This window comes from Camellia sinensis, chromosome 5 (genome assembly GCF_055761805.1).
Source record: "Camellia sinensis isolate YWXY chromosome 5, ASM5576180v1, whole genome shotgun sequence".
Classification (NCBI taxonomy): domain Eukaryota; kingdom Viridiplantae; phylum Streptophyta; class Magnoliopsida; order Ericales; family Theaceae; genus Camellia; species Camellia sinensis.
The window spans coordinates 183,092,288-183,164,376 of record NC_138965.1 but is presented as its reverse complement, the minus strand read 5'-3'; the positions used below and the strand labels follow the sequence as shown (position 1 = coordinate 183,164,376).

Below are 72,089 nucleotides of genomic sequence, written 5' to 3'. Positions count from 1 at the left end.
ATCGCTCCTGCGTCCAACAAATTTTTGACCTCCTCTGCCACTACCTCGGCATGGTGCAGAGCCGAGCGGCGAGTCCTCTGAATGACCGACTGCGCATTTGGAAAGACATTCAACTGGTGGCAAATAAAGCTGCGGTCGACGCCAGGCATGTCGTAAGGCGTCCACGCAAAAGCCTCTAATTAGAAACCAAGAAGTTGACATAATCTATCCGCTCAGCGCTAGATAAAGATGATCTCAAGAGGAAGAACTTAGTTGGGTCGTTCTCGTCGATGCGCACTTCCACCAAATCCTCAACCGATTTTTCCTCAGCCTTTCTTCCTACGTCTTCAAGGACCTCCTTTCCCTCGGGTCCCACGATCATTTGGACAAACCCTTTGGCTGCTCGGCTGCCATTTACCGCAACGAAGCATTGTTTTGCCATTACCTGGTCTCTCCAAACCTCTTCGATCTGCCCGGTGGGCGTCGAAAAGCGTATAACTTGATGGAAGGTTGACGCAATTGCTCGCATGGCGTGTAACCAGCCTCTGCCCAAAATTAAGTTGTAAGTGGATGGAACCTTGAGCACCCAGAATTCCATTTGCTTTACTACCGAACCCGCTTTGACCGGTAAAATGATCTTTCCGATCGGCCATTCTGGATGAGAGTTGAAGCTAACCAAAGGGGACGTCGCAGGGGCCAAGTCCTTGTCCTCCAACTTCATTTGTTTGAACGCATCATAATACATAATTTCAACCGAACTCCCTTGGTCGATCAAGATTCTCTTGATGTCAAAGTCTTTGACGCGAAGAGTTACTACTAGGGCATCATTGTGGGGCATCTGGATCCTTTCCAAATCTTTGCTCGAGAAGGTAAGGATGTCTTTCTCCTCGGTCTTTCCCTTTTTCACAGCGGGCTGGACAGAGAGCACTTCCCTCATGTGCTCGGCTTTCTTAATCATCCCTCTAAGCTCGCAGACCCTCGCTGGTTCAATGATGCCATGGATGACGTTGATTACACCTTGCGGTGCTGCATCCAGGGCGGCTAGGCTGTTTGGTTGGGTTTGTCCCTGCGGGGCGGCTTTCATACCCTCATCTATGAATTGGTCAAGATGCCCCACCGCCACCAGCTCCTTCAGATGTTGTTTGAGCGGCAAGCAGTCCTTTGTTCGGTGCCCCCGTTCTTCATGGAAGGTGCAGCGATATTTTGAATTGAAGCCTCTCTGTGCAATTCTCAACTTGGCCGGCCAGCGGACAAAAGGGTCACCTCGGATCTCGCTCAAAATGTGGTAGATAGGGATTTTAAAGACCGTGGTGATTCCAGTCCGCGCCTTCAATTTTCTCTTGGCATCCTCCTCTGCATCACGCTGAGCGTCAGTTCGGTCGTTTCTGCGACCTTTGTTTCTGTCATCGCGGTTGGGGCCACGACGTTGATCTTTTGACCGGTCGCTTGGGCGGTTATCCTCCTGCCCGATTGAGTGAACTTTCCCTACCACCCTTCTATCCGCTGCGACCGGATTAACCTTCTCGGTCGCGGAGGTGGCATCATCCTCCACATGAATGTGCTCATTGATCCGCTACATCAAGGACTCCATGGTTGTGGGTTGGTGCATTATGAGCGAATCTCGCAACCTATGTTCAATTGGGAGACCCCGCTTGTATTGAGTGATCGCCAGATTGGTAGGGCAGTCAAGGATTTCGTTGTAAGATTTCCAGTACTTCGCGTTGTATGCCTTCAATGATCCTCCTAACTCCATCTTGACGCCCAGAAGATGATCGACCTCCTTCGGCGTTTGAGTGTTGGTTTTGAATCTGGTAACGAAGGCCTCCGCTAGTTGCTGCCACCCCTCGATACTCCCCTCCAAGAGCCTTTCGAACCACTTCAAGCCCAGTTCTCCCAAGCTTGCCGGGAATATGAGGCACATCAAGGCGTCATTGCGCCGGTGGCCAGCCATTACTTGCCGGTAATGACTCACGTGCATGTACGGATCCGTCTTGCCGTCGTACAAGGTGAACTTAGGCTGTTGGAATCCGGTAGGGAGTGGTGTACTCTCGATTTCCGGCGACAACGGCGTGGCTGTAAGTCTCGCCAGCTCTTTGTCCACTGGCGCATGGGCCATCACTCTAGGCGCTGGCATCGCCACTTCTTCGCTACAATGAACTGAGGCGCTCAACCTCTGCAACGCCGGCACTCTCTGAGCCTCTCGACGGCGCACCCTCTCTTCCAATACATCCCTCAGGTCTCTGGAACGTGTGGAGAAAGAGTATCGCGACGTTGGCGACGAGCGTGAGGGGTGGTAGGTGCTGTCGTGAGTGAGGGACCTGCCCTCTCTTTGGTCGGAATCTCCAACCCCATAGTTCTTGGTGATGGAGAGAGAGTGAGTCCTCTCCTGGCGGTGACTGCTAGAACGAGGAGACGGGGTGCGCTCATTGAGGTTGCCCTCTCCAGCAACACCCTTTCTCTCAATCTGGCGCTTCAGCACCTCCATCTCCGCCGCCATCTTGCGAATGAGGGCGTCTTGGTCTTTGAGTTTGTGCTCTAGGCGCTGCGCACGGGACTCCCCCCGACGTCGGCGGCCCTCTGGACTCTTCGAGCGATCAGTACTTCTTCCGCGTTTGTCTCGCGCACCTCGCGAAGAAGTTTCTAGGCCCGCCATGGCTGGAACAGTCGGGGGGCCTTCTCTCCGTCGGACAGACTCTGGTGTGACGCCATCGACGACGGACAGTGGAGTTTCATCGTTGTTGGCCATGGAGATGATCGAAGAAGCTTGAAAAACATGGTTTGAGTATACAGACGGCGCCAATTGTACGGAGACGAAATATCCACCGCTTTCCGTACTCCTTGGACTCCAAGCTTCACGTGACGGCGTCTAACCTGGCAACACAGAGAACGGTGAGCTGCCCAGCGGTGGTGTGCCGGATAGACCCTCTGACGATCAAGTCAGATCACTTGAGGAAGAATAAGGCTGTTAGAGAGAGAGCGTGTTTCAGATGGCGCAAATTGCTTACCTCTAACGTTCATCTTCCACCTCTCTTTCTAGGCTGGCCATGCAGCCTCAAGATTGTGTGCGCACTACTTCTGTTGTCCTTCCCTGGATAGGTGGCAGTGCTCGCCTCTTACCACCTTACACGTGTAAAGACCTAGTCCTCCCACCAGTACACGCAGAACTGCCAAACGGTATTGACGCGTGCTTGGTGCAGATTTCCTCTCCCTCACGCCATTGGCCCAGGTGGCACACTCAACCGAAGTACCGCGATCGACCTATTCCTTGTGGAGAATTGCCACTACAGATAACAAAATCGAGCTATGTATCGCCGACCTGTCCCTTGACAAGGGGCAAGAGTGTGATGCTTATAGCCGAGCTGTGTAGGACCGGTTAGTCCTGGTTGACCGGCCGCGAGGCATGCCGACCTTTCCCCGTTCTACCTTCATTCTTGGTTATATGAAGCTGGGCCATCTCGGCTGACGGGTTGGTGGCATGCCGACCCTCGCCTCGCCCTGAGTCTATCCCGGGATGCCTTAGCTCGGTCACCTCAAATCATTGCGTGTCCAGCCGAATGCCTTCCCAGTCATAGCTCGGTCAGACCTCAATCCACGCCTGGTCGACCAATCCCTTCGGATGTACACGATAGGTCCGGGGCCGCGCCAACTGAGAACACAGCTCGGCACCATGAGATTTTGACCAACCTGAGTTACCGTAGCTCGGCCGTACAGTCCGGTCCAAATCTCCCCTCTCAATATATATATATATATATATATATTATACATTAACATTTACCTTCAAAACACACATTAACCAGACCCCACTTTAATTACTTAGGTGCCATTTTGTAATGTTTATAGAAAACATTAAATGTATTTAGTACAACTGTTTTAAAAACACGTGAAAGGGTAGTTGATAGTGGTTGCTGATGATCAGATATAGTGGAAGGAGGTGGTTATCAACTGCTAGAAGTGATTTCTAGTCACCGAAGGTGGCTATTGGTGGTGGGAGGTGGCTGCCTATAGTTGGAGGTGGTTGGCAATTATGTGAGGTGATGGCTAAAGGTTGTTTGTTTGTAACGGTTGGAAATGGTGACCAAAAATGGTAGCGGAAGGTGATTTTCTTCAAGAATTGATGGTCGAAGATAGTTATTGCAATGAAAGGTGGTTATAGGAGGTGGTTATCAGCTGCAATAGCTTGCGGTAAAAGGAAGTCAGTGGTGAAATGGTAGCTAGATGTGGTGGTTAATCATGGTAATGAGCAAGGGGTGGTGGTCGGAGAGAATGGGAGGAGAAAGGAAATTTTTTTGTATTTTTTTTTTTATTTTTAATCAGTGAAACTATTTTTTCTGTAGTTACAAAAATTAGTAAATTTTGTAAATTCTTTACAATTTTAAAAAAAAAATAGATACCATATGAGTTTTTATTTACAGTTTTTAATATTTTTATAAATATAATTAGAAGAGAATGGATTGTCTCTAGTTGGTTCTAGATTGGCCCACTACTGATTCATATTTTGGACCTATCTTGACTATTTGATTTATTCATTTTGCAGGGTTTATGAGAAGATCATCTAAACAAAAAATTAGTTTGATCATCAGTAAATACTTGATTGGATCATATTTGTCTAAAAAATAATTAACAGATAATATGATTTTAAAAGTTTTCGGTCTACTTTTTTCAGACAAATATGATATGATCAAATGATTAATGATATAAATGATTTACTCAACAAATCTTACAAAATAGACAATACAAATTATCGAAATAGACCCAAAATGAACTCGTTAAACAATCTAACAGAGACCATCAAGTCTATAAAAAAAAATTATAAATACAAACATTATCAAAACACAGTTTTTATTTATTTATTTTTATTTTTTAAGGAATAAAATAAAATAACGCATAACTTTTGGACTTTGTGTTTAGATAGGATTGGGTTGCCCGTATGGTACGAAATCACCCCTTGTCCCAACTTTTATTCTTTGTTTTTTTTTGTTTTTTGTTTTTTTGTTTTTGTGTTTTTTTTGGGGGGATTTTGTGTTTTTTTGATATATTGAAAGGGAAAGTACAAGGGTTAAGGTAAACTACTAATAAGTCTTAATAGTTAGATTTAATTTTTATCAAATTTTATTGAAAATAAGTTCTAGTAAAATTATAATTAAAAATAATTTTTTGTGACGATTTTTTTTGCATGTCACTAAAATAGTAACTTTTTTTTGTCATTATTTTTATAAATTATCTCTAAAACTTATAAATAGTGACATTTTCTGTGAAGAAATTTTCAAACTGTCATTGAAAGGTGAAAATTAGTGATATTTTTTTATAAAGATTTTTTTTAAACTGTTGTTAAAACTTATAATTAGTGACATTTTTGTGACAATATATGCAAACAGTCGCTGAAAATTAATAATTAGTTACTTTTTTAATAGTATTTGATGAAAAATATCCTTAATTATCATATAATCCGTTAAATAATAAATTCACCTATTAAGACCTACATGTGAGCCCCCAAAAGTTAAACACATGAAGGACACAAATTTTAATCATCGGCTAATCTCAAGGATTCGAACTTCATTCTTGTATTGTATTTGTAAAATAAAATATTCAGTCTTTTCTAAATGCATATTTATTAGGGTACATTACAAATATATCCCCTAAAGTTTAGTTAATATGTGAATTGCCCTATGTGATTCTGAAAATTACATACAATCCCTTGAAGTTGTTTAATTTCATAACAAATGACTCTTTTTATTAATAAATCAAGTCAATTAAGAGTTTTTAATGATATCAAAAATTTATTTTAGTTAATAATTTAAGTAATTTTATTATTCAATAGGAGAGCAGTTAGAATTCTTTTTTTTTCAAGTTAATTATGTTAAATAAAAAAATTCTGAAAATTAATATCAAAGAGTGTATTTGTAATCTATCCGATTCATTAAGTTATTTGGATTTTACATTTATATAAAGATTTGTAAATTAAAAACAAAAACAAAAAGAATAGGTAATAGAAAAGTTTTTTTAAAAAAAATAAACTTCTAATTCATTCATTTTTTTAATCCATAAATCACTTGACAAATTTAACATTTAAACACAATTTTAATGTTTCTTTCACCAGTAAAAGAAAAAAACTGAAAGCAGAAAATTTTACTTCTATAATCAGAAACTTGCCTTTGCTCTATATTGATGTATTTTATTATTTTATTCAATCCTAAACATCAATGGCTCTTTCGGCTAAACTTATACTGTGGAGACAAATTTTCTATTGTTATCTTTAGTTATTTTGCATTTCAAAAAGAGGAAAAAAAAAAATTTAATATTAGGGTTTTTTATGCAATTGCGAGCAACAAATTTTTTTTTTTTAAAAAAAAGAAAAAAAGAAGTTACAACAATATTAAAAATATAATAATTCATTTAAAATTATCATTTTAAGTCTCAAATTATCTCGAGTTAATGAAAATCCCTTAGTTTGGGCCCTCTCAAATCAAAATTCTGGTGCAGCCCTTGCTGATGAGTTATTCTTTTTCTCTCTCAATGGAAAATTATTTAACTTGCTTGGTTCTAGTTTTCAGAAAATAATTTTTAAAAAATTTTACTTTTTATTTTCCGTATTTTAATGGTTTCAATGAATTTTTCTAATATTTTAAGCAATTTTTTTTTAATGATTAGACACACCTAACATAAATACAGTTAAAAAGTATAATATTTGTGAAAAAAATTCTTTAAATAATACACTAAATACCAAAAAATACAAAAAAAAAAATAAAAATTCAGTATATTTTTCGTATTTTTGTGTATTTATTAATTTTTTAAATTATTTTTTTACAAATATTTTACTATTTAGATACATCTAAGTAATGTACATTTAAAAAAGTAAAAAAATTGCTTAAAATTTAAAAAATATTCACTAAAAACAAAAAATAAAAAACAAAAAACTCAATTTTTAAAAAACTAAATTCAGAAAACTGAAACCAAACACATTGGTTAGTCTTCTTAACATAAAACTTACAAATTTATAATTTTAAGCTTTTATATTAGATGAGTTTTCCAATTATAAGTTTATAATTTTAAGCTGTTATGAGTTTCTCAAACAAATGTATGTTTGGCTATGTTGTTGCACATGTTAATTTTGGAGTTTCTTCCCAACTATTAAACTGATATTACTTTATCAACAATGATTCATCCCTCCTTTTCCCCCACCCCCTTTGACCCCCTCTCTCTCTCATTGGTTACATTTTCTTTTTCTTTTTCTTTTTTTTCCTGCTCCTCCAATCACCACCCGCCACGTGGCAAGGGGGTGAGGGGGTGACCCCCAAAAGGATTACTTTATATTTTTTAGCTCACGTAAGTTTGGAGTGTCTTTTCAATGTATATATTTTCCTTGCTAGACAAGCATGACAATGTATTGCCTCCCATCAAAAAATAACAATAACGATAATTATTTTTTAAATTTTTTATTGGTGGATTAGCTTTCTCTCATTGAATGATTAGGTATGAAAATTAACATGCCTTCGGTTTTTGGGTCCCAAACGAGTTTCGGGACTTTGCTCTTGCCATATATACATCAGTCATAATCCGTTATTATACAAAACTTTAAGTTAAAAGGGCTTCTGGATTGATAATGCTCTTTTTCCATGTAGTAATATTAAGATAATCAAATCTTTTATTAAATTTCAAAAACAATAACAATCAATTTTAACAAAATTACATCGACATTTCTTTTATTAAGGATAAAAGAACCGAAATTAGTGCAGATAGTTTGACAATATAAGGATAAATAAGAAGAAAAAAAAATTATTTTGATGTAGAATAGGTAACAAATATATATTTTTTAATCTATATAACTATTAATGAATTATTAATAAAAAAGAAAATAAGTATTGTGTGTATTAAAATATTAAAGGAATCCAATACAATTATTTCAAATTTTTAATTTTTATTTTCTATTTTTTAAATACCAAAAGTCAGTGTAATTTATCTTTTATTTATCATTTTAATTAACAAATTACATAGTACAATAAGGGGTGGTTTGGGATGTTCTAAATAAATGCACTTTTTGACTTTTTATTAAATATGGATTGGGTATGGGTGGTGTTTGAAGTGATATTGTAGAGAGGTGATGTGACTTAAATAAGATGATGCGACTTAAATAGGATAATAACTTTTTGACTTTTTTAGTATATGTCAAACAAGACCTAAAAGAAAGTAAGATGACATATCATATAATAAACAAAATTAATATATAAATTTGATCTTATCGGCCATCAAATTTCAAATATATAGGTTGAGTCATAAGTTTAGTTATTAATAAGTTGTTGAAGTAGCATATGCATTATGATATATGGAAACAGAATAATAGCGGTTGGATTGTGGTATAGTGAAAGAAAGATAAGTGTTTAATTTTCTTTGTTTTTATATTATGGTCCCGTCGGTCGGTTGTAGAGTCAAAAGTCAATCAATATCACAAGTTCAATCCAATTTTCAAATATTTTAATTAATTAATTAATCCCAATCTGTTTCATTATCCGTTTGAATCAACACATCCATATCATCTTTTCTATAATAAGAGTTACTTGCCACCATCCAATTCCGTGATCCTTTTTCTCTCTCTTGAATCAAAAAAACAACAAAAAAATCCGTGATCCTTCATGTACTTTTTAACTAATTTTTCTCCAACAAAGTACATGTATTGTATTTTATGTATATTCATAAGATTTGATTTAGACCTACCCGGCTCAAACCGGATTAATCAGAGTCCTGAATGGACTTCCGGATACCGGTGATTTAGATAGATAAAAAATAAATAAATAAATAAATTTTGATTTTAATTAATTTTTAATATATAAATAAATTCAATTGTATATGGTTGTAACTAATTAGACTAAAGGACAAATATTGTTTTGAAAGAATAATGATCTGATTCAATGTGTACTTTTTACTTTAATAAAGATAAATTTATTTATAAAAATGATATTATCACGTTATTTTTATAAAATTTTTAATATAAATAAATAAATAAATTGAAAATAGGAGATTTGACCAATTCGAACAAAAAGATTGTCTTAAAGTCATGTCAAAAGCTGATGAACAAGCAAATGCCAGCTTCATTCATTTTATTGGACAAGCTTTTAGTTTTTATTTGTCTACGTAATTTGTTATTAGATCACAAGAAATACACTAAAGTAAATATTAATTTTTCTTTAATAGAAAAAATCCAACAATATATATACTAACAAACTCATCAAACTCAACAATCACAACTACTATAACAAAAGTCGAACTTAAATTCTCAGCAATGAAAATACTCATAATTTTAATCCAATAACACAAAATTACATGGGCATAATCATATAAATTAATAATAAAACCCACAAAAATTCAATGTAGTTTTGAAAAGACCAGTACACCCAACTGATGAAGACCTCCAAGACCTTAATTGGCATTTAAATCACTGATAATTATGATGTAGGCCTTTTGTTCCAACTTCTATCCACTTAAATAATAAGCTTGACATTCCTAATCAAAATCAGGACCCTAAGTTATTTATTTATTTTAATCGGTTGGAGATTTATTATAAATACGAGATTACATCAAATTTGATAATTAAATTTCAACGGCTACCATATGAAATATTCTAAACTTAAAAGAAGAAATAAATAACTACATATAATTCTGAATACAAGGAGATATAAAGATATTAAACTCTTTTTTATAAGAGTTGAACCCACAAACAGTGTTATCTATATCTATCTATATATTATATAAGAAAAAAAAAGGATTTTTAACCCACAAGTCTTGTGTGAGTTCCAATATTCCAATCTTAATTTTCTAAATTTTTGATTTAAAAAAAAAATCTTAGTATTTATTGACTTCTCCTAACCCACAAGCCTTTTTGACTTCTCCCATACCTACTCCTACACCCTTTTCAGCTTCTCCCATACACTATGTTTGTGATGGGATTGTTAAATTATTTTTATAAAAAAATATTTTAAAAAATAATTTGTGTATTAAAAAAATATCTAAAAAAATTTAAATTCTTATTAAATCTATCTATCTATCTATCTATCTATCTATCTATCTATACTATATATTAAGCAAAATGGGATTTTAATCCCAAACCTTGTGGGGGCTCCAATCTCTCAATCTAAATTTCATATTTTTTGATTTAAAAAAAAAAAAAATCTTAGCATTTATTAACTTCTCCCAACTCCCAAGTCTTATCCTCATAATAACACTTTAATGCATTAAGAACAAGCATAAAAAAAATCCTTTAAAATCCAACACATATAAATTCCTTAAAAAGTCCCAACACATATGATTATTATCTCTCATAATAACACTTTAATGTATTAAAAACAAGCATAAAAAAAATTTCTTGAAAAGTCCAACACATATGATTATTATCAAAATATTAAACTTTAATATAATATAATAAAAAAAGAAGACATTTAATTACTTGAAAAATCCAACACATATGATTATTATCAAAATATTAAACTTGGCTCCGTTTGGCAAGAGCTAAACGGGGCTTTTTTGGCTATTTTAGCCACAAAAAACAAAATATCACATCCAACCCATAATCATTACATTCTTCTCTCACAAAAAAAGCCAAAAAAGTCAAAAAGCCAAAAAGTCCTTCCCAAGCCAAACTTTTTAGCCCAGGCTAAAATAGCCAAAAAAGCCAAAAAGTCAAAAAGTCAACCCACTTCCCAAACATAAAAAAAGAAGACATTTAATTCCTTGAAAAATCCAACACATATGATTATTATCAAAATACTAAACTTTAATATAAAATAAAAAAGGAAAAAAAGAAGACATTTAAAAAAAAAAAAAAGACATTTAAAAATCGTAATTTACATATATAGATAATTGTAAATATATTAAGAAAAATGGGGTTTCTAAACCCCAAGCCTTGTGGGACCTCCAATCTCTCAATCTTAATTTTTAAAATTTTTTATTTAAAACAAAAAAAAAAACCTTAGCATTTATTGATTTGATCAAAATCTCCTGATCAGCATTTATTAACTTTTTCCAATCCACATGCTTGCATTTATTGATTTGGTCAAATTCCTAATTAGCATTTGAAATCCCCTCATACAAATAATTATACATACAGCCCGTGCATAAGCCTTGTGAGAACTTCAATATCTTAATCTTAATTTTCTAAATTTTTTGTTTAAAAAAAAATTTTCAGCATTTATTGATTTAGTCAAAATCTCCTGATCAACATTTATTAACTTTTTCTAATCCACGTGCCTGCATTTATTGATTTAGTCAAAATCTCTGATTAGCATTTAAAATCCTCTCATACAAATAATTATAGATGCGCATAGTTACTGCAGTAGCCTTTTTAATTTCTCCTGTACACTATGGTTAGTGATAAGATTGTTAAATTATTTTTATAAAAAATCTTAAAAAACATAATTTATATATTAAAAAAAATTAAAACAAATATAAATATCTATAATTATCCCGTGCATCGCACGGGTGATAGGCTAGTATTATATAAGTAAAAAGGGGTTTCTAACCACAAGTCTTGTGAGAGTTTCAATATCTTAAACTAAAATTTTTAATTTTTTGATTTTAAATAATTAAAAAAAATCCTCTATAGCTCTCATTCAAGCAAATAAATAAATAATAATAATTAATTAATTAATTAATTAATATCTCTTGATTTATGACTTTCAAATGGAAAGTATATCAAATATATAAAATAAAAAATAGAAAGTATACCAATCTATTTCAAAATTCAAATTTGAGGGGTACTAAATATGTAAAATATTTTATTAATTTAAATTTAAAATTATAATGATTTATGCCATAATATATAAGTTTTAAATAACGATATATTCCATGATTTATCTATATATCTATATACTATTATAGTTGCAAAATATTGTCATTTCGTTAAGGTTGAAAGTTGTAATTCTTTTTTCTCATTTTTTTAAATATTTTGTTTAATTTTTTGTTAATACGTGTTACAATATGATTAGTCTATAAATTAATTTTATATTTTTAAAAGAAAATTTCAAATTTGAATTCTTACTTAAATTATATTACTATAATTGGAATGAGATCAATATTCATTCCTTAAATTTTGCATCCTTTATTAAATTATAAAATAAAATTTCAAATTTAAATTCTTCTTCAAAATATATTACTACAATTAGAATGAGATCAATATTCACATGTGTCATAATAATGTGTCATAATATTATTGGTTTAAATATAATTTGTTTTAAATATATGTGTTCAAATTATTAATCGCTATTAATAGTTTTTTCTTTTTTTGTTTTAAATTTTATAAAAAAAATTATATCCTTCTAAACTATAAAGACTTGAATAATGAATATAATTTTTTTTTTTTTAACAAAAGAACAAAACATAACTTTTTTTTGCACTTACTAACATGGTGGATTTTGTTAGATTTTTTTTAAAAAAAAATTCAATTGTCAATTAAAGAAATTAAAATGAAGAATAAATATATCTTTGGTTCAAATTGTTAAAAAGTTAGTTTTGCTAAAATAAATTAGAAAAAAACGTTGATTTTTTTTTTATTATTAAAAGTGATAGTTCGTTAAATTTTTTTTATTTAAAAAAAGAAGAAGAAGGTTATAGGTGATAATTTATTATTCATCTAGAATTATTTTCAAATTAAATGAAAATACCATATTTAAATTTTAAATTTCTTACCTTTTTTTATTCGAATACTTTTATTTTGTAAGAAATTTGTTTTTATTCTATATAATATTTTATTATAATTTTTAAATTAAAAATAATTTCAAAAAAATCATATTTAAATTATTTATGCCATTATAAAAAGTAAATTTTTTTAATATCAACTTACTGGTAGTTTGGGAAGTGTTAAATAAGTATACTTTTTACTTTTTACAAAAATATGTATTGAAAAATAGAGATCTGACATGACCCAAAAAAGATAATTAAGCATTTTTTTTAGTTTTTACGAAAAAATGTGTAAAAAAGTAAAGATATGATTTGATCCAAAAAAGATAAAAAAAATAAAAAAAGTGAGCTAATATGGCACTGCCCAAGCAACCTTTTATTTGATGATCTCTTTCTAAAAGGTGTATTTTTAAAATATTTTCAAGAAAAATTCTATTGGAAATCTTAAGTATATTGCTTTTTCTTTTGTTTATTAATATTAAATTTTTAATTAATTTTATTTATTATTTTAAAATATCAATTAGCAAATAATTTATATATTTATATATATATATAATTTTTTTTTTGTTACTCAGGTTATTATTTTGTATTTCTGCCACATCCACTCAAATTTAATTTGAATTTTTGAATTTCTGCATAGGTTCTCACTTAATTAAAAACTATATAGTTCAATCTTTACAAAAATTTAAGCTCGACTCAAGTTGCTTGGGTTGAGTCCACCTAAGTTTGCAATTCTAGAAAGAGAGGTTGAAAGTTATATGATTAAATTTGTGACTAATTAAAAAATAATAAATAAATTGTGATAAAATTGTGAGACTTAAATTATAAATTTCAATCTTCTTTGTTTTCATAATTTGCATATAAAAAATTTAATTATTTATATTATTTTGTATAAAAATATACTATTAACTTTTTTACACGGGTTAGCATTAGTACAATTATTAAACTAAATACTTGAGTTCAAGAGGCTAGGTTCAAGTACGTATTTATTTATTAACAATCATTTGCTTGGACCGTCTAATACCTTACCTTGGATAATTTATTTTGTTCATTTTAAACAAACAAGTAAAAGAATAGTGTAAAAAGCATCAGTTAAACAAATTCATCCTAAGTTAGCACAAACAAAAACAAAAAAAAAAACCAATTATTTGCGAGCACAATCCAAAAGTAAAAATTGATTGGAGAGGGTACAACCAAAAATCACAAAAAACCAACCAAAAAAAAAAAAAAGGTGCTCAATAAAACCAGCTGTAGCACCACACCTATATACTCCAAATGCACCAACCCCAGCAAAACAATTCCTTCCCTAATCTGAGCATGCAAACAGAGACTTAAATGGAAGTCACCAATTCCATATCCTCAACCATTTTTTCAAAATCTAGAAGCCGAAAAGAAAAAAGATACCAGCAGCAGCAGTTGAATATCCCCAACAATTCCAAATCATCCCTTTAATCCCTTATGCCTTGTTTATGATTCATTATGGTGTTGGTCATGACTATTATTATTTTGATTATAATTGAAAAAGTCTTGGTTATATTTAAATAGTATTTGGTTATGGCTTATTTTTAGTTATGACCGAAGAAGTTTTTAATCTCTCAAATGGTATTTGGTTATGACCATTGAGTTTATTTTAATTTTGACTAAGGCCAAGTTTGGGATACTCAAAAAAAGTCAAAAAGTTACTTAAAAAGTTAAAAAATTAACACTATTCACCAAAAGTCAACAATTACGGCTGCACAACTTCCAATTCTAATTTTCCTCTACAAACTAATTTTTACAATTTTTTATTACACATTTTTTTCATAAAAAGTCAAAAAATTAATCCAAACATCCATATTTTTTCCCTCAACTTTTTAGTCTAAAAAGACAAAAAGTACACTTATTTAGGACACCCAAAACAACCCCTAAAAGTAAGTCAATAACATTTGTAATATTAACATCACAAATTGACATAACTTACATATAATATACTGTCTAAACAATTATATATATATATATATATATGTATTATTGAAGGACCATTTCAAAAATAGTAACTATACTACATGATTCCATGATATTTCTCTTTAAATCAATCAATTTTTTTTAATAAAAATCCATACCCACAGATGCCTTGCAACTCGAATTAGGGCCTTTGGTAGGCCATGAAAATGGACTGAAAGATTCAGTCCACACGAGGCAAGGAAGAAAAAAAGAATTGAAATTTGGGGAATATGACTTGAGCTAGATAATCAAGCAGTGGGGTCATCCAATGTTGGAGACAACCAGGACGGAAAAGTACTAATTCGGAAAAACACACAAAAAATAAAAAATAAAAAAAACTTTTTTTAAAGATTGCCAAGAAAAAAAAAGAAAAAAAAGAAAGTGTAACATTTCACCTCCGATGAATTATTGTTTTTATTGTTAGGACAAATTTTATCAATGATTCCCATAGTGTTACCTAATTTCAATTTGAAACTTGTCGTTTCAATCATAACAAATTTTCACTGCAATTGTGGAATTCAAGTGTGATGGCTCTTAATTTATAGAACATTGATACATATTCCTTATATATATATATATATATTAGTGGTAACCCGTGTTATATACAAGATTTTATAAAAAAAAATTTAAAAAATTATTATAATTATTTTGAAGTAATTTAATATTTTGTCTTGCGATATATATAAAATTTATAAGTTAACTTTTATGTTTATAACTTTTTAAATTATTAGTTTAAAAAAATTAATATATATATATATATATATAAATCTATTTAGTGTAATTTTGATAATTTGTATTAAAAAAAAGTTAAACCTGATTAAATGAGTTATGACATTCTTGTTCTTGTTATGAAAATATATAGATTTAAAAGTTATAATTAAGACAAATATACAATTTTATTATTAAATGTGAAGTGAAGTGATATTTAATAATAATTAATATGATGTTTTTATTATTAATCCAATAATTTAAGTTATATTTCTTTTGATTTCAATTTTATAATTAAAAATACAATATGTATATAATACACACGGATTTCTAATCTTTAAAAATAAGAAGGTTTCAAAATATTTTCAAACTTTCATCATTTTCTTCTAATTTTTTATTATCTAATTTGATTTAAATTTGAATAAAAAATTTGTTTTGATATGAATTATTTTAACTTTTTCATTAAATTTTTATCAATTTTTAAAAGAACTTTCATTCTAATCCCAATTTTTTTTCTTTTCACCAATTTTGATGAAAAAACAATATAACTTTTAACGTTTCATCTTTTTAAATTTTTGTCAAATTATAATTTGATAAAAAAAAATATTAAAGGTTGAAGATTCTTTTAATTGAAATTATAGTGAAATTACATCTTGAAATAGTTAAAGTTTGAGTATGTGGTTGATTGAAATATATAATTTAATTAATTCTCTTCTCATATTTGTATAAAAATTGACACTTATAACTATATCATTATAGGTCAGATTATGAAAAAAAATTTGAGGTGTCAAACATTTTCCATTTGTAAATATCCTACACATTAAAAAAATAAAAAGAAAAAAATATGTAGCTTTTGGATGTGTGTTTATCAGTTTTATTTTATAGACATAAACAATTGATGTTTCAATTTTAAAAATTAAAAATTTTAAAAAAAATAGTTTGGGGTTTTTTTTAGAGAAAAGAAGCCGTTTAACTTTTCTATATAATATTTAACATAGACTATTTAATCACATAAAAAAATAGAAATTATATTTAGATATTATCCCCATATATTATACTATTATATACAACTATAACTGTAATAAATTAACTATAATGCATATGAAAAGGTATATTAAAATTTCATTTTCAATTAATTAAATTATAATTAACAAACTAACAAATAGTAGTAATGGTATAATGGGATAGAAAGAGGATAAAAATAAAAAACACAATGATATTTAAAAGTTTTAAATTTACCTAATTATACAAAAATCTAATGCTATAGTAAAATCTTGAATTTTCAATAAATTTTCACATTTTCTATAAAATAAAATGACAATAAAAAATAAAAAATTTGATATCCATTTCTTTTACTTCAATTTTTATGGTATTCATTGAAGAAAATAAAATCCGATCAAAATTTTTGACACAAAACAGACATGGATACTTCGATTGCAACCATAATCACCAATAATTCTTATCTACCATACAAACCTGTAAACCAACACATAAACATTACTAAAACCAAAACCAACAGTAGAGAAGGAGAATCACACGGAAAAAACAAATAAATTTATGAAATTGTAAGATATTACCCCCAACAACTTAGACCTCGCCCCACCTAATCCGTCAGCTCCTCCACCAGTGTCCGCGAAGTCTAAGAGTTGGAATGACTAATCAAATTATTCTTTAAATAAGATTTGAAAATTAATTAATTTGTCCCATTAAAATTTTGATAGATATACATCAGAAAAATAGATAATTATATTACTAAATCATAATTCAAATTTAGATATTGTCATATTTTTTTGAGATCCATATCTAAATTCTTATCTTTTTTATTTTTGTGTGGTTTCTATTTTGTTTTTTTTTTCTTTTCAATTTATTTAAGATGGAGTTGTGAGTTTCTATTTTTTAAATTTTAATTTATTTGTGGTTTCTATTTGTTTTTAATTATTATTATTTAGGTAAGTTATGATGTGGGTTAGATATGTAATAGACATCTGAGTTTTATTGATTTAAAGTATGATGGTGAAAGATATTTTCAAATTAGATTTGTTTAGATAAACTTTAAAAAAATTTAAAATTTAAAATTGGATATTAAGATCCAAAAGAAAGATTTTAACTGAATAAATAAAAATCAAATTTATTAATTTTATCTGTTTGTATATTTGATTTTTAATTTTTTTATGTTATAATATAATATATAAGATATAGATAGATATATACCACTTTCATGAAAAATATTATCTGAGTTTTTGGAAAAGAGAGAAGGAATGCATGTTTTAATATTTTTTTTAGAAATCGGCGAGAGAAATTAAGATGAAGAGATTATGAAATATTTTTATTATCTTTCCATTTAAAATCCCTAAATTAAAGGATACTTATTATTTCTAAAATAGACAAATAAATAAATCAGTCAATAATTTTTTTTTAATCTATGATAAATGGAAAAAAAAAAAAAACTATTAAAGTCTCGTTTGGCAAGTGTCCCTTAGTATCTTGCTGTATTTCAACATTTCATAGTTTGTTGCTGTATTTCAACATTTCATAGTTTGTCCAGAGGATACAATAAGTTTTCTTAATTCTGATGGTGTGATAGAGAGAGGTGGTTTGAGATAAGAATAAAGCAAATTGAGCCAAAATGACCAAAAAAAATGACAAATTGAGGAAGGCCACAAGGAATTTTCTCTCAGCTAAACAGTCATCATTACAGAGAACAAAGGGAACTCTATAAGTAAGAGGGAACCCCTTATAGCCAAGGCATGCAATATCTTAACACTTGAGATATATCAACTATCAAGAACTCTCTAAGGAGTAGCTAATTTGATCATCCAAGTGCTTACTAGATGGCATCCCTGATCGGACTCTGGTTTTTTTTATATTGTGCAAGTTGAGTTGGTAAAAAACCTTTCATAAGCCTTCGTTAAAAATAAGGAACATATTTTCCATCGTACCATAATAACCATTGTTGAAAATCAAGCCCTTAACTCTGCAATGCAATTTTGGAAACATAGCAAAAAGTCACGTTTTTGGACAAAATATCCAAAAACGCAAATGCCAAAAATGCCAGAAAATTAGTTTGACAAGTGCTAAAAACGCAGGTGTAAAATTACAAATTAGGGCCTATGAAAAAAAATAAAAAAATAAATTTCTTATGTTGGGTAAGGATATTTTGGTCATTTTAATTTGATTTGACACCATAAATAAATATTAAACTAAAAAATAAAAAGTTAACTTTTTACCAACTTCTCATATTACTTTTCAAAAAGTTAAAAAACTTTGTAAAAAGTCAAAAACTAACTTTTTATTAATTTCCCAAAACACACACTAATAATAAAACACTTGGCTGCAATAATTTTTGCTAGAGTGCTTATTAATTAAGCTAAATAGTTATTGGTTCATAGCTAATACAACCGTTCATCGTCTTTCTCTCTTATAGGATGGACTAGGAAGGGAAATTGGGGTTTAAGATTGTCATGACACAGCAATAAGGTTACACCATAATCAATTAAGATTTTTAAAATAAAAATTTAGAGACAAAATTATTTTTTCATTTAAAATTATTTTTTAAAAATGAAATATATTAATTATTTAAAATATCATTATTATATTTTTAGCTATAAAATAAGACATTTAGTAATGAATTATTATCTTTTTGGATCTAAAATTTTTGTTTCAAAAAATAATCTCCTCCGCACAATTTTTTTTTGTCCCTAATAGTGCATTTAGATATTTTCAAATTTTATCATCAAAAGTCTATTTTTTGGACTTTTCAAAACAACATTTTGGTGATCATTCTCATGACAATAAGAATTAATTTTACTGTTTTTTGCACAAAAGTTTTACTTCTAGGAATACAAAAAGTTTAATTCTTAAATCATTTATATATATATATATATATGTGTGTGTGTGTGTTATAGTGTTAAATAATAAAAGGAAAATGAGTGAGAGTAATAATTAGTACCATATGGCAGTAGGTCCCACCCACTGTCACAGCATTGTTGTGTTTGTTTTTTTTTTTTTTAAAAATAAATGTCACACCATTAGTGGTTGCTTTAGAGCACCACTTTTAGTGATCTCTATCATTACTGATAATAAAATATAGTATAAAACAGAAAAGAATTCCAACAGTTTAGTTCGCAAGTCTACTAGCTAGCTGGCATGAAAATGTTTAAATTGGTATCATAATATTAGGAAAATTAGTGGGAGCTCTAATTAGAGCTACCACTAACCCAAAGAGTATGTGTTTTGTCTATATTTTTATTTATTTATTTTTTTTACTTTTTCACCTCATTAGTAATGGGTTTAGAGTCACCAAATTAGTAATTTAAGCATGGTTGATAATATTATTAGACCTATTCCCCTCCCCCCCACCAAAAAAAAAAAAAATGAGTACTTTTGATGAGTCTCAATTCCGATTTACTTATATATAAAGAACAATAAAAACAAAACAATAAAAGATCAATATTTCATTTCCTTTGATCTTAATACAAGTTTATGATAAAATCTACAAGCCAACACAAACTATATGACAATTACATTACGTACTGGAAATCACCATCTTTTTTTTTTATTTGGTACAACTGACAACATCCATGAGGCCATCCACCTGGATAATAATAATTAAACTAGTGTCACAGGCCAGCAGTGTAGGGTACTCCGGAGGCCGGAATCCAACCATCTCCGCCCAAGAAATTTCCAACTGTAAATTTTCCGGCTTCTGTGGGACTTGTTATAACGTGGTACCCCGGCCACTTGACCCTACCACCAGTACTTGCACCCGCACCCGTGTTCATGTACTCGCCATAATACAGTGTGCTCAAAAAACTTCCACTCCATGGAGCCCAACCGGCCGGGTTAATCAAACTGTCTAGAGTACACTTCATGAACACTGTCCTCGAGTACTTATGCCACGGTCGCCCCAGATATGTCTTAAATGAGCCCTGTACTGGTTTCATGTCTGAGGATGCGGTGACAATAGAGTTATGGATCACAATCCCCGTGTTTTGGTTAGGATCGGTTCTCCCCTGAGCGGTGACGGTGTTTTGTTGATTGCTCATGGGTTTTCTCACATATATGTTGCAGCTCTGAAAAACAACAACCGCATTACCGAATATGAAGTCAACGGTTCCATATACGTTGCAGTTACGAAAAAATTGTCTTAGGGCGTAGACGTATAAGGTGTCTTGGTAGCCTTTGAAGCTACAGCTATAGAAGACCGAGTGATCAGAGCTAGAGCGAAGTGCGACTGCTTGGTGTTTTTGAGGTCCGGCTGTGTTTTCAAATGTCATGTCACGAGCAATGAACCCATCACCGCTAACACCTAAGAGACAGTTAAATATCAAATGACTAATTTTTGTAATAAAATTGACTTATATTAATTACTTATCAATTAAAAGTAAATTTCTTTCTTTGTCATTGACACAATAATGTTGGTTTATGATATGATTAGACACATAGAATGGTTTAATTTTAGCTGCTTTGTGGCCTACCTCATTAATTGAGGCCAGGACAACAAGGGTGATGTTAAGGACTCCCAGTGACTGGGAACCCCCAGCACCCCAGTGTCACATGGCACACTGCCAGTGGTTGAAGTCCAAAAAAAAAAAAAACAACAAAAATTTCAGCCAATCAGCAAGGACCCCAGCACCCCCACTGGGGTCCAACGCATTTTCCGGATAACAAATATGAATATAAATACAAATTGTGTTTACTAATGGCACAAGCAATGGTTTCAGTCTTGTCTTAATCTCTCAACAGTTTAATGTCATACCAAGAGTTATAATGTCATCAAGGTTTTAAAGATTGGCCAATAGAGAGGTTTGGGCCTAAACCTGTTTGGATTTTTGGCCTTCCGATACCGATACCATCGCTACAAAAATAAAAATAAAATTTATTGCGTATCAATTTTTTTTCAATACAAACAATTGGATTGCTATGATTTTTAAAAATTAAACAATGGTGTCACTTGATTCCCAATCCTAGTCATTCAATATTTCTGATACTATTACATCACGAGTAATATTAATTTGTCTTCTAATATTGTTATTTAAAACGTTACAAGATTTTAAAAATCAACCGTTACATATTGTATTGGCTGGTATCGATATTTTGGGCTCTCAATATCTATATTATTTAATATATTGACGAAAATCTTTCAATATTGGCCAATATATGACCCTATCATTGATATCGATAGTTATGCCAATATCATTATTTAAAACCATAGTTGTGTGTGATGGAGAGGAAATAATATGGAAGAAGGGCATACCAACTTATCTAATTAAAGTTTGAGAATTAAATTAATAGCTTTTTCTACTTAACTTTATTTTATTTTTGTTATTGTGAAAAAAGGTTTTACAAAGCTTACCAACAGTTGCAGAGCGAAAAGTTGTGGAACCAGCTTGATTATTTTTATTTCCAGTAACAATGGTGGCATCAATTCCATCTCCAATAAACATCAAATTCTTCATGGATCTCTTAATCACAACATTCTCATTATAAACACCGGCTTTTATGTATATGACGAATCTGTTCGTCCCACCGTTTGAAGCCGCCACGGCCTCAGAGATGGTCTTGTAATTGCCAGAACCATCTTGAGCCACCACAATGTCGGCACTTGGCGATGATGACTGAAGCAGTTTCCTGTCAGCTGATGATACCCATTCTGGGAATCCGTCAGCCAACAGGCGTCTGTTTCGTGTCATCTTAGCAAAATTAGATGAAATTGATGATGTTGCCTTGTTTAGTGCTAGTGAATTGCCAAGCAACTTTGACAAGTCACTCAACATGTTAACAGGGAAGGACTCTAAATGAGAAGATAGGTTGAGATCAATGAAACCATTCTTGCATGTTTGTTGGTTGGTGATCGCAGCGCTCAACCATGTTTGAGCGCTGGTTTGGTCTTTGGAGTTGATGGAACGGTTAAGCTGGTAAACCGTGTCATCATAGAGCTCCAAACAATCAGCCCAAGCCAACTTCTCTCGCTTGTCAAATGAGCTCACGTCCATGGACGAGACGAGACTGTAGGCTTGTTGAGCTTGGTTTAGAGTGACTCTAATGGCAGATTTACGCAAATCAAACTGGGTTTCATCTGGGGTTCCTAGAGGTTTGGTGCCAATTAGAGAATTGCATAGTTCAGGGTAGGGGGCTTGGCTACATGGTGACATGGTTGTGGACCCATGTACTAACCCAAATGGCGATGAGACTACATGTACACTCAAAAAAGCTAACACAAGAACAAGTTTGGTATCCATGTATGACCCAAAACAAGTTTATAAACACTTCTTAGATCTCTTCTCTAAGATTTCTGTGATCCACTTATGAGAAAGCATGCTCCTTTTATAGGGAAAATTATTCATTGTTCCGGATCACCGCGTCTTTTTTTGTATCAGCAATATTAGATATGATATCTCACTCATTCGAGTTTACTTTTGAAAAAGTGAAAAAATATAATTTTGGACCCCACTCGTCAGAAATCGACAATTAAAAATAAGCAAAATAAAAAATAACGTGATCGTCCAGTTCAAATCCATGGAATAATTTCTCATTTTATATGCATAAATTGGCTATTATGTGTGCTTTCAACTGTAGCAGCGGTACTACTAGACATTTCAACGCATTTGAGAATGCCATGGGCCATGCAAATGACGCTTACGTTATAAAAGAATCTGACAGTACGAAATAATAGAAATATAAAACAGAAAATATATTTAAATATATATATATATATATAGACGGTATGATTGAAATTTCTCTTTTAAGTATGACTTACGCTAAACTTAGAATGAATTTCAATCACGATATATTTCTCTGTACTCTAATTCTATATATTTAACATTTGTGTAAAAATAAAAAATTTGGGAGTATAATAAGTGTAGTTTATGAATGACTATGTAGTTATTAGCAATGTTACAAACTTAGGAAGAAAAAAAAAAATCTTAGGAAATAATCAAAATTTCAAATCTATGGTCAAGATTCCCTCAAGAATTAATCTCACAATAACTACTTTAAATATAAAACACACAAGTCCTAATTTATGAACTTATACTCCATTAAGATCTCGTTTGGCAAGTGACTTTTTTAGCCAAAAAATAAAAAAGTTACTAAAAAATTAAAAAGCCAACAATCTATACCAAAAAGTCAAAAATTCTCTTTTCTCCTTACTTTTTGCACATCTTTTCGTAAAAAGTCAAAAAGTCATCCCAAACATATTAATTTTTTTACATCACATTTTAGCCAAAAAGTTTCTAAAAAAGTCTGTTCCCAAACGAGGTCTTAACTAAGATTTTTTGTACCTTCAAGTCCTATTAAATTTTTAATAGTCAAAATTACCCTTAAAATAATGATTGTTCATCATTTATGATTATCTATAAAAGAGCATGATAATTTGACATTTATTTTGATTTTCAAAACTTTAAAATATCAACTTTAAATTAAAAAAAAATTATGTGCAAAAAACAAAAAACTAAGTTTTTTTTTTTAAAAAAAAAATTGAAAAAATTGAATAAATTTTTTGTACAAAACTGAAAATTTTATGTTTATAAAGGATTATAACGAAGGAACACTGATGTGCAAAAAAAAAAAAAAAAAAAAACACTTCAAAAATGAAAAAACTAATAATGTTCTTAATTTTAAAACTGGAAAAAATTGACAATGTTTTCGATTTTATTAGATAGTTAAATCAAACTAATAAGTAGAAAAGCAAAAATATTTAATCTCATACTGCAATTTTTTTTCATCAGTTAGTGAAATAATTGTCTGGAACACTACTATGTAAAATTGATAATATTCTTAATTTTAAAAATTAAAAAAAATGATAATATTCTCAATTTTATTATAAGATTTATTAGTTCAAAAAATCTTAAATAAGATCTAAACTTCTATAACATTTGTAAATAAAATTTTTAAGTAATTAACTCAAATATAAATTATTGATTTGATCTATCATTCTAAATACCAAAGACTTGGTTGTTTGTTTGGATGAAGCGGCTAAAATACGCCAGTGGTTTTGGAAGTCAATGTCTGGGTTGTTTGTAACTTTTTTCCATTAGACGTTTACGTGTATGGCTACAATTTTAATTTAAGATAAACCAATAAATATATTGCATGATCGAAGACTGACAACCCATAAGTCTATGTGGCATATAATTAGACGTCCACAATTTGATAGAACAACGGAATAGACTCTGCTGGCCTATTTTGGAAAGTGGGTTATAATTTACTTCTCAGATTATAATTCACTTTCTCTCTTATAAAAAAATTATTTATAAATTGTTTATAAGTAATTTTTCATCAAAAAATTAATTATAACTATCTTTTCAGAATAGCCTTAAAGTCTTGAAAAAGTCTTTTTAACTCATTAGAAAATTATTAATTTATAGTAAATTTAGAGTTGCTATTGTGAGCTACTTCATCATAAATTTTGACGTTTGATTATTTATTACGGGTATATGTGTATTTCTAGGTTTCGTTTTTTTGGGTTCTTGGAATTGTTATTAAGGGATTTGGATCTTTTATATTATTTTTGAGTAATGTTCGGTATATTAAATTTTTTATTAAATAAATGATCAAATATCTCACATGGATGTAAGATTTATCTTTTTATGAATCTCATATCCATATAAAATATTTAATCATTCATTTAGTAAAAAATTTAAGACACATAACATTTTTTATTATTTTTTTCATCGAGTTAGTCATTATCAGTCAACAGATAATTAGCTTAATGAAAAAAGTGTTGAAGATGATCCCCTTTCGTTGACAATTATTATGGAATAAAAAGAAGCCACAGAACGTTGCCTATTATTTAATTTTAAATGTTTGTAAAGTTATGTTATTCAAATTTAATATTAGTGCAAAACTTTTATATAAAATGATGTAATTAATTTCGATCTAAAAATAATTATTGAAAAATCTAAAAATCGCCGAGTTATTGATTTGTGATTATATATCAATTTTAAATAGTAAATAAAAATCTCAATTAAACAATTAAAGACGAATCAACACAATGATTTAACGTGAAAAAAATCACAATTGGAAATAAAAAAATCATGGGCCAAAGTCACAAATCAATTTACTAAGAAGACAAAAAATGAATTATACAAGTATGTAAAACAAAGTATAACGCAGCGGAATAAAAATTATGGTCATACATTTAGAACAGAGTCTGAATTGAAGGATCTCGTGGGTAAATCACGTGCTTCCTGAATCTGATCAGTCAACCCAGCAATGGAGTGATATTACAATAGTGAATATCACCCACACAAATCACAGTGCAAATGGCTTTGATCGTTAGTTTTTGGGAGAGAGTCAGTATACGGGAAAAAACTCAAATATACGTTGTTTTTCTCTTAATCACCCATATCCCATATTATCATATATATAATATGTTTATCTCATTTTTCCATATCAGTTATATGAGATAATATAAGATATATCATCTATCCATATCAATTATATGATATATATATATATCTTGAGTGGTTATCCAAATAGGTTTGAATTTGAATTCAAAACCCATTTGGATAAGGTTCAAAAGATTCAAAGGGTCATGCCACATGGGCGCCCATTTCTAACATCTCCCACTCGCACATGAGTTGGTATGACACTGCCACATCTCTATCTCAATCTCTCCAAAAATGAACAATCTCATACTAGCCAATGCACCGTGCGACCGTTGAGAACACCTGCATGTGGGAGCTCTATACTAGAAACTCAAAATGAGCCAGCATAGAGACATCAACCCAAAAAGAACAGAAATAGTGTCTCATATACCCCAGACCCATCTAATTACATCGGTTCAAAAAACATCTTTAATCCCTCAAAAAGAGCATGTTTGACCCTCTCAATTCTTGCAATACATTCACACTCAATCCGCTTCTCATACAGAGCGATGTGAGTTGCCGGCAGTGAATATACAACAGTGGTGTAATACTAGATGATCTTCCATTTGCCCTCATGCCATTTAGTTTAGGATTGACCGCTTTCCCAGTGATGTCCCTTAAGGCCGAATCATACATGACCGCAGACAACATACCAAAGTAGCAGAACATCAACCTCTTACCTTATGACATAGTCAAAAGTCACAAAAGGGTACATAAATGAAAGTCATATCAATAATGACATGTAAAACTCACACGGTGAGGAAACAGGGATCCATTCTCTCACCTCATTACTCAGTCGCTAAGCACATATAGTATGAATACATGTTACGGTGGAGTAACTCTTCTAAAAGAGTGACGTCATCCTCGATACACCGTACAGATATTAGTTTAGTCGCTTTCTAGCGTCTAACCCAAATTCTCTATTTGCTCGCCTTCCAGGCGCCAAATGAGATCTCGCATCTGGCTAATTATAACAGGCACAACATGGAAAGTGGGTATTAACATCCATGTTTGATCCTTAACACAACCTCATCTTGGTTATAACCAAGGCGACATACATAGTGGATTATTTAAGCCTCTCTTAGCTCCAAATAAAAAATAAACCACTAGTCTCATCCTTGCTCGCTCCCAAGCGCCAAGGGCAATTGCTCGTGTGAGTGAGCTAATCTTGCCTGCTGACATCATCATCTGCTAATCATTATGACACAAACCATAATAGTGTCAACATCCCATCATCTCAAAATAAGTGATCGATTTTAAAAAAAATTGTCCACAGCTTGCGCAATTCTAGATTCTAAACATAAGCCTTATCAGCACCTCTTGCGATAAGTATATACAATGGAATCCACCATGTGCACCTCACATGAAGTGATTCAAGATCACAATTCTAGATTCCAAACATAAGCCTTATTAGCACCTCTTGCGATAAGTATATACAACGGAATCCACCATGTGCGCCTCACATAAAGTGATTTAAGATCACTACCTCTTGCGCAATAACCTCTCTAAAGATATTTTGGTGACCATTTTGCGTTCATTCTTGATGCGCCCAACTAGCGCATTGAATCTTACAATGAGTAAATTAATATACTACTAGTAAAGCATTCTATCCACAGTCTAATGAGTAAGGTCAATGTCTAAACAACTCAGTTGACCATTTACCAAAGATAACACTTATCATGCTGAATACGCCCACAAAGTGTACTTTAGGTCCCACAACAAAGAAAAAATCAAGGAATATAGGTCATCTGTTTCTCCCAAAGACAATACGAGGGTACACTCAATAGCTAAGGCTCTGGCTTTTACCGATAGGTAAGTCAATGGGTTTGTAATTTTGCATCTAGAATCATTCTAGGATATTCCTTATGTAAGTCATCGAAGACAAACCGAGAATTTTCCCAAAACAATCCTTAAGGATCGTGCATCCGAGCATATAAATTACATCAACCATGTCCATTATATCTAAAATAAAGGACTGCCCACCCTAGGTGGCGACAACCTTATAAATTCCTGGATCATAATGACTAAGTAAGGAAAAACTTCTTTTTGGACCATTGATCATGCCTCAGTGGTCTTCATCGATCATCATTGGCCTATCATGGCTTGACGAAATCTAAGAACCACTATTTGGATAACTGTTTTAGGCTGTAAAAGATTTATTAGAACTAGCAACATTTTTGCGCTCCTAACTTTTCACCATAAAAGCAGAAGGTAAATCCATACGGACCTACTTATCCAATTCCTTGACGAGAAAGCTGGGTCACAATGTCCACAAATCAATGTTCCGAACTTATGTCAATCATAGCCTAGGTCAAAATAACCTCACTCCCCAGGAGGAAGTCTTTTCATGGTCTACACTTTCCTCAATGGTGCGACTTTTCGGTATCTAGCGAGCCTTATGCCTCAACAATGACTATCCAAATTACGCATAACTTTAGAACAGTTTCGTGTCATAATGGAAAGTCAACCAAATTATAAAAATGGTTAATCTTCAAAAACTTTGTCTTAAACTGCGCAACATTAATCCACTTTCTAAAAACAGGGGACTAGAACCATTAGCATTATCCTAGGCTCTTTATCATCTTGCAGAGCAATCATGAATGTTTCCCTCTCAATCACCCAGTGATGACGTGAAAAATTTTCATATTCGCTACCACGCAACTAAGAATGTAGAGTATTCTTCTCTAATGGAGTAATCCATTAGTAGGCACATCGCTTCCACTGTCCCTAGGATATTGAAAATTTCTTTCCATTCTCAACTAGGCTACATAGAGCGCTATGATTAGAATTCTCTATCTTATAGAGTTCCAAAAACTCTATTCATGTCACCTTTACTAATAAAACTTTATGTGACTTAATTACACTACCACAAAACTGTTTACCTATATGCACATGACCCAGAGGGTTTACATGACCGCATACAATAATGCACCACACGACCCTTTGTGTTTACAAGACAACATACAATAATGCGTTATAGAACCCTAGGTCTTAACTTCGCAATCTTATGAGAAGTAAAATAAAGATAAGCTGCTTAACGGTTACAGATCGCCCATAGATGGCTCTCCACTAACCCATTACTCAAATGTAGTGTAAAATCTGATATGGAGGGCACTTAGTTAGGGATATAGGCAACAAACTAGTGCAATTCCCAATTGGAAAACATTTTGTGCCATTATCCACCTAACATTAACAATATTTAATTCCTTATCTCTACTACACCATTGTGTTGTTGAGTACTAGGAATAATCAATCTTCTAAGCATCCATCTCTCTTCACAGAGTTTTCTAAAATAACTCAAATAGATACTCGCCACCTTGGTCAAAACTAAAAACACGAAAGCTATTATCTAATTGATCTCAACCTCATATGTGCAATGTTAAAAATCATCTCAAAACTTTTGACTTATGGAAGATCAAATAGTCTTGACTCAGATGCGTATCGTAATCTATAAATGTATCGAGATTGAGGCTTAGCTATCATACCCTTACACATATCTAGTCACAAATATCATAGTAGACTAAATGCGCCAAAACAAATGACCTTCTACGGCTTTCCTACTTACTTGTGCGCACCCATTGCGTACAAAGTTACACATTCACATGAGAGCAGGATGTCATAAGCGAGTGGGCCCGAGAAGGCCTACTCAAACCATCGTGTCATCATCTCATTAATGTGATTAAGTATAATAAGCCACTGGTTCATGACCAATGTCATAAACTAATTCCAATCGTCTTAATGTGTGAGTTCTCGAAGACAAGTTTTAAAGGTTTAGGCCCAACTAGGTAATGACTCACGACTAATTCATATTCACTAGATCACAAAAGAATGTCATGGAGATATCAAGTACGCCTAAGTCGCAAATTTAACTAGTAGATGCTAATCCCCTGCACCTTCAAGTCAATTTTATTCTCCACACACTTTGCTGCATCTAGTTGAAAGATGACGATACTCCTCTTGCCATATCTATTTCTCGCTTCATAGTTACTTGCAATTAATTCTACTATCCACATGAATGAGAGAATAAGCTATCAACTATGACAGCTCTTGAAATAACTTAAGCGCGGATTAGGCTAAAGAGTCTAATTCAACACAATGCTCTCACAAGCCATGCGTCAAATTCTTATAGTTATAACAACGTTGTCGGCCTTTACCTTTTCATTACTATGTTGCAACGTTTACGCTTAGTGGTAAACGTTATTCAAAACGTTAGCCTAGCTAAGGAATTATACAAAGAAGCACCTCTTCATGTCTCATACTCAAGTGTGAAAACAGTAAGTGTCCAGACTAAGACAAGTTGGCAATGCTAATAGATTTTGCAGCCATTTAGCACTAATCTCTTCACTTAGTGTTAATAGATTTTTCTGCTTCTAAGCGCTAATCTTTTCACATAGTGTTAATAGATTTTACAGCTTCTAAGCGCTAATCTTTTAACTTCACGTGATATTTCAAAGCACACTATTATAGTGCGTGAAATTTTGCTCCATCCACTCCCAATAATTGGGTAGAGAGTAAAACACTGCTCATACTAGCTACTCGTCTTACACTTAATGACTAATTTATTAAAACTCGTATTTCTTGGATGACGTGACTCTTGAATGTTACTTTATCCAATGATGCAACATCATTACAAGTCAAATTACAAAGTCAATCAGCGCAGCTCAATAGTCAAGATCATATACAGATCTATTGAGGGCTTAATAATTTCATAACCCCAAAACTCGCCAACCAAAATTACGTAGCATGCTGCTAACCATAGCGCACGCATTAGTTTTTATTGTGCTAAACAAGGCAACAAAACCACAGTGACTTTGAGTCATGTTTCCTTACTTTGGCTCAATTAAGGTCTGACCTAAAGTCTCCAAGACTTTTGCTCATCTAAAGAATGGGATTGCATTGTTCACATTTGAATATCTTTACTAAGTCTAGGTCAACCAATTAACTTCCACAAGCTAAGTCAATTTAGAGACAAATTCGCATTGGGATTAATTTGATTAGCATAATATAATTTTGCCACAAAAATCTAAATTAAATAGTGACAATATTATACAAGTCGCAAGATCGAAAATCCGTTATGCTCGTAATCATCTCTTGCGCCACAGGTGACAATTATCCAAAATTTAATTTAATTTATGCGCAAAATATTAGTTTTCGGAAGTTAATCTACAAAGATTTCTCTCAACCGAATCACCTCCCACTGACTATGGCATGTCTAAAAGCATGATAAAAAATTCTAATTCCATACAATAGCATCATAATGTAGATTCATAACCAACTCATGCTATGTCACAATTAATAATGAAATTTAAACAAATAACAATTAATCATGCTATTCTAATTACAACATATTAGAAACTTTAGGCAAAAAAATAACAATATGCTGTATTTAATATTCAAATTATGCCATAACAGAAACTATATCACTTCTGAAATTTTCTGAAATTTTCTGGTATTTTCTGGAATTTTAAATAACTAATAAACACATATAAAATTGGAAATAAATATTCCAGAATCTGGTAAAATGCTATAACTATACCAGTAAATAGTAAACTACAACAGTAGTCTACAATAAAAAATTCAGCCCCAGAAACTTAATCATGCAACACCAGATACATTTTAAACCAGAAATAATGAATTATTATTTCAGGAAAAATATTTTTTATTTTCATAAAATTTTCAAAGTTTTACAGAAGATAAAAAATTTAATTCTGAGTCTAACGGTACCAATCACGCTTAAAACAAAGTTATGACGAATTAATTATGACCATTTAACGCGATTCAGAATTTAAAACAGAACAAACAGTGCCTTATGCATCAGCAGCCAAGTCGGCGGAGGAAAACGGTGCGGCTCAGGGTGCAGCTCAGCACGTGGCGCGCATGCGTGGCGCGGACGGTGCGCCCGTGAACAGCGCCGTTGACGCACGCGTGAGGCAGGGCGTCTGGCGCGTGGAAGCGACTCACGGCGTCAGGTGGTGCGTGAGGCCTACGCGCCGCCTTCCAAGGTGTTTTTTGGTCTAATTATTGTACTTCCAGACTCCATGTTTTAAAATAAAATCATTTATGGTATTAAAAAAGACATTAATGAACATAAAAATAGGTATTTATGCTCTTAATCTAATGAAAGTAGACATTTTTCCTCCTTTATAAACATTCATGTATATAATGTATACATATACATATAAAAAAATACACATGATTAAAGAAAAACACGAAAATACCTATTCATGCTCTGATACCAATGTAAAACAAAGTATAACGCAGCAGAATAAAAATTATGGTCATACCTTTAGAACAGAGTCTGCATTGAAGGATCTCGTGGGTAAATCACGTGCTTCCTGAATCTGATTAGTCAACCCAGCAATGGAGTGATATTACAATAGTGAATATCACCCGCACAAATCACAGTGAAAATGGCTTTGATCGTTAGTTTTTTGGGAGAGAGTCAGTATATGGGAAAAAACTCAAACATACGTTGTTTTTCTCTTAATCACTCATATCCCATATTATCAGATATATAATATGTTTATCTCATTTTTCCATATCAGTTATATGAGATAATATAAGATATATCATCTATCCATATCAATTATATGATAGATATATATATATATATATCCTGAGTGGTTATCCAAATAGGTTTGAATTTGAATTCAAAACCCATTTGGATAAGGTTCAAAAGATTCAAAGGGTTATGCCACATGAATCTCCAAATCGTAGGCTGAAATTGCCTCCTGGCAAATTTCGAGAAACAGCAGTTGTTGGCTGTTGAGGATGTACGTGCCGGTGACAGAATCGCTCAAATCATCTTCGAGAAAGTGTCTTTACCAAGAATGGTGGAGAAAGATGCTCGCAATCATTTGATGTAAAAGGACGCCCTCTTATTCGTTGAAGTGCATTTCTAGCTCTTCTCTGCAAAACATAATTTCGTCGCTGGTCCTGACGATATTCTCTGATCTGATCTTCGAACAGTGGTGCTCCAGGTGTTGCTGTTGTTGGCCGTGGTTGGTTGGTAACTCGTGGCAGGGTCACCGTCCTTGTCCTGGATGTTGAGGCCATCACGAATTTTTAAGCCTGAGTTTGTCAAGCTCCTCCTGTAGCAACTTGTTCGGATCCCGATGAACTCTGAGAAGTCCTTAAACATTAAATAAAGCAGAATAAATCATTCAATCAACAGAGGCCTTCACTACCCTGATAAGTGTTTAAGCTACAATAGCCATATTAAGTAGCTCTGATACCAATACACAGGATCTAGTAGTATTAAGCAAAGAACTAGATAGAAACTTACAGAAATTTATTACAGAGAGCGGAAGCTTCTTCAAACTTTGATTACAAGGATCAAGACAAGTTCCAAAAAGATTCAAAGGGTCATGCCACATGGGCGCCCATTTCTAGCAAAGTGTACTCTTAATTTCCCAGAGAATCTACGCCCAAATTAAACCGACCCCAATATGTCTTTTCCACCACCGTCTTCACTTCGGAATTGTCTTGCCCAACGTTGAATTCATAACGCTAATGTCGAATGCACGATGATAAGTCACTTCGGAATCCACCAAAGCTTTAAGTCCAAGTTTCCCGTAATCCACCGAAAAACAATTCTCTCTCTTGTGAATAAAAGAAAATAAACAAACCTCTTAATGATACTGATATAAAATTCATGAATCCATTGATCACTCTTAAATCATTAAGGAAACACTCATAAAGCATCCTTCAATATAAAATACTTTGTTTTTTCTTCCTCTTTGAAAAACTGGACTGCTCAAACTTTAAAACAAGCAAACAGTACACTTTATTGTAATCTGGATCGTGAAGATCGCTCGAGCGCATATTTCACCGCTCGAGCGGTGTGACTAAAGGCAGTGCAAAACATATAGACTGACTGCTTGAGCGCAACTTTTACTGCTTAACCGGTAAAACTTTCTTATTAGAAGTTCAGAAGATCTACAAAAATACTGAATAATCCTTTCATTGTTCGAGCACACAAATGACTGCTCAAGCGGTCAAACAATTTCGACTGTATTTTTTCTTTTTGCTTCATGAGTGCAGCCCCTCAACCCCGCCTAGGTACTGCCCCAGACACGCCATAGGGTGCTGCCCATTAGACCCCCACGAGCTGACCCTGTACAACAAAGTGGCAAACATGACAAGATTAAGATCACAAACTCCTCTGCACAGGTACAATTTGGGTTAGATTCACATCTAAACACTCACATCTTCACTGAAATATAAGAGCAACAAAATTACAACTGAACGGAGTTTTATCAAATGAGATTTTCAATTACCAAAACTTAAAAATTACTTTATATAATTTTTATTTATAAAAAATTTATATAGAATGAGATTAGAATTTTGTAATTATGATCTAAATTAATTATCTTCTTAATTTTCAATGACCAAAGATGAATAGACCACATCATTCTATGCAAAAATTATATGTATAAATTAAAATTTAAATGTTACCATTTTATCATTTAATTTACTATATTAAGTTCAAATTATGATGGAGTTTCATTATCTATTAAATATGATAAATTTTAAATATACATATGAGCCATGATAGAGACCCCCTCTATTCACCACCCCACAACCCCCACAGACACGTGGCAGGTGGTGATTGGACGAGAAGGAAAAAAAGAAAAAAGAAAAAGAAAATATAACCAATGAGAGAGAGAGGGGGTCAAAAGGGGTGGGAGAAAAGGGGGCATGAAATATTTTTGTATACATATAAATAAATATTTGTAAATATTTTTTTATAACAAATATCTTTTCAACATAAATATTAGGTTATTCAATCGCACGAACTTTTGTGACCTGACTGGCTGAAAAATAAAAAACGTGTACCAACAACGGATATAGATTTTTTTTTTTAGGACTTTTAGTGGTCTTTTGGCAATATATGTAAAAAGTTGCGCTTGCAGCTTGATTCTGAAAAAATTACATTAAGTGCGTTTAATTTGAGTTTTAATTTTTTTAAAATTGAGCTTTATATTTTTTGTATTTTTTTATTTTTAGTGAATATTTTTAAAATTTTAAGTATTTTTTTTTTATTTTTTTAGATGTACCTTATAGATGTATCTAAAAAATAAAAAATTTGTGAAAAAATATTTTAAAAAATTAACAAATACATAAAAATACGAAAAACATGCTAAATTTTCATATTTTTTATATTTTTGGTATTTATTGAATTTTTAAAAGATTTTTCACAAAAATTATACTTTTTATGTGTATTTATGTTAAGTGTGTCTAAGAATTAAAAAAAAATTCTTAAAATATTAAAAAAATTCAATAAAAACAAAAAAATACGAAAAATAAGAAAGTAAATTTTTCTGAAAACTGTTTTAAAAAAAAACGAAATCAAACAAGTTTATTAGCTTTTTTAGCAAAAAGTTATTTGACAAGGTAAAAAAATGCTACACATAAAATTACAATTATACTCTTTATATTATTTAGGATTATACATAAGTGAAAATGTAAATTTTCTAAATTAGGTGAGATAGTTTGGTCATTTTATTGCGATGTGACATCATAAATAAATATTAACCAAAAAATTCAAAATTAACTTTTTACCAACTTCTCAAATCACTTTCTAAAAAAATAAAAAAATTTAATAAAAGGTTAAAAGTAAACTTTTTACCATCTTTCCAAAACACCTCTTAACGGGTTGTTTAGGATGTCCTAAATAAGTGCACTTTTTGACTTTTTGGACTAACAAGTTGAGGAAAACAATATGGTTGTTTGGGTTAACTTTTTGACTTTTTATGGAAAAATATGTATTAAAAAATTGCATAAATTAGTGTGTAGGAAAAAAATAAGATTGAGAGTTGTGCAGCCATACTTTTTGACTTTTGGTGATTAGTGATAACTTTTTAACTTTTTGACTTTTTGAGCGCATGCCAAACTTGACCTAAATGTTGGACTTGAACTTTCCTTCTGTCCATTTCATAGATTGGAGGGTGTTGTTTTATAATTTAAATTGTTTATGTTATTAAATTTTTTATTTATAAGAAAAATGTATTAGTTAGATTTGATAATTTTAACTTATTTAATTTATAATTTAAAAAATGGCCAATAAGTGTGTTTTTTAAAATATATCATTTATTTTTTGTGACAAACGAGAACAATTAAGCCCCGGTTTGGTTTTCTTGTTGGGACTAAATAAACACATATAGACAAAAAAAAAAAAAGCTACAAAATCACAAAATGACAAAATATTCGACTTTTGATGCAAAATTACCAAATTGACCCATATACAAACAAAAAGTTAAAAAAAAATCATTTTTTAGTGGAGGGTAATTTTGTCATTCAAATGCAAAAAATTCAAAAAAGCCAAACAAGAAAACCAAATAAACAAAAAAATGACCCCTAAATCAGTTTCAATTATTGAATTTATCTAATTTTTTATATGGATAATATAGACCGAGAATATTACAAAAATGAATTACTCAAATCATCGAAACGAAACTCATGATCCATTTCATGAGTTTAAACAATGCCCTTCAAAGTTTTAAGGGATTTAATTTAGTAGGAGAAGAGGCAATTGAAAGACTTATTAATTTACTATTTAAGAGATTGCATAGTCGAATCTCATATAAATTAAACGCTCCAAAACTTAGGATTATTGAAGGATTGTTTGATTCCAAAATTAATGGATGTATCCGTAAACTGATCAGAAAATCAAGTCATATAAAAAAAATAAAAATAAAAAGACTAATCCTAAATGTTGAGTGAAAGTAAGAGGAATGAGACCGCCACAAACACAATGGGTTGCCAATTGGACACGAAATGACTCGTGAAATGCCTTTGCTTTGCTTTAGTTGATTACGATATAACTCAACAAGTGGTGGGTCTCTTTCTTCCTTAGTTTGGTAAACAGTTAAAAGTCTCAAATTAGTGGTTGTAAAGTGGTTTTGTTGTATTGTATCATCATGTTCTTCTTATGCCACGTCCTTTCGTTTTTTTATTACATTTTACTTAGCTGTGTGGTTACCATTCATACATCTCTGTCTCTGTCTCTCTCTCTCTCTCTGCAACTCTCTTCTACATGAAAAATTATATAATAGTTCCGGCGTACTCCGGCCACTTGTTTTACCCACGTGTGAAGCCATGAAGCTTGCTTTGCTTTTTAAGATTTCCCATTTTTGGTATTATAGGAAATGGAGGGTGGGCTTACCGGATCAAGGGGTGACAAATTGCTGACCTGAGGTGTTATATATTACTTAAATAATTCATTCAAAATTTTCAATTTTGAGACTATTTGAACCATAAATTTATATTTGAAACAATTATTCCAAATTCTTTTTTTTTTTTATCCAAAAGAAAAATAACAATTTGAAAGATTGTATTATTCCTATCTTTTTATTTATTTGTCTATATGTATATCTATTTGTTGGTTTTCTGGTGACTTTTTTGTCAAGTTGCCACAATATAACAAACTGTACATTCGGCAACTAAACACTACAAGAAAAAATATTTTTGGCCTCTAAAAAAGCATCATTGGTCACTGAAAGTATAGGCTTTGCCGACTAAAAATATTTTGGTAGCCAAAAGTATTGGTTTTGGTGACTAACAGTCTGTTTGGTTGCCGATATAAGGCTTTTACCGACTAAAAATATTTTAGTAGCCAAAAGTAAGGCTTTTGGTTGCTAAGGCCAAGTTTGGTTAATTTAGTCGGCGTTGATCGCATGTTTTAGCTACTATATTATTTTTGTCGACATATAATGCTTATTAGCGACCAAAAAAACTTTAGTCACTAAATGTAATGTAATCGGCGACTAAAATAGTTTTAGTCGGTGTTAGTTGGCATTTTACGCTACTAATTGATAGTAGTGTGTGAGAATAAAATGAGAAATTAGAAATTACAAAAAATATAAGGGTAAAAATGAAAAAACAAACAAATGTTCTTTAAAACAAGATGCAAAATTAATTGGAGGACTATTGGTGACTAAAAATACACTTTTAACAACTAAAAATATATATTGTTCTGTATCATTTTATATTATTCTTGGCAAACTATTTGCTTAATTTTTTTAATGACTATTTGTCAACTAATATATTTATGCAAATAGAATGGTGGCACAAAAATCAGTGGATGTATATGATAATAACATTAAGATCTTATATTCATTGAGAAATTCTATCTTTCAATGAAGTTATTCTTAAATGAATTGTCAGTAAAAGTGTAGCTAAAGGGAAAAATATGAATAAACCTCTTGAGATTTGTTTAAAATATGATTATTTTTGTAGTTTAAGAAATTACATCTTGTCCTTTCAAATTTTTAATCTCATAACAAATGACCCATTTTATTAATAAATCGCTAAGTTAATTAATAATTTTTAATGATATTTTTTTAGACTGTTATTTTTTAATGATGTTAGAAATATATTTAATTAGCTATTATGATAATTTTATTATTGCATAGAAAAGTAGTTAGGAATTTCATTTTTCAGTATATTTTGTTAAATAATTTTTTTTGACGAGGGGTATTTACAATTTTCAAAATACAATTCGTATTTTATGTAAATCTTAGAAAGTGTAATTATAATTTATTCTAAAAAAAATAAAGAATTGAAATTTGTTTTCTGTGTGTTCATTTGTTAGGAAAATGTAAATGTATTGTTTGAAATTCTTGTAAAATCTTACATTCTTTTACTAGACATGTTTGGAAGAAATACTTTTCGTATTGGAAAAATTAAAAAATATGAGTGCCATAACTTTCTTACTAACTGAAAATAAAAAGTTATGAAAAAAAAGTTAAATTTTCAGTACTTTACTTTCAAGGCATCATTTCCTATATAAGGTCCATGTCTAATGCCTTTTCGATGTCCACCATTGATATTGCGGCCTAAACTTTGGATGTACAACATTTTTTTGGTAAATAATTCAGGCTGTTTGGTTTTCAAATTTAGGATTCATTTTTCAGAAAATTAAAATTTTTTATTTTTCATATATTTTTTTAATTTTTACTGAATTTTTTAATATTTTAAATAATTCTTTTAATTTTTAGATACACCTAACATGAATATATTTAAGAAGTATAATATTTGTGAATTTTTTTTAAAAAAATTCACTAAATATCTAAAATATTAAAAAAATAGAAAAAATCAATACATTTTTCTTATTTTTGTTTATTTATTGATTTTTAAAAATATTTTTTTATAAATATTTTACTTTTTAGATATATCTAAGTAATGTGCATTTAAAAAAGTAAAAAAAAAAATTGCTTAAAATTTTAAAAATATTCATAAAAAACAAAAAAAAATACAAAAAATAAAAAATTCAATTTTAAGAAAATTAAATTTAAAAAATTGAAACCAAACACACGAATATATTTTGGCAAAAAAAGAATCGTAAGGGACAAACCTTTACACTAAAACGACAGTCCTAATTTCATAAAGCTAAAGTTACAAATCCAAAATTATATGCAATCTCATATAAATTACGAAATAAAAAAAATGACTGGTCCTCTCTCAATCAAAAATTCAAAAAAGGGTAAAGATTTTTGAAAGTAGCCAAGTGAAGATTTCGTTTAAAGTTCTACTATCACATTTCGACAAAATACTCACAGAAGAAGTCTTTCAATCTTTGTCTCTAACTTCCTTAGGCAAAATACCAAACATTGAACAAATCAAGCACCAGCGAATCCTTTATGATCTGGTAGATATCATAAAAGTTACAGTGGCACTGTGATCAAGGTACAATTTAAAGGAGATTACTCAGTAAATGATTTTGTTTTCAATATGCCACAAGTTAGACTTTGTATCAGGCAAGGAAAATAGTTATCATGGGCCTGCTTTGCTAAGGTGGTAGGATGGGTAGTGTTTGGGGTCTGTTTTCGCTTATTTGTTATTTGGGGCCTGTTGTGGGGTGTTTTTTTTTTTTTGGGGTCTTCTTGGCTTCTCACCAACTTGGTGTGGTGCTAGCATATGATATGCTTGTGTATCGGTGTCCGTTTAGTTGGTATGGTTATACTTGCCGTGTTACTCTTTACACTTTCTCCTTTATTAATAAAATCCTTGTATTTTGTACTTTACAATCCATCAATAAAATTTCTTTTGTTGATAAAAAAAAAATTTGAGAATTTTAGGGTAAATTACCATTACCTTTACCTTTCCTGAAATTTGGAAAAAATGCAGTTACTAGCTCTCCACTTTTAACATAATTACACTAATTACATTTTTAATAAATTAATAATAAAAAAACCGATACTAATGCAAGTGGTCAGTAGATATGGATATTTTAATAAAAAGATATGACAATATCATTTTTTTTTAATCATACAACTAACGAATTACGAAATGGCCTTGGACAGAGTCGAGTGGAGAAGAAGGATTCATGCAGTTTGGTTTGGTTTGATTATACAATTAACGAATTACTAATAAAAAAAAGATTTGGCTATTATGTGAATTAAAATTTTAAAAAGGACTGGTATAGTTATGTTAAAAATATAATACTGATCATATTTTTTTTAAATCTTTAAAAAGGTAAATGAAACTTAGCCTAAATTTTTATGTCTGCCCATCATGCTTATCTATGTGATGTTTTCCTCAATTTGACCTTGATTATCAACAAATGAACATAAAATCTCATTTCTTATAAAAATTAACTTTGTATGATAATAACATTATATTGGTTAAGCATTTAAATTCTTAATTATTATAAGTAATTAACCAATATAATGTTTTTATCATACAAGGTTAAAAATCATTAAGAAGTGAATGAGAAATTAACTATAAAGATAACTAGTTGAACTTTGGTTAAAAGAATAGTAAATTATTTTTTGGAGAAATTAAATTAAATATTTAATTTTTTTTATATAAAATTAAACTCAGTTACTACTTCTTTTCTAGAGCAATTGTATCTGCTCTTCTGTGTGCAACTTATTCGTCAAAGTCCCTCTTCTATCATTTTATTCATTGAATTTTCTTGTATTCATAATAAATTAATGAGTGGTTGGTTTGCCAAGCACATAGATTGAAGTGTTTTCTTTTTATGATTTGATCGTTCTATCCTGTGGAGTAGATGTCTGTCATTTTAGAACGTGTTTGTTGCATTAATGTGATTTGCTTGAATAAGTTTTCTTCCTTTAATAGGATAACGTGATTGCATAAGAAAATTGCGACCATCGGATTATATTGTTTGAACATTTAAAAGTAGATTTGTTTTTAAATATAATTGATACGTTAGTGAATTAGTATTATATATTCACTTTTGATAAAAGTAGATTTGTTTCTAAATATAATTGATACGTAATTGAATTAATATCACATATTAGAATGAGATGGAAGACATGGCATATGATAGGTAGGAAAAATATATCATTAACGAATTTTCAATCCTGGATACATAGATATGCTTAACATGCTGAAACGACTGTCATTATTGATCCTATGTATACCTACCAATTTAACATAGATTCAAACTATTTTATCAAATTGTGATTTCTACTTATCTCCGGAACTAAATTATTATTAGAGAAAGACGGTTTTCCTAACTTCTTTATCCCTTATCCATTTTTCCGGCTTTATAATTTGTTAATCTCCTAGCTTAGTGTAAGATAGAGATAGGCAATTGTTAACAATGAATGAAAGTGAAAGAAATGGTTTGACAATTTGTTTTTTGTTGATAAATATGTGATTACGATTATCAGTTTGTTGGTTGAATTAGAATTTCTTTCTATTTTTTTGAAAAAGAAAAAGTTAATTATGCTGATATTCCCTACATTTTACCAATTATGTCATTTTGATTCCTACACTTTTAATTTGCTCAATTTTAATCCTTAATTGTAAACTTTGTGTCAATTTAATTCAATTGATAACCTCGTTAAAGCTTTTGATAAAAAAAATTATTACAGAGCTAGTTGTGATTAACTCACTAAATTGATCAAGTTTATAATTTTATTTCTAAAAATATGACACATGTTGCTCTCGTACACATTTTTCATAAAAGAAAATAATAGCAGTAGTAATTAATTAGATCAAATTAAGATAAAATTATAAATTCAAAATCAAAATTGAGCAAATTAAAATTACAAAGACCAAAATATAGGAACTATTTAATTCACCCAAAAAAAATAGAATTAGTTTATAGATTTTTGTTTACAGTACAGATTTCATATTTATTTCTTGTTTAAATTTAGAAAATCTGTTTGTCATTAAATACCTTTCATTTGTAATTTTTTTTTTTATTTTTTTATTTCATGATTTCTGAATTATATGAATTTTGTATTAGTTTGTTTTCATTTCATATGTGAAAGAGTGTAAAAGGGATGCAAATAAAGTTCATCTGTGGAGTTATATCTTAGAAAACCCAGTTTTAAAAGTTTTCTCAGCCATTTTCTCGCAAGCCAATCGGTCTCCACTTCCAAAACTCTACACTGTGTTTGGTTTTGTAATTTTTACAAATAAATTTAAATTTTTAATTCATATTTTTTAATGTTTGGTGAATTATTTTAATATCTTAATCAATTTTTGACTGAATACAAATATATATATATATATATATATAATTAAGTATACTTTTTTATATTTATTGAATTCTTATTAAATTTATTCACAAATATTTTATTTTTTAAGTTCATTTAAAAACAATTATTTTGTTTTTTTGTCAACTAGTCAATCTTAGGTTGGATTTTATCAATTTTGAATTTTTCTTTTCTTTTTTTTTTTCTTTTTTTTTGCCATAAGCAAGTGTCACAAATATTATCAATAATATTCTACAATAATTACACGTATTTAGGAAAAAATGTATATATAATTTTGTATATGAATTAGACTGTTTTCTTCCATTTTAAAATGTTTTACAAACTTTTAAATATTAAAAAAAATGGTTTTTTCAAGTTACATTTAAAATTAAGGCAATCTTTTTCTTTTTCTTTTTCTTTTTTAACTATCATGTTCTACTAATTAATTCTCTCTCTCCAACATTTTCTCCAAAAGCCTCACACTACCACCATTCACTGAATCACCTCGACCACCACCTCTCTCAGTCTATATGTACAGAAATTAAACACAGAATGAAATACAATCCTCTCATAAGGAGTGGGACACACGTGTAGAACTCACAATTGAAACTTACCCCTTGTGAGAGAATTGTATCTTATTCTATATTTAATTTCTATATTCCTATCATCAATGCACTCAGTTTGAGTGCTTCTCACTCGTTTGGAAATTTGACTGTCAGTGATTTTTTAATTTTTTTTATAAAATAAAAAACATTATATATTTAAAAATATTTTTTTAATTAAATATATAATTATAAAAATAAAAGTGATTGATTGATATATATATATATATATAATGCGATATGTATAAGGAAAAAAATTCGGATACTTTTGATAAACATTAAAAGAAAACTAACAGTAAGCACTGTAAAACTTACTTTTCAAGAAAATTTTATGGATGTGCTTTGAGAGATTTGAGAGATTTATAACAAACATTTCAACCTGGCACATAGCCAATTCTCAGAACTATTACCACTTTAAAAACACTTCTTCAAACATATAATTAGAAATAAGTTTTAAAAACATGTAATTAAGCATACAACTCATAATTTTAAAAATCATTGACATATTCCCCATATACTTTTTGGCCAAGTTTCCAAAATTAGTTTCATACTTCCTATTTTGGCAACTATGAAAAACAATAAAACAAAACAGCATCGGCAACCACGACCACGGATAACAAGTGAGACAAGGCAAGGTGAACAGGTTAAGTCATCGTTCATAACTCCCAACTTTGCTGCAAAAGATATTACAATTAAAACAAAATTATCTTTCAGCATCATCAGAAAAACCTCTTCTTGTATTTCTATTCTCAACACATGCACAACTACATGCATGCCTAGTACTAATGGCGAATTCATAAAAAAATTCCATTCTTAAATCTCATTCTGGCTATGTACAACAAATGAAATGATGTAACATATTATGATGACAAGGTCCCGGGCCCAATTCAAACCTGGGCGGCCAGATTACACTCACAGCGATGAACGTCATCCTATTCAGTTATATGATGCAGGCTCTGAACACCAGAAGACTGGAGAAGGCTGAATGACAAGGACTGTTGCTCGCTGCTCAGCATAGAGAACCACTTTCTTATTGTACAATCAGCAGGATCAGATTGACTTATTGCTGCTGGAAGCAGCTCTGCAACACTACACTTAATAATTTCTTCAAAATTAAGAGGAAGGAGACCAAGTAAAGCATTTACGGTAGCAATTTGACTAGGCATGCCCAATTTCCTTGAAGAGCTCTGGCACAGAAAAGCAGACAATCTGCTTTTCAGGTTTTCAACACCCTTGTTTCCATAACCATTAGCATCAACTCCAAGCCTGTATAAACACAACATAGTTAAGCAAATAGTTTCTTTTACAGGGTAAATTAACTATAATAAGTTGAATTCAGGCAAGTAAAAGCACCAAAAACTTGGCCCCAAAACAATATGCAGTAATCATAAAATGGAAGGTTTGTGTTTTTTATTTTTTTATTTTTAACTGCGCAAGATTCCAAGCAAAGGTACCATAATTGCACTGCAACCTTTTACCATTGTGACATTACCATTAGAGCCAAGGTATCAGGACACAGAAAAGCATACATAAACTCAAAACATGCAAGAAAACTCTATACAAAAAAAAAAATGGAAAAATTTTCACCTAGACAGTCCTAGTCTGAAGTATCTGGATGTAGCCAACCAGCAACTTTTTACTATTTTTGTTCTGCATAGGGCCATAGTTCACAAAAATTCTCAGTGAACAAATCTTAAACAATTACCTCAACCCATATCTATGTGATTATTTTTTAGTCCTTCCAACAACAATATTGGGCTGGGAAGTATTGTCCTTGAATGTTATTCCACATTATTGCAACTGGTCTTCATTACACAAAATCATTACCACTATCTGAACCAAAACCTTCCATGTCATATAACTAATCAATCTCAACATTATCATTCCACAAATTTCTTCTTGAATTAATAAATTAAAACCAACACGCGCCTAGGCCTTGGCACAAGCAGTTAAGGGATTCATATGTAACATTTAAGGGATTCATATGTAACATTCAAGTCTTAGCTTTGATTACGAGGGATTCATCTGTAACATTTAAAAATAAAAAATTCTCAACAAAAAATCAACATAATAAAAACCTTGCCTCAACTATTTTGGAGCAAAACTTGGCAATTTTAATATTTTTGCTCCATCTAGGGCCATAGTTCACATTTAACAATTTGCCTTCATAACTAGCTCAATCCACACCGATGTGGCCATCCTTTAGTCATTCCAGAAAACAATAGTGTGTCCTAAGAAGGATCATCTTACAGTATCACTAAAATCTGGTTCCACTACTGGTATGTATAAACATGGGCATAGAATCTAAACTGAATCTTGTCCACACCTTGCCACTAATCCATCTGAACATCCTTATTCCAACATGACTTCAGAAGACCCTTAGCTAGAGAAGTAATGCTTCTATTCAGCTTGTTTGGAAATTCACCAATTTTGATAGGTATAAGCAATGAAACGTGACTCACACATCTAGTTCTTAGAACAATTGTCGGTGACTAAATTGTGCTGTTTTTAATAGGTGATGAAAAACAAAAGCAGCATTGCTTTGTGCACTTAACAAGTGTAATGACGTATATTCATATCCGAGGGCAGCTACTCAGTGCAAATAATGCTAAAGGCTAGGTCTTAAACTAGGACCAACACTGCAATGTGATGAGACGAGGGAGAAACTCTGGGGCAAGGGGAAGAAAGAAAGAGAGAAGCTAGGGGAGGGAGAGCAAAATGCAACTTCCATGCATCTAGATCACTGAATAAAAGTGAAAGAAAAGAATGAGAACAGAAGGAAGGGGAACACAACTGTTGCTTCTCAAACATAAACATATGGCAAGAAGAAAAAAAAGGACAGAAACCACAAAAGTTTTTGAAATCTTGACCTCTTACATATTAAAAAATTCATCATAATTTCCAATTCCAATGATGCATAATTACCTTCTCAAAGATAAGCCAATCCTACACAGTATTATTACACGATGTAGCTTTCTTTCCTTTTTTTTCTCTTTTTTATTTATTTTCCCTGGTTAAGAGATACATCTCCCAAAAGAAACTTGGACACTACACCTCCCTATTTGAGACTTAACTTAATAACCAATGGTAAAAATACAGGACCCTAGTCAATTCTAAAACTTTTCAACTTTTCTCCTTAGAACCCAAAGATATTAAGGTACGATCCTATAGAACATATCATGTTCAAGTTAGTTTATCAATTCTAAAACCTTGAACATCAAAACATAAGCTTGTTTGGTGTCATTTTCATTGTTTTTGTCATCATTTCCAGTCCTTCATTTTCCAAAATTTTCAGAAATGAAAATGATGTGGAGTTTGGATAAATAATCAATTCTGAATCATTTTTCTTAATGATCCAAATTTTTGTAAACGAGCTGTCGTGAGGAAAGTCTCTCAAAAATAGTTTCCAAAAACAGCTCCATAAAACTTGTTATCAGTGTTTTCATTTTCCCAATTTTCAATTGTAGGGAATTAAAAATGATACCAAACAAGTCACAGAAATTCTGCAGTATTCTAAAGAATCCTAATAAAGCGCCAATGACTAAAATACATCAATTGCTACATCATCTTCTCATGGTGCCACATCATACTTTCCCTTTATTCATCCATACTCTTTTAACTTCTAAAATTTGCATTATGTTCTAAATTCTAGTCTCTTAATTTATCATTACAAAGCATATCTCTACATCCTATCCCAATAGTAATCAATAAATTGTTCAATCTACTGATCACTAAATAGTATAATTCATAAATCAGAAAGCCTAAGGCCAACAATACCAAACCAAGCCTCATGCCTCTCAATCGAATTCTTTTTCTCCATTCCGCTCTGTCAATGGCTATATACTTCAGGCCCACAATATCAACAAAATTCACTTGTCTATTCATATGTCCTGTAATATGGCTCTACATCTACTTGATATCATTTCCTGCTATCTCTTCTTTATTCCCAATTCCTCTTAAATCTACGCGTATATTTGCGGATTCATCTTGTTTAAAAACACCATATGCAAATTATGAGAAGGTGGAATGCTTTTTGTTGTTGAGACGTAGCCTTATTTTTATTTATTTTTGATAAATAATCAGATTTTATTAGATAGCATCAAAACAATGCAAAGAATACAAAGATGCAGCCCAGGTAGGGGACTAAAACAAGACTAACTAATCAAATCCTCTACAAAATCTACGAAGACCAAAACATTTGGCTCAACTATACCCGTAACCCAACTATGCAACACCAACAACAAGCTACAGTCTAACCAAGAGACAGAGTGACACATCCTGAAACACTCGCCTATTACGTTTTAACCAGATCAATCAAAGCAAACAATGGGAAGCAAGCACCTAAGCCTTCCGGCGCCTCTTCCCCACTCTAGCCCCACCCCAACTCTGTAACACCCCCTAAAGAGACCCCGGTTGCACCCAAACTAAGCCAAACAAAGCAACAATATAATTCCAAAGTCTAGACGCAACCGAGCATGGAAGAAACAAATAATCCACCGTTTCCGCATTCCTGCAACACATACAACACTAATTCACCAACACATGTCGATGCCGAATCAAATTATCAATAGTAAGGATACAACCCAAAGCAGCTGTCCAAACAGAGAAAGCAAGCTTGGAAGGAACACACTAACAACACCCCCTACAAGCACCCCATAAAAAGAAGAAACAAAGAAAACACCTTTGGACATCCGAAAATCCACCAAGTAGTCGAGCTCCCAATCCTGAACATCACAACGTAAACGGACATTCCAAACAACTGAATCCCCTTGCTTCACTCTAACCGAAGCAACTAACTCCTCTGCATTAACAGCAATAGCATAAATGAGCAAGAACATGACCGCCAAAGACAAACCATCACACCACCAATCTTGCCAAAAGCAAACTTGATCTCCAACCCCCACTTGGAACCGAACCCTTTCCCAAAACACCCTCCCTAACCAAATCCTTTTCACAAACCCCGACCATGAGATTGAACCACCCTCTTCAAGCACCAACCCCCTTGGGCCTTCCCATACTTAGCCACCACCACCCTCCTCCATAGCCTCTCCCGTTCCCCCACAAAGCGCCACAACCACTTGCCCAATAAAGCCCGATTAAAAGCCACCAAGCCCGACCATGAGATGTAGCCTTATTTGGTATAGAGAAAGACAAAGACAGCCTAGATCCTGACTTTAGGTATTGAAAGCAACAAAAGATTCAGCACCATTACAACGATATGTGAAGAGGTGGGTTGATCAGTAACAACATGTGATTTTGTGTTAGGTTTATGCCTTTTACGGTGGAGATGTTGCCCCAAGTCCATAATTTCTCAAAATAAGTACAACTCAAACCCCAAATGGGACATCCTCTTGCATGTAACTAGTGAATTTATGCTAATTATCAAGCAAATTGATATTGCACGGCATATTATTATCCTCCAACTGTTTCCAAGATAAAACATTTTTTTTTTTTTTTTGAACAGCAACAAAAAATATTATTAAGTTCCAAGATAAAGCACATTAACCAAACCATAATGACAAAACACAGTCAACAAGATCCTAAACCACAGTTCCTCTTAATTTTATCTCAAGGCTTCAACCAACAGTATTAAGTGCCACAACCCCACACTAGAATATCAAGTTGACACGGTGCCTAAAAAGAAGATGCATTAGTCAATAATAAGATTAATATTATTCCAAAACTGAAGCAATCATATCCTTACCTTCCCAGTTTACCAAGAAGAATAATAGTAACAGTGGAAAAGTTCTCTAGGATACATGATTCCAACAATTTCAACATCTGATAGAGAATGTTGTTGCACGTCCAATCCCAGCTCTGCAAATCAAGAAAAGAAGTACAAAGAAGTCAGAGAACAGTTCTCAGAATCTTGCTGAAGAAAAAGCAGTAAAATATAAAACATATTTGAAAGAAAAGGAAAAAGGAAAGGGTATATTTAAATTAAACATCTTTGCAACTTGCAAGTGATAGTACAGTCATAAAAATTTTCATAACATGAATAGTCCAAATCTATTTCCCATTTTACAGAAGCTCTAGTACTATATTCAAACTATTCAAAACAAGGGGCCAAAAGAAAAAGAAACAGACTTCCTTAATATTCAAGGTTCATATCAATATTTAAAAAATATAACAATAAATGCCACACAAAAAAAAAAAATTCAAATTGATAGCAAACTCATGTCATAAAGATAATGCTCCTAAAATAATTTGGGTATAATCAATTGACATTAGTTAATTGGTTTGCAAAATGATATAAAACTTTAAAATGTGTAAAAAAATAAATAAACCATAATCAAACCAAACCAATCTAAACCATGAGTCCCCATCAAGTGGAATCGGCTACATCAATCCTTTTTCGTCATTTGCTCTGTCAAGGACTATATGCTTAGTTAAATTAAATAAATCTATATCCAATTTTACTAACACGTCCCTTGTCAATTTAGGTCCCCCCCCCCCCCAAAAAAAAAAAAAAAAAAAATCCCCCTTAGCATTTCTATTTATGGTAATCATATCACTTTTCCTAACCGTTGCATCTACAAGTCTTCATTATAATGACCAAGCCATGGTGTTTGGGAAGTGACTATTTTAGTTGGCTTTATGGATTTTTACGAAAAGACATGCAGAAAAATAAAAAGAGTGATGTGATTGGGTATTTTGGCTTTTTGGCTATTTCAACCAAAAAGCCAACACCCCAAACAGAGCTCTGTTTTCTCTTAACCTATATTCAATTGGTGTTACTTGTATTATTTCACAAATATATTCATTTCTAATTTTATCTTTCCAAGTTTCACCACATCCATCTAAAGCATCCTCGTATGAGTTACATTCATTTTATGAACGTCTTCTTTCTTAGTCGCCCTAACATTTTGTCTCATAAAGCATTGTTGGCCTTACAGCAGTTCTATAGAATTCTCCTTTCAATTTTGTTGATATCCATTGATCACATAATATGCTACAAGCATTTCTCCACTTAAGCCAACCTATTTTGTTTCAATGTATAACATCATCTCTAACCTTTCCATCCTTAATAATAATTAAACCTAAGTGGTGAAAATATTTATTATTTGTTAGCTCCTGATTTTCAATATTCACTTCTCCATTATTTCTACTTTTATTATTTACATTCTATATATTCAATTTTACTTTTACTAATTTTAAACCACTTTGACTCAAGTATTTCTCTCCAAATTTCTAATTTAGCATTATTCCTTAGTTTCATCTATTAGAACAATATCATCTATAAAATAAATAAATAAAAAAAATACACCAAGGGACAGCATCTTGAATGAATTTAGTTAAGTAATTCATAACCAAGGCAAATAGGTAATAACTCAAAACTTGACCCTATGCAATAGTAATTGAAACAAACATCATACATGTCTTTTATCATATCAATATACTCTCTGGTCACACCCTTTGTCATTAACACCCACCATATTATATAACCGGACATTCTATTGTAAGGTTTTCTTTTCCCCTTGTAAACCTATAAAAACCATATGTAGATCCCTCATCTTCTTCTCTAACTATACTTTTTCTTTTTCTTTTTATAATCGATCTGCTTAGTATATATATATATATATATATATCATTTTTAATTTCTTTAATCTACTAGACACAAAATCCAAACTAATTCTCTGACACAGTTGTTACAGCCCTAAGCAATGTTCAATCACTCTCTCACAATTTCATTGTATAATTCATCAATTTAATGCCTCTCTAGTGGTTACAATTTTGGACATCTCATTTATTTTAATTTTTAGGTACTAAAATATCTTTTTTCTCCACTCATCAAACATTTTCCAAGTCATTTGAATCTTTTCTTTCTTTTTTTTTCTTATTAAAAAAAAAATTGTTAACCAAGACTCGCCTTCCTTACCGAAGCACATTTACAAGTCTCAATTGGAACATAATTTGGTCCTAAATGCCTTACTTGATTTTATCTTCTGTAGTGCAAATTCCATTTCAAGCTCCCTTAGTCGACATAAAATTTATACATTCTAATTCCATCAAGACTATCATATTCCCCTCCTCTTAAGCTTTCTAAATGTTTTTATTTAACAATTTCTCTAAATAACTTTTCCACCTTTCCTGAATCTCCTCAAAATAACTTCACGTGGGGGACTTGAGCAAAATATATTAATTATATGTTATGTATATGAATTTTTTATTTGAAGATAATAAAAACAATGCAACATAACACTAATTTCTAAAATCTAATGAAGGAAGGTTTAATTGGTATAAATCTACATTGTTTTTCCTATTATAATTGGATCCCAAGTTATTTTCTTCAAACTTGTAATGTGTTTCATGTGTGCCTAATTAATGGACATGTGTATCCCCCGAAGTATCCAATACGTGTCTGGGTCTAACAAAAATTAAAAAATAACAAGACATGGTTGAACATGTGTCCGAGACATGTCAAGAAGTGTCCAACGAGTGTCGGTATTTGACATGTGTCCAACATAGACACGCCACCTTCTTAAAAGTGTCAATGCTTTTTAGCAGCGTAAACATGCCATCTGCCACGTTTCCAACAAAACTCTAAAAGTCAATCAATTCTCAAAAAAACTTTAAATTGAATTGAAGATTTTTAACTTGTGAAACTTTACCAAGATCTGAACACACTAGTCAAAGAACACCACCAAATCAAGTCACACATGGGAAGCTATGGAAGTCGTCCAAAAACACAAGCTAAAAGAGATTATGAAATAGAATTTGAAGTAAAACCCAAAAAGGTGAACGCATACCATTTTGCATGCTGCCAGCTCCACTAATGAGAGGACATCAGTGAAATGGCACAGATTCTCATCAACAGAGGTGTTTGATTGAGTAGTAGGCATCACAAACTTGTTTAGACAACAAGACCCGCTGCAGTTCATAGAAAATACACCAAATGCTCCCTCATGACCTGAAGTTTTTTGAATTTTCTCGTTGCAGGAGAGGGCATCAGGTTCAGTGTTCAATGAATTCACTGATTCCATCAGATCTTGGTGCACGACAACAGACAAGGCATGGTTCTGAAGCTTTTCAAAGAGCAGGGAAACAACAATATCCATGGAAACTGCACCCTTTGAAAATGGGCATTGTGTACACAGAAGGAACTCTGACTCAGCCTCACCAGCAGGTGGAATACAGCAAATGTAATCACTGGATACTTTTGCTTTCTCAAGAAATGTTACCAAAGATTTCACGACAGTCATTAACAAACTGTAATCTGTAAGGTTAAAATATTTAGATCCACACACATGAGCAAAAACATGAAGAACAGTCAGCGTCGAAGAAGTATCCAAATTTTGCATCCTGAAAATGTTGTATGAAGCCTCACATAAAAACCCAATGCGGTCTATTGTTGCACATATTGATGCTAAAACAATCGCCCCAGCCACTAACTGATGAGTTGGAGCCATTCCATATGACAAAATTATTTCTTCTTCATTCAGAAAGATGTTGACAATTGAACCACTTTTGGACAATGACTCCGAAGATACATTACTACAAACCAGAACTCTTCTTTCTAGAAGAAAATCCTCAATGAGAATAAGCAATTCACCAGAGAAGCATAATTCTGTAAAAGCGCTTCTTGTCTCCACATCAGACATCACTGTGTATAAAGAAAATTGCAAGTTCTTTTAAGGGGGGAAATATGAAAATGGTGGCTACAAAAAATATAATAGAAATGAAAAATCACACAAATTTTAGAAACCTGTGTGCAAGCATCTGGCAAAGGAATCTAATAAGAAGGTAGAATCTGCACTTGATAACTTTCCAAAATTCTCCCAAGCCATCCCGGAAAAGTTGTGCAGTAAAACTGAAAAGAATACACATGCCTTCTCCCTGTAAAGAGTAAACAAAAAAACACACGAAAAAAAGGAAAGAAATTAAAAAAATAAGAAGAAATAAACAGATTAGACCTATATTCATAATCCTGTTGCACACAGGACTTCCTTTTTCTAATAATTCACCAAGAGAGGCAATAAAAGCAATGAGTGAATACTAACTAACAGACATAACTAAATTAAGATAGAAATCTTCAAAAACAGCAGACAGTCATAACATGAAAGTTAAGAACTTGAATATAATTGAATCACTTACTTAGGTAGAAGAACTTCAATCTTCAAAAGAGCAGGCATAATATTTTGCATCAAGTGATCTCTAAAAGAAATCATAGAGCAGTGGCCCATAATAGTACCAGTTGCATGAAATATCCTAGAAATGCTGCTACTGTCCTTGGTATCTGAAAACACAACACAGTATCTGGGAAGCTCATCACGTGCCAGTCCAGATGTACTTTGATTTGAAATATGTGTCCCCTTGTAGCCAGGACTATATAAATCTGGCATCCCCAACTCTGCACGTGAGTCCCAGGTTTGCCGTGCACAAGCATTATCCTCATCTACAGTGTTACCCACACCATTTTCATTGTCTGTTACATTTTTTAAAGGATGAATGACACCTTCATTCTTACTTATTGAGGGAACATGGGAAATTTCAGAAGTGTTAAGTTTCAATTTACTGGGGTCAATCTCCACATTGAAGACATCAAAGCTGCAAGATGACACAGGATTGACCTTTTCACTCAAAAATCCCCCATAGAAGCACTCATCTACTAAATGTTTAGTGTTATTTATTTCAACACTGCTTTGAAACTCAATCACAGGAAGGGTAGGTGACAGTGGCATTTCAATTGCTCTACGGTAGCATCCCTCATCAACAGCATTATCGAAGTCAAGCAACTTCATGAAGTTCCCTTCCAACCCTTCCTTAATACTTTCCAAATGTTCTTGACTACTCCTACCAGAATCACCTATTCCATTTCCATCTTTGCACGCATGAGCCGTTCCTCTTAGATCAGTGGCGGGTGGGAAAGTTTGGTTGCAGATATTAGCTTCTTTGATGCTTCTAGTTCCAAACCTGTCCTTTCGCTCATTAGAGTCACACAAATGCTGCAGATCTACTTCCTCTACAGGAGATGCCTTTCTTTTCTTGTGGGCCTTCACTTGCTCGGCATAGGGATCACATTCCAGGTTAGGTACCCCACATCTTTCCTCCTGCAAGTATTTGTCTATTTGACTATTTAACATACCATGCAGTGTGGATAACTTCTCCTCTATTCGCAGATGCCACTCCTTACCCTCAGAATATAAATGTTCAATGGATTTAACTGCACCGAGGATCCTCTTTCTCTTCTTACTATGCCCAGCCCTCCCAACAGCATCAGTGCTAATAGGACTTCTGACACTGTTTTCAGCCACCACTGCCAGATTTTCATTATACCTCTTTTTCGTAACTTCACCAGACAAGCTGGAAACGTTTGGTTGTGAATTCGATTTCTCCTGTGCCAATTTAGCTGATGCAGTGACAGAAAAAGCACCTCTTTCCTGTGAGCGCGGCAATTGTCTATCAGAAAAAGATGCTGTACTGGAATTTATGGCAGAACTCTGTAACATTTTTCTGTTAGAACCTCTAATCAGAGGCTCCGATTTAGAATCAATACCTGAAATGCATTTAGTACAGTTTCCTCCACTAATAGGAAGTGATGGTGCATTACATTCGATGGTTTGCTTGATAAAATCAGAGGCATCCATAGCTGTGCAAATAGGCTTTACAAGTTCATTATTGCGCCGCTTTTTACTGAAGAGTTCCCTCCTCAAGTTTAAGCATGGAGTATTAAAGGTGTTGCCAGTCTGCAAAAAGTGGACAAGCAATTAAGTAAATATACCATGCGAAGAAACTTGTGTATGCTCTGGTTCAAGAAGAGGGGGAAAAAGCATAAGGTATTGAAAACAAATCACTTGCAAAGAAAACAGAAAATAGGACGAACAAGTACTCAACACATAACTCAAGTATTTAAATTTGAAGCTATATAGTCTCAGGCTGCACAAATTGACTGACAACAGCTACTAATGAATAGCATTATTTATAATCTTCAACCAAACAACTATCTCCTAATACATTTAATAAAATACATATATACAAGCAAGTCTCTGATGAATTATAGGCGCATAAGCTCTAATTGGATTACTCACCTATCAGATTAATAACCTAAACAGCCATCAGTCAAATACCTATGTACTTCAGTTAACTTGCTTCTGAGTAAACTCAACCAAAATATAGTCCAATAACAAACACTAGAAACCTGTATGCTACAGACTATTATTGATAAGTAAATGGCATTGTACCTATCAAATAGCCAACAAGCATGTAATTCAAGTTAAGTGTGTTCAGATAGTTTAAACAATTTTTTTTTTTTTTACAAAAGAGAGAGAGAGAGAGAGAGAGAGAGAGAGAGAGAGAGAGGAACCAACCTTTTCCAGGTCATCACTACCTTCACCCCGATGTGAGAAACAGTTATTCAGTACATCCAGGCGATGCGAAAATTGAACAAAATCCTGCCTTAAGCAACATAGTTCTTGTTGTAGTATATTATTACGACATATTTCAAACTTAGCAACTTCTTTTGCATGTTTTACTTGCTTCTTTTTAAACTTCAGTTCTTTTCTCTGCAGCTTCATTATAGCAGTTTCAGAATTCATATTTTTATCAGGCAGAACAGCATGAGCCTCAACCAATTTTCTGGAGGACACAAGTTCCAATATCTCTTTCTGTAGTTCCTTTATCCTTTGTTCATTATCCTTTAACTGCTGAGCTAACTGATCTGCACGATGTCTTTCTTCCATGGCCTTCTTCTCATTTGTTTCTGCAACCGTTCTCTGCTCTTCTGCTTTCCTCATCTCTGAATCTGCACGCTTTTTTTCTCTGATCACCTTCTGTTTTTCTTCCTTGAGCCTTTTGTTTACCTGTTCAGACTTCAAGTACTCCAAAACCAACTTTGACTCATTAGCTTCTCTCTCTAATATCTCCGTCCGATGCCCACCTTTCACTTTTGCAGCTTCAGCATTCATACATTTATTAGGAGCCTCAACTAACTTTCTCAAGGGTACAAGGTCATCTATCTCCCTTTGTAATCTCCCAATCCTTTGTCTATGCTCTTCCACCTGCCGGGACAAATAATCAGCACGACGCTTTTCATCCATGGCCTTCTTCTGATTCATTTCTACAAGCTTCCTTAGCTCCTCCGCTTTGGCCATCTCTGAATCTGCACGTTTTTTCTCTTTGATCACCTTTTGCTTTTCTGCCTCAATCTTTTTGTTTGCCTCTTCAGACTTAAATGCCTCCAAAACCAATTTTGATCTTGATTCATCGGCTTCTCTCTTTAGCTTCTCCAACTGAATAAGATTTTCCTCAACCTTTTTTCGTTCAATATCAGCAAGACTCCTTTCTTCAGCAGCCCTACTTTTTTCTGCCGGAAACCCACCTTTCACTTTTGCAGTTTCATCATTCATACATTTATCAGACAGGTCATCAGGAGCCTCAACCACCTTTCTCAAGGAGACAAGTTCATCTATCTCCTTTTGTAGTCTCTGAATCCCTTGTCTATGCTCTTCAACCTGCTGAGACAAATTATCAGCTCGACACTTTTCATCCATGGCTGCCTTCTGATTGATTTCTGCAAGCTTCCTTAGCTCTTCCGCTTTGGCCCTCTCTGAATCTGCACGTTTTTTCTCTTCAGTCACCTTTTGCTTTTCAGCCTCGATCCTTTTGTTTGCCTCTTCATACTTAAATGCCTCCAAAACCAATTTTGATCTTGCTTCATCGGCTTCACTCTTTAACTTCTCCAACAGAATTCGATTTTCCTCAACCTTTTTCCGTTCAATATCAGCAAGTCTCCGTTCTTCAGAAGCCGTACTTTTTTCTGCCTTCACAATTTTCCGTGCTTCATTAGCTTCCTTCCTCTCTGCATCAGCTTTTCTCCTCTCAGAATCTGTTTCCATTCTCTCTTTCTCAACAAGCTCCTCAAACCGTTTTATTTCTGATTCCATTTCAGAAAGACGTGTTTGAAGAAGCATTACTTCCCCATCCACATCTTGAGCTTGTGAGCCCGCTCTTTGATGCAGTGAAAGTATCTCAGACTTCAGACAGGATATCTCATTCTCCAATGAAACTCGAATAGCTGACTCCTTGGCTTTCTCCCGCCTTTCAGCATCAGCCCGCACCCTCTCCTCCTCATATGCTGGAAAACAAATATCACAATAAAGATAAAGAAAATGCTATTAATCTACTAGTATAAATCTACTTCGATTTCTGTATCAGCAAAAATATGGTAAATTTACACATCACATGTAAACCCAAGCATAAACATCAACATACATACACTCACAGATTTCATTGGATGTTAACGAATTCACTTCTTTGCATCAAAATTGGCATTTCTGTTCCATTCATATTGTACTTCCTAACTTCCCATGTAAAAAACACAGTGGGCATCAGTATTATGTACGCAACATGTCACAGCAAGAACTTATCTCAATTGTCTTAGTTTATGTGACTTAAGAGGATAGATAACATTACAAAGAGACAGGTGAGACGGCAGTTTTTTTTTTTTTGGTTTTTTCCCCTTAAAGATGAAACAGAACACTGGAAATCATCAGAAAATAAATACAAAGGTTTTTAGGCAAGATCAGGTGGAAGTCAATGTTACCCACCAATTACTATGGATGAAGCTTTTTCTACGGATGTGCACCACTATATGCATTTGACAATTATAAAAACTCATTGAATTTACATCAAGCATGAGACATGCACATTAGCGTACTATCTGAGTTATTTTATGAATAATTTTACGTACACTAACTAACACTCTAATTAAAAATCTTATTGCACGTGCACACACACATACACACACATGTATATAATATAGGGCAAATTACACTAACGGTCCCTATAGTTTGGGCCTTGTGTTATTTTGGTTCCTGACTCTTCAATTGTGACACATTTAACTTTAAATTTTGAATCTTGTTCCAAATAAGGACAATTAAAGATATCATTGCTCAATTTCAAGGGCAAAGTTGTCAATTTGATAAAATATAAACTAATTTGACAAAAATAAATGTTAAAAAATATTTTTGAATTTTTAGAAATTATTTCTACCTACTAAAGATAAAATTATGTAAGATTAATAAATCTTTTAGACATTTTTTTTTTTGGGACAAATTACATATACCTCCCTCGAGATTTAGCTAAATTACAGCTACCTCTGAGGTTTCGGAAATTACAAATACCCCCCTAAGGTTTATATTTTCATAACAAATTACTCCCTGAGGTTTATATTTTCAAAACAATTTGCCCTCTTATTTATTCTGCAAATATAACCTTCAGGGAGGTATCTGTAATTTCTCAAACCTCAGGGGGATATCTGTAATTTTGCTAAATCTCGAGGGGGCTATATATAATTTGTCCTTTTTTTTTTTTACTAAATTAATTTTTATTATGTGTTTGGATGATGATCATGTAATGGGTGGTTGTTTTTATTTTCATTAAATTAGTTTCTATTTTTTCAAAAGTCAAATATGGCAACAATTTTGATATCATTATTAAATCAATCCATTAAATCAAAAAAACCGATATTAAAAACATTTCACATATTGAATATATCGATCACACATTAAAAGTCTAACAACTACCCATTACATGATTATCATCCAAACACATAATAAAAATTAATTTGGTAAAAAAAATAAATAAATGTCTAAAAAATTTATCAATTTTACATAATTTTGTCTTTGGTGAGTAGAAATTATTTTTAAAAATTAAAAAATATTTTCTTGACATTTATTTTTGTTAAATGACGACTTTGCCTTTGAAATTGAGCAATGGTATCTTCAATTGTCCTTATTTGGAACAAGATTCAAAATTCAGAGTCAAATGTGTCACAATTGAAAAGTTTGGGAGCAAAATAACACGAGCCCCTAAATTATAGGGACTGTTAGTGTAATTCACCCTATAATATAAGCAGAAAAACTTTTGTTTTCCTATGGAACCATCACGAAGCTAGAAAAACAGAGGTTCTACAGATTTGCGCAAGTAGCAGATTGAACAATAATGGTTGGAGCACGCAAAGGTCATCTTAAAGGATGAACATTGTACCTTATAGTTGTAATGATCTCGTGAAATTTGAGGACACCTCAACAGTAGGTGGAGGGTTATATTTTTGCACCTCCAAATTTAGATTCTTGATTTCATGTGGCCTTTACAGATCATGAGCTGGTGCAATAACAAATGCTATCCACCCTAGAGCTATGGTGAATTAGCAGCTCCACAAAAAAAGTGGGGTAAGCCTACCTGCCCACTATCTCTCCCAAACCTGACTGTAAGCAGGAGCCTTAGGTATGAACTTAATTTCAAGAGGTATTTCCTTGAAAAAGTTCAAGGTGGCTGACGTAATTTGAGATGGACTGTTCCACTAAGGCTTTGTTCAGAACTTGGAATTGCTAAGAGAAAAGAAAAACCTATTTTCCTTCATGGTTATACCCCTAATTTGTAAAACAACAAATTAAAACTTATTTTATGAAATCATGAAAAAGAGAAGAAATGATATCTAGAAAGAAATTAAAAAAATTTCCACATACTTCAATCATATTGACTATTCATCATTAGTTTTATGGTATGCAAACAAGGAATAAAGATTTCCTTTGTATTTTCTTCTCTTTTTGCCTCAACAAATCCATAAACCAAATAAAGCATAAATGTGGGGCTACCTATCGAGAGAAATCAGTTAAAGTTTGTGAGCTAATTGAGATATAGACCTTACTCTTTTTTAATTTCTCTAGGCATTTCTCTCAGTTTTCCATTCCTTGCTTTCTCAAACATCTCGTACTCTTCTTTTCCTTCTACTAAATTCTTGTTTACCATCAACCAACTGAAAAAAGCCAATGCCGCAAAAACACATTTGTCTTTGGTTTTACCTTTCTTAAAATTGAGGCTCTCCTTTTGAAGTTTATCAATGAGTTCATTTTGGATCTTTACACCTTGTCGAAGAGCATTCCGTGAGGCTTCCAACTTTGAGTATTTCTCTTTCAACTGCATATACGAAACACACATTATTAAAAAATCGATAAGATTCAAGTTTTGCATCCAAAAAAAAAATGGTATCACTAAAATTGAAAATAAATCAACACCGCAACACAGCATGGATTCACAGCCTGAGGTTTCGCCAATACCTCTGCCTCCATTGCTGCAAAAAAGCACAGGAAAACAATTAAGTTAAGACACCAGTATATACATGAATACAGAGCGATTGAGAAGTAGAAAGAGGTACGGGTTCCGTTTAGTTCCTTGGAAAAAGTGAGGAACAAAGAGCAGAAAAAACTCCACTCATTCCTTCATTTTCTTTCTTTTCAACGTTTTCGTGAGCCAAACACCAAAGAAAAAGACAGCAATTTAGGGATTGGTTTCCAAGAAAGTGGAAGGAAAGAGAGAAAAATGACTCAAACAACAACAATGAACTTTAGCATCAGATGGCCAATCTCAGTCTATCAACCACCATATGATGATGCCAACTCGAACACTTCTAGGCATTTTGCCTAAGTACACAAAAAAATGCACTTTATTTTGCCGAACAACTTTAGCTAGTGTGTACAACAAAACTCTTTGTTTTGGGTAGCCATTCAAACTAACTCAACTGATTTTCAAAAGAAAAAATACTATGTACATAAAATAAAATAAAAAATTAAAAATGCTATTTTTCATGACATGCCACATAAGCACTTAGTGTTGACATGGTTGCAAACGTGTCATACTCACAACAAAAGCAGCAACATCAACCCCCAACAAGGTACAAATTGAACCAAATCAAACAAATATGTAGAGCTAGCAATGTAGTCCAAGAAAGTGGTCAAGAGTCAAGTCACTCTCCAAAGTTCTAAAAACTAGGTCTCCTTTAACAACATGCTATTTTAGTAAATTTTTTACTTTTTAACTAAAATATGAGGTAAAAAAATCAGTATATTCGAAATGACTTTTTAAATTTTTACGAAATTTTGTGTAAAAAGTAAAAATAGAGAGAAAAATAAATCTTTAATTTTTTATATAAGCCATTGGTTTTTTTAGTGACGTTTTGACATATAGGCTAAAAGATTGAGTTGCCAAACGAATGAAACTGCAATATTTCAAAGAACCATGGAGAATTTCATTGAATTTTATTAACATAAAACAATTGTTAGACCTCACATTCCATTCCAGATATAAAGATTGGATTTTCACAAGCAGAGAGTTAACATGAGAATGGAACCAAATCAAACAAACAAACATGTAACAACAATACAACTTACTCACATTTGATTTCCCTTACTTTATCAAATTCAAGATCCAGAAGGGGGTTTAAGTCTAGGGTAGAGAGAGAGAGAGAGAGAGAGAGAGACCTTGAGGCAAAGTTGAGATGGTGGGAATTGCAGATAACACTGAAGGAGGTGCAACGATTTGGCGGCAAGGTCTTCAATGTTTGGAGATCTCAAACTCTCTCTCTCTCTCTCTCTCTGTCTCTGGTATACTTGAACTAAACCCTAGTTTTACAGTAAACCCTATTGGACCGGCTATCTGGTATGCAAACAAAATATGGGTCAGTAGATCATGGCCGGACTAACCAAAGCTAACCGACCTGGTTTCGGGGCGAGTCGATGCCGCTTTAAGTTGATCCGGACCATCATGTGAAGTGGACCGAACAAATACGGCCGCTGTGTGTGAGTCGGCCCAGTTTGGGATGGTGGATTTATAGCCAAAATAATCAAAATAATAATGCTATATCTTTTAATTTATTATTCATAACTCATTTTTAATAATGTAGTATTGAGATTAGATCTCATATGATAGAATATTTGAGAAATCAAAATTTGATACTTATCAGACACATCATTAGAGGTGATAAATTAGATGTCTCAAATATTTTTCTAATCAAAAAGTCATATCCAATCACATCTCTTTTTTATTTTTCACCTATTTTTGTAAAAAATTAATTGAAATAATTACTTTCCCAACGAGCTCTAAACCTATGTTTGGTTGGAGAAACCCGGACTAATAGAGGTTCTCAACATGAGAGGGAAAATGGATTTTTAATTTTGTGAATAAATTCGTCATGAAAAATGAAAGGAAAAAATTTTGGATTTATTTCATTTTTATTTTTAAATTATTATCGAATTATCTACTTAGTTCATAAATTATTAATTGAGTCTACTCCTAAAATATATAAATTAAAGTCCAGTTAATTTTTAAATTATCGATTGAATTTATTAAGTTTGTAAATTATTTTTTTATTCAAACTTATTTATTGTGCTATAAAATATTTTATTTTGAAAAACTCTATGCACGCATAAAATTTATACAAAAAGATTCACAAGAATAATGTAGTAATGTCAATATTGTAAGTAAACTAATTTTTAATAATATTTTATTTTAAAGTAAAGAGGTTCATAACGAACCACATCATTATATATGAAAATTACATTTAAATTTTATATTTGTATAGTACTATCATTTTGTTTTAGGCTCCGTTTGGGGACTTACTTTTTTAGTCAATTAGTCAAAAAGTTACTAAATTAGCCAAAAAAACAACAACTCATACCAAAAAGTCAAAGATAGTCTTTTCTCTCTACTTTTTGCACATCTTTTCGTAATTAGTCAAAAAGTCATCTCAAACATGCAAGTTTTTTTACCTATTTTTTTAGCTGAATAATTAAAAAATTACTAAATTAGTCTGTTCCAAACGAGATCTTAATTTCCAGAGATTGTTAATTTAACGACACTGGCTATTTTTTAGACAAAAACACTGACACTATTACTCTCAGCCGCTACCTATAGCCGCGGTCAACAACTTTTTGGTAAACAAAAATATAAATAGAAGAAGAATATAAAGAGAGAAAGGAAGAGAGGCAAATAGATGGAAAGAATATAAATCGAATTTTGCAGCAAATTTCATTGTTAGTTACTATTATTGATCTTTAAACTAATAAACTAAGTAGGGTGATAACAATGAAATGGCGGAGGTACGAATGGTGGTTACAAACAATGAACAAACTACGATTGAAAAAGACAACTTGATTTAAATTGGACTGTGGTTGAGAATATTGTGCAAATTATGTAATTAAATAAAATAAATTGTTTCATATCTAATAATTTAACTTGTAGAATAAGAAATCATGAAATTAAATTACACTAGAGATTAAAACATGATTAACAGAATTACATAGCAAACTAAAATATTAAAATAAGATAAAGAAGCAAATCGGAACTTTTGTGGTACCACAGTATTCTTAAAATAGATTCGCCACCTTACCGTGGGTGCTGGAAGTATGTCGGCATCTGTCTCCCAATATATGACAGTTAGAACCCACTAAAGTAGAAGCACATTTTGTTTAGCTACGACGAATTGACAATGGGAACACTCTCTCACACAGTTAGAACTCATTAATGCAGAAGCATATCCTGTTTAACTCCAGCGAACTAACAACGGCAGCATTCTTTTACACAGAAAGAATAATATGATAAGAGCAGACTGACTATAATATAAGAGTAAAGAATTTTTGTGTGACAACTAAAGAGAGACGTCTCTTTTTGTACACAAAGGGGAAGAAAGGAGGAGCCTTGCGGCAACAAATGTAGAATTCAATTTCTTCAAAACTACCCAACTAATGTAGTAAAATTGATGGGACATAAGTGTGTAAGTTACACACAATATACACATGAGTGTATATATATATTAGCAACCACTTGGTCTAAAAATATTAGGTTGGTGGACCACCAATCCGGCCCAGCCAAAACCTAACCCATTCCCTCAAGCCCAAGCCAAAGTCCCAAGATCCACGTTTGAGGCCCGATCCGGGCAAGCAGTGCACGCATGTGGCAATTTTTGCATAACTAACTTGGACTATAATTTTGGCTTAAGACCATCATTTAAGCATCCATAACTCCCTTCCTTCGAAAAAATTAGATGCCCTAAAGGACTCATGCCCTTATCAAAAACTTGAGATTTAAATACCCATCAATGTTTTTCTTTACAATCAATGTGAGATGGATAGTTATACACTATTTCTAATACCTCATTCATGAAGGCAACTTTATGAGACAATTTATCATTTAATTCTCAATGATTTTTAGTCATTCTTTTTATGGTGTAAATATCTTGTTATAAAGAATTTAAACTCATTTGATCTGACCTCAACCGGTGGTTGAGACATACTTTAATTTCACATTGAAATCACTATAAAATCATTTTTTCCAACAGAGAATTCTAGCAACTCATCAACTCAAATCTAGATTGTGGTTTTGAATGACGTCAACTCATTTCAGATATGGACAGTGGTTGTGAACAGAGACGAATCTGGAGGCAACAATGATGGATTTGGAAGAGACGGAGACAATAATATGTAGTTAAGGCACCGATAAACATATATATTCAAAGTATCGTTGGTAGAAAGATAGAGAGACGTATAGAGAAAATAATCTGCAACTGTTATAAGGTGTTTAGGATCTAAGGATTTTTTTGATCATTTATCTTAAAAATTTTATTTATCTTTTTAAACATTAAAATTTAAAATTTCAGGTACTTTCAGTATACAAACTTTCAATATTTTTCAAACTTTTCTATTCATAATTTCTCATAATTAAAGAGCAAACACTTAAAAAATGTTGGCACCAGAGGATAAGGCGATGAGCTATTATTGGAAAGAATGGTCCGAGCCAAGGCTAAAATCTTCCGACAAACCGTTCAATTTCTTGGAATTTTGTGGCGTACCACTTATGCGTGCCACATGTTACATGCAAAATACTGGACCACTTTGACATCTATAATTTGCAAAAATTATTAGGTGTTGATAAGATATTCTGCAATGACACCTTGTGGTATATTTCTTTAATCGCAAAATAACTATTTTTAATGTCTTTTGTTAGGTACTGTTAATGTATATATAGTATATATTTCTACATATATTAGGTATTGATTTCTTATATATATTAAGTATTACCATAATTAGGTCTCTTATAAGATGTTCTTTTTCATAATTAGATTTCTAATAAGATACTTTTTCTCAGCCTATATATATAGGGCTTCTATTGTATAGGACAATACATTCAATACAATACATTCAATACAATACATATTATATTTTCTCTCTCTCTACTATTCTAACAGGTACCAAACATGAATACAAATGTGTTAAACTCTACTATTTAAACCAATTAAACTACTATCCAAAATTATGCATGACCTTGCACCAGTTGAATCATGAACACTAAATATGTTAACACATTAGAACAAATTGAAGTTTTACATATATGAATTTAGGGATAAAATCACTTTTTATAAACAAAATATTTTAATTGTTAAAATTATAATCGTTGTGTTTTTAACAACAATATTGTATATTTAGTGATGAATTGCTATATTTTAGAACCAAAATTTTCATAGTAAAACTTTTTACACCAAATTAATTTGTCCCTAAAAATGTATTTTTGAGTGACATTTTTCAAAATTTTATCGTTAAAAGTTAATTTTTTGACTTTTTAAAATGATCTTTTAATGACAATTCTCGTGACAAAAAGAATTAATCCCTTATTTTTTTTTGCAACAAATTTTTATTTTTAAGAATAGAAAAGATTCCTAAAATCCTTATTTGTGGATACATAACTATGTGGTTGACTGGTTAAGAGCAATTATTGATTCTTTAGTACATTGTCACGTAGTGCCTTTTTTTTTTTTTTTTTTAAATAGTTTAAGAAGTAAAATTTATCATAAAATGAATTCACATCATATTTGAACCATGACTTTGAATAGAAATTTAGGAGGAAAAAAATATATATATTATTTCTCTCACCTTCACTTTTCCTTTTAAATTCTTACTCAAATCTATGTTTCACCGAAAAAACACTTTTCCTTAGTTAGATTTTTCAAAAATACTTTTCAAAAAATTTTACTTTCTTACTTTTCTGTGTTTTTTTATTTTTACTGAATTTTTTAAATATTTTAAGCAAATTTTTTTTTTTATTTTTTAGACATAGCTAACATAAATATATCTACAAAGTAAAAAATTTGTGAAAAAAACCTTTTAAAAATTAACTAAATACCAAAAATACAAAAAAAAATACGAGAATTCATTACATTTTTTATATTTTTCTGCATTTTTTAATTTTTTAAAATATTTTTTCACAAATTTTTTATTTTTTAGATACATCTAAGTAAGGTGCATCTAAAAAAGTAAAAAAAAAAATAAAATTTTAAAAATATTCACTAAAAACAAAAAAATACGAAAACAAAAAAATCAGTTTTCAAAAAACTTAATTTAAAAAACTCAAACCAAACACACTAAATAATTTGCTATTCAAGCCAAAAAATTAGACTCAGTGATGTATTAAGAAAATGATTGATTGATAATTAAATATTCTTTAATTATCAACTAATTATTTTCTTGACATATCATTAAGTATGTGTTTGGCATGCACTAAAAAAATGCACTTTTTTTTTTTTGCATACATATATTCATTTGGGTCACATCAATCAACATCTATCAACATCTCCTCTCTATTTTTGTATCCACTTTCTCTACTTTTCGACACATTTTTTTTTATAAAAAATCAAAAAGTACATTTATTTAAGCCTCGTTTGACAAGTGATTTTTTTAGCCAAAAAGTCAAAAAGTCACTAAAAAATCAAAAAGCCAACAATCTATACCAAAAAGTCAAAGATTCTTTTTTCTCTTTACTTTTTGCATATCTTTTCGTAAAAAATTAAAAAATCATCCTAAACATACTAGCTTTTTTTACATCATATTTTAGTCAAAAAATCAAAAAATTACTAAAAAAGCCTGTTAAACAATCCAAACCACTCATAAATCTAAAAAATGGATTTAAAAAAATGAATTTATATATTATTTTTCTAATAATAATAGATGTAGTAGTTAATCCTTATTATATTGGATGATAATTACATTTGAACAATGTTTTTTTTCATTTCTTCCAAAGAGTGAACAAACAACAAAAATCACACAGCGCACACACACATGCACTCACAAGCTCAAAATATCGGTGGTGTTTGGTGTAGCTGTTAAAACAGATTATAGATTATAGCTTAACAGATTATAGATTATGACTTTAATCAGAAGCGGTTAATCTGTTTGGTATAGCTGTTGGATTATAGATTTAAGTTGCTGAGTAGTGTTTGTTAAATAAGCTGTGAAGTAGCTTTTTCAATTAATTTTTATTTTTTATTATTCACTATTTGTCTACATTTTTCATAAAAAATAATAATAATATTTAATAGTCCATTTGAGTCTTTTTCTATTTTTAAAAAAATAAAAAATAAAAAAATCTAAGAGTATAACCGTGAATTAACATGTCCACAGCAGAAGCTGATAATCAGAAGCAAGGGGTGAGCAGCTTCTCAGAATCAGCTTTTTTAACTTAAAATAAGTTGTTAGAATCAGAAGCTGTTTGAAATAAGTTTAACCAAACAGTCCAAAATAACTTTTTAAAAGCCAGAAGCCATAAGTTGGCTTAAAAAAGCTGCACCAAACACCCCCATCATATACAATGTTGTTCATTGCTATAATAAATAACTTGAATATATAAGACACAAATATATCAACCTAAATACACTTTTTATAATAATCAAACGGTCCATATTCAACCCTTTCATCATCATCAAACCGTTGTTACCTTCGAAACATAACTATTAACCAACGCAAGCGCAATGCTCGTGACCTCCTTCACCTTCACCACCCGATCACATACACCCGTCTTCACCGCCCCATCCGGTACATCCTCGAATCCGTCCGTACACGTGTTCTCGTTGGTCAGCGCAGCGCTCACCCACGTCTGAACGTTGCTCAATCGGAACCGGACCGAGCCGCCTGCGCCGCCGTATCCGAGCTCCCGCATCTGCTTGAGCGAGCCACTGATCTGATCTACGGCATCTCTGAAGACCGTAACGCAGTCGTGGAGGGCGGCTGGGGCTCGGGGCTCGGAGCCGTAATCAGCTTGGCTGGAGACGTTGGAGAGGTAGCCGACCATGAGTCGGGCATTGGAGAGGCTGACTCGGATGGCTAGCCGAGCGAGCCGAGCCGGGTTCTGCTGAACGGCTTTGGCGTAGCCGGAGAGGGAGGAGTAGCAGAGCTGAGGGTATAGAGTTGCGCCGCAGCTTGTACGGATGAAATCGGTGCCGTTGTTTGGGTCAGAGGAGAATCCAACGGTTGGGATTGGTTGGAGGAGGAAGAGTAAGGCTGCTGAGAGTAGGGCCAGAGATGATACAGGCCGTTGGTTTTTCATCATCGTTGGAAACTCCGAAGCAATGCAAGCTAAGGCAATGCAGTAGTATAGTAGTAGAGAGTATTGGAAGCAATTGGGTTGATGAAATGATATATGAGATGGAAAGAGTGTGGGTGTTTAAAATACACCTCATCTTTTGGTTTGAATTTACTATTATACCCTTATAAGTTTACAAATAAAGTGACTTCTAACAAATATTATTGGTAAAATATGCAAATGGTTTCCAAAATATGCGTCATGGGCAAATTATGAGTCATTTTGGTCATTGAAATTTGTCAATTTAGTTGTTATTTTATTAATTTTATCAGTAAATAGTCCTTATCTCTATTTCTGTTTACAATTGATAACAAAAGTAAAAATATTTTTATCAAATCAACTATGTTATATTGATACAATTTAAAATATCGAGGGCTAAAATAAAATAAATTATATATACTGATGACTATTTTTTTTTTTTTTCTCGTTTTGCTAATTTGATGAAAATTTCATTACTTCCATTATCAATGTAAACAGAAACAAAATAGAAAATACTTAAGGACAAAATTAATATGTTGTAAACCAAATTGATAAATTAAAAATATTAAATATAAAAATAACACAAAACGTATATTTTAGAGACCATTTGTATGCTTAACCCAAAAATATTATGTGTGCTCTGATAATCACACGTAAGCGCCATATAATTTTTCAAAAGGAATGATTATGTGGTTCTTGGAGGCCTCGGGACAATCCCCAAGAACATGGAATATTTTTTTGCCTCTTTTCCCTCATTGTTGTAATAATAAATAAATCTTTTTTTGGCACAATAGCACCAAATAACTTAAAAATTGAACTAGTTTAGCTATCATGAGTGAGATTGTGTTTGTTTGATTTTAGTACTATCATGGATTGGGTTTGGTTTGGATTGATTGTAGAACAGATCAAAACGGCTATGTTCTTGGATTGATGACTTAAAATCCAGTAACTATATAACCATTTATATATTTTAAGTAAAATCTTATAATTTAATTACCTTGCCTGAATGTTGTTGGTCACAGATTGCACTTTAGCTGAGCAATACATTATAGGTAGCATGTTGTTAATTTTGATATAATCTATCGTCATTTTACATTATGTTAATAAAAAATTATAAATAATTTCAAAGTTTTATATAACGAAATAAGACTTTTAAAAGTTGAATTTTCTTAGGTTGGCATAGATTGATTTGATTAGTTTGATTTTGGCTCCAAGAATCGACCAGTTTTTGTTTTGGGTTTGGCTGTAATCCAAATCAAATCGTCCTATGCACGTGCCTTAGAAAACATAGACAGAAAAAATAATAATAATACATAAAACTAGTTTTCTAGTTGTGGGACCAACACTTTAAAACAAAAAAGTTTATCAAAATAAGTTTGAATTATAAAAATTGGATAATATTAGTACGCACATATGCACTTTTGTTACGTATTTTTATCATTATATGTTATGTATTTTTTTAATAGAGTTATGACAATTTATAATTTAGAATTAAATTACGTATTTTATGATAATATTACATATTTTTTGTGATAATATTATATATTGTTTTGTTAAAAAAAAAAATAGATAAAAAAATATATAATATTATTACCAATATAATTAAATATCACAAAAATTATAATTAATTTTTTTCAAAAATATATATTATAAAATTTTCTAGGAGACCCTATTTCAATTTTTAGAGGTTACAATCATAGCCACAAAGAGAAAAGTGATGGGCTGTTAAGCAATCCAATCATGTGGCACACGGAAAAAAGACCCCACAAAGTAAATTGAGATATGTGAATGCATTTTCAACAATTCCAAAGAAATTGATGAGAGGAAAGCGTATGAAGCCAAAATCAGACAGAAGGTTTCAAACACAGTTGTTTTTAAACAGCATGAGACAGAGAGGATTCTCAATTCACTCGTGAAGGAAGTGACAGAACATGTGAGATCCAACGCCAAACCCATGAACATCAACATGGACATCATCGGGACGTTTTCTAAAGTTGTTTGCTTGCTTACACAATCTCTCTTTATTATTAGCTTTCCAAAACCTTGTCATCTATTCATGTGCTAATATTCTACCTATCATGCTGCAAAACTTTTTGAAAATAGCAGTGCTATATTTACATAATTTCGTTTCCACAATCTCCATAAAGGAAATGACAAGCAAAATTTTAAAAGTTGACCCAAAATTTTTTTACGTGTGAGTCTATTTTTAAAATTTTTATTTGTGGAGATTGTGGAGGAAGAAATTATATGAATAAAACATTTTCAGAATCACAAACATTTTCCATTCCACACTAAGGTCGGTTTGGAAAGTAATTTTTAGACTAAATATGAAAGTGAAAAAACTAGTACTCCTTGAAAAGGATTTTCTGACTTGTTACAAAAAATGTGCAAAAAGTAGAATGAATACAAATAATTCGTTGATTTTTTGTATGAGTTCAAAATTTATTGATTTAACTTTTTTAGTAATTTTTTGATTTTTTAACTAAAATTTGTAATTGTCAAATGAAATCTAACTACACAGATTTTGGGTGTTCAATTTTTTTGTTTGAACAACAAATTTTTGCTATTTTGCTTGGTGTAGCTGTTAAAACAACTTATAGATTATTGCTGTGTTTGGTTGGGGGATTTGAGGAGGGATTTGGAAAGGGAAATGGAAAAAGTGTGTGAAATTAGGTAAAATGTAGGTATATTTTATTTACATTTCACTTAACTTTTCCCTTTCCCTTTCCAAATCCCTCCTCAAATCCTCCAACCAAACACAGCGTATAGCTTAACAGATTATAGATTATGATTTTAATCAGAAGTTATTAATCTGTTTGGTGTAGCCGTTAGATTATAGATTTAAGTTGTTGAGTAGTGTTTGTTAAACAAGCTGTGAAATAGTTTTTTCAATTAATTTTTATTTTTTGTTTGTCTACATTTCTCATAAAAAAATAATAATAATAATCTATAGTTCATTTGAGTCTTTTTCTATTTTTAAAAAAATAAAAAATAAAAAAATCTAAGAGTATAACCATAAATTAATATGTCCACAGCAGAAACTGATAATCAGAAGCAAGGGGTGAACAACTTTTCAGAATCAGTTTTTTGAGTTAAAATAAGCTGTTAGAATCAGAAGCTGTTAGAAATAAGTTTAACCAAACAGTCCAAAATAACTTTTTTAAAGCTAAAAGTTATAAGTTAGCTTTGAAAAGATGAAACAAACACCCCCATAGTCAAGTTGTAGGACGATATTTTTCACGAACTTGTTCTCAAGTTGTATGCATTATAACATGACAGAAAAATTATGACAAAAACCCCTTGGTCATTTTAAAGACAAAAACTATAAACCTATAACAAAAACACATTTGTATGTGAATCACATTATAAATGTAAATCATTCGGAAGACTATGAAATGTAACAAAAACACATTCATATTATAAATGTAAGGTTTCATTTCATTTGGATAGATGAATTTTAAAGATAATAAATTTGAAGTTGAGTTTTATATAATATATATAGAGAGAATTGACTATTATAAATATATTGTGGAACTAAAGAGGATGAGAGAGTGAAATAAAAAAGCGAGTTATTTTAATTTGAGCTATTCACTTTAAAAGTTGTGTTTTTTATTTATTATTTTTTTTTGTCAATCAGTGAAAGAATAATTATAAATATGACAAGTATTACAATAGACCATTAATCCAACAATCACTGCTAACTACATAAAATCCCATCACGAGAGGTAAATAAATACTATAAATAAATTATTATTCATAAGAATTGAACTTGCAATCAATTATTAGGCCAAAGACCGTTATCACTTTAAAATTGTATTTGATTATTAAATTTGTGAAGAGATAGGTAAAGACAAATTCAATGTCTATTTCATTCACAAAAAGGTGAAAAAAAAAAAATTGAACTTCTAATTTATTTACTTCTTTCTTCTTCTTTTTTTTTCACTTTGGAAATATCTTTTACAAATTAATTTAAGATGTAAAGACACTCTAAAATATTAGTGCTTTTATTTAAATTTAAAAATCCAAACACCAACTAAATGATATACGGCAGTAATTAGGGCTTTTGGCCCGTTGACTTATTAATTGTGTAACATCACTTTGTATTATGAGACAATATATTCAACTTGTATAGAGATGAGTTTGATATTTTTTTATGGTATTTA

At 31.7% G+C, this 72,089-nt stretch overlaps 3 protein-coding genes across 14 annotated transcripts; all 3 read right to left on the bottom strand.

The window, feature by feature from the left end:
• Positions 1 to 19,760: 19,760 nt before the first annotated feature.
• On the bottom strand, positions 19,761 to 22,641 carry LOC114264652 (pectinesterase). The gene is made up of 2 exons (XM_028205346.2): positions 21,689 to 22,641; positions 19,761 to 20,641 (listed from the first exon to the last, which is right to left on the bottom strand). The coding sequence occupies exons 1-2, from the start codon at positions 22,572 to 22,574 to the stop codon at positions 19,953 to 19,955; spliced, it is 1,575 nt and encodes a 524-aa protein (XP_028061147.2). The 5' UTR covers positions 22,575 to 22,641; the 3' UTR covers positions 19,761 to 19,952.
• Positions 22,642 to 43,383: 20,742 nt separating this feature from the next.
• On the bottom strand, positions 43,384 to 61,199 carry LOC114264650 (uncharacterized). Of its 12 annotated transcripts, none has more exons than XM_082870663.1 (10): positions 61,023 to 61,183; positions 59,781 to 59,836; positions 59,568 to 59,682; positions 59,414 to 59,495; positions 55,071 to 56,836; positions 52,858 to 54,449; positions 52,469 to 52,599; positions 51,513 to 52,366; positions 48,467 to 48,579; positions 43,384 to 44,028 (listed from the first exon to the last, which is right to left on the bottom strand). In XM_082870663.1, the coding sequence occupies exons 5-10, from the start codon at positions 56,670 to 56,672 to the stop codon at positions 43,695 to 43,697; spliced, it is 4,626 nt and encodes a 1,541-aa protein (XP_082726789.1). In that variant the 5' UTR covers positions 56,673 to 56,836; positions 59,414 to 59,495; positions 59,568 to 59,682; positions 59,781 to 59,836; positions 61,023 to 61,183; the 3' UTR covers positions 43,384 to 43,694. The 12 variants fall into 12 exon arrangements, with proteins under 12 accessions (XP_082726789.1, XP_082726791.1, XP_082726788.1 ...); XM_082870665.1 differs by lacking the exon at positions 59,414 to 59,495 and adding an exon at positions 56,984 to 57,058; XM_082870662.1 differs by adding an exon at positions 56,984 to 57,062 and having other exon boundaries at positions 59,414 to 59,682; positions 61,023 to 61,172.
• A 5,967-nt stretch (positions 61,200 to 67,166) lies between these two features.
• Positions 67,167 to 68,008, bottom strand: LOC114264653 (21 kDa protein). The gene has a single exon (XM_028205347.2). It carries the CDS (start codon positions 67,912 to 67,914, stop codon positions 67,288 to 67,290), a length of 627 nt encoding a protein of 208 aa, XP_028061148.1. The 5' UTR covers positions 67,915 to 68,008; the 3' UTR covers positions 67,167 to 67,287.
• Positions 68,009 to 72,089: the final 4,081 nt, after the last annotated feature.

Coding starts and splice junctions, on each gene's coding strand:
- LOC114264650 (XM_082870659.1), bottom strand. CDS start 59,834: ATGGAGGCAGAGGTATTGGCGAAACCTCAGGCTGTGAATCCATGCTGT. Junction 54,450..55,070: donor GTAGTGATGACCTGGAAAAG/GTTGGTTCCTCT, acceptor CACTTTTTGCAG/ACTGGCAACACCTTTAATAC. Junction 52,600..52,857: donor ATTGAAGTTCTTCTACCTAA/GTAAGTGATTCA, acceptor TACTCTTTACAG/GGAGAAGGCATGTGTATTCT.
- LOC114264652 (XM_028205346.2), bottom strand. CDS start 22,574: ATGGATACCAAACTTGTTCTTGTGTTAGCTTTTTTGAGTGTACATGTA. Junction 20,642..21,688: donor TTTTCGCTCTGCAACTGTTG/GTAAGCTTTGTA, acceptor ACTGTCTCTTAG/GTGTTAGCGGTGATGGGTTC.
- LOC114264653 (XM_028205347.2), bottom strand. CDS start 67,914: ATGATGAAAAACCAACGGCCTGTATCATCTCTGGCCCTACTCTCAGCA.